Source organism: Rhododendron vialii, chromosome 11a, assembly GCF_030253575.1.
Source record: "Rhododendron vialii isolate Sample 1 chromosome 11a, ASM3025357v1".
NCBI lineage: Eukaryota > Viridiplantae > Streptophyta > Magnoliopsida > Ericales > Ericaceae > Rhododendron > Rhododendron vialii.
Genome location: NC_080567.1, coordinates 9,368,173 through 9,438,122, shown reverse-complemented (window position 1 = coordinate 9,438,122; position 69,950 = coordinate 9,368,173). Strand labels below are relative to the sequence as shown.

The window sequence follows — 69,950 nt, the reverse complement described above, 5'->3', positions numbered from 1 at the left end:
GACAGGGAGCTTTCCAACGATATCCATGCCCCATTGGGAGAAAGGCCAGGGGCTAGTAAGAGGGCTAAGGTCCCGGGCCGGCTGATGGATAATGGGAGCGAACATCTGACACTTCTTGCAACGCTTGACGAACTCTTCAGAATCCTTCTTCATTGTCGGCCACCAATACCCCTGAGTGAGGGCTCGGTGGGCGAGCGATCGTCCACCGGAGTGACAACCGCTGTCACCGGCATGAAGCTCTTCGATGATGCCCGGAACTTGATGTGGGTGCGCAACCAATAAGTACGGCCCGGTAAATGATCTTCGGTAAAGCTTGCCGTTGGGATTGAGCCAGAAGAGAGCAGCTTTGTTTCGAAGTCGGTGAGCCTCCTTTTTGTTAGTGGGCAGGGAGTCCTCCCTCAGGTAAAGGACGATTTCATCCATCCAGGTCGGGCCGAGCTCTATGTTGAGTACTTCCTTTTGTAGATCTTCGAGCTCAAAACTGGGCTTGTCAATTGAATTGAAGGAAATGGAGCGGTGTCCGGTACATGAGAATGCCGAAGCGAGCCCTGCGAGGGTGTCAGCATGGGCGTTCTGTTCCCTTGAAATATGCTCGACTCTGATTGCTTTAAAGCGTTGAATGAGCTGGACTGCGGCGCTGAGGTAGGTACGCATGCCATCATCCCGAGCTTCATATTCTTCAGAGAGTTGGTTAACCACCAATTGGGAGTCGCTGTAAACGACGAGCTCTTCGATGCCAATGGCTTCGGCAGTCTTGAGTCCCGAGATAAGTGCTTCATATTCGGCCTTGTTGTTAGAGGCTGGGAAGTTGATGGAGAATGAGCTTTCGTGCAAGACACCGGAGGGTGAGAGAAGAACGACGCCTACACCAGCGCCTCGGCTGTTGGAGGCACCATCAACATACATTTTCCAAACATCTCCGTGAAAAAGCTGCCATGCTGTAATAGGGCTGGCCTGGAGTACTGCCTCGGTGCTCGGGGTTGATGCCGAAGCGGATACGTTGGACGGTGTAAGCTCGACGATGAAGTCGGCTAGCACCTGAGCCTTTATTGCTGTTCGAGGCTGAAAGTGGATTTCAAAATTGGCAAGCTCAACGGCCCATTGTGAGATTCGGTTGGAGAGATCGGCCTTTCGGAGAAGAGATTTGAGGGGGAACTCGGTCAGGACGATGACGCGATGCGACTGGAAATATGGGGCAAGCTTTCGGGAGGCTGAGATGAGGGCGAGCACGAGCTTCTCCAGGGGGAGGTAACGCGTCTCGGCGGGAGTCATGGTTTTGCTGGAGTAATAGATTGGCTGGTGCTCTCGGCCCTCCTGTCGGACGAGCACCGAGCTCACAGCGTGCGGAGAGACAGCTAGGTAGAGGAACAGGTCCTCTTGGTTCTGAGGAGTGACGAGGAGCGGAGCCGTGGAAAGATACTCCTTTAGTCGCTGGAGGGCTCGGTCACAGTCTTCTGTCCAGTTGAAGCTTCGTCAGCTGCACTTTAGTAGAGCGAAAAATGGCTGACATTTGTCTGAGGAGCGACTTATAAACCAATTCAGAGCAGCAGCCATACCGGTTAGGCGCTGAACATCGCGCTTGTTGTGGGGAGCCGAGAGCTGATCAATAGCTCGAATTTGGGAAGGATCGGCCTCAATACCGCGTCGGGAGACGAGGTGGCCAAGAAATTTGCCGGAGCTGAGGCCGAAGACGCATTTCTCGGCATTGAGGCGGAGTTTGTGGCTCTTGAGTATCTCAAAGACTTCGGCGAGGTGAGTTAGATGATCACCGGCGCGAAGACTTTTAACCACCATGTCGTCAATGTATGCCAGCATAGTGTCGCCCAGTAATCGCTCGAACATCTTGGTTATCATTCGCTGGAAGGTTGCTCCGGCATTTTTTAAACCGAAGGGCATGACAAGGTAACCGAAGATCCCGTGGGGGGTAATGAAGGCGGTGTTCTCGATATCGCCTTCGCTCATGGCGATCTGGTGGTAGCCCCGGTACGCATCCAAAAAGCTGAGTCGCTCGTGTCCGTAGGTGGCGTCGACGAGCTGGTCGATACGGGGAAGAGGAAAGAAGTCCTTCGGGCAAGCGTCGTTGAGGTTGGAGTAGTCGACGCAGACACGCCATTTGCCATTCTTCTTCTTGACTAAGACGGTGTTAGCCAACCACTTGGGGTACTGGACCTCTCTGATTGCCCCAGCGTTTAGGAGTCGGTTGACTTCTTCAATGACGGCCTCGGAGTGAATAGGAGAGGACCGTCGTGCCTTCTGTACGACCGGTCGCTTGGCTTTGTCGATGTTGAGCTCGTGGCAGATGAAAGAGGGGTCGAGCCCCGGCATCTCATAGGGGGTCCAGGCGAACACTTCAATGTTTCGGTTGAGAAAAGCTACCGTCTCATTCCGATCAGTATCACTAAGCGAGGAACTGACAAGGAAGAAGCGGGAGCCGTCCTCGGTGATTGGGATTGTGGCCACATCTTTAACGGTTTTGTCGTCGGGGGATCTGCCGACGTCCTCCAAAACTGGGGCTTCGGGGGCTTCAATGAGATTCACCCGGGGGGTCTGTTTGGTGCTTCGGACGGCGTTGACGTAGCACTGCTTGGCCGCGGTCTGGTCTCCGTATAAGTCTTCCTGGTGCCCATTAGTGCCAATGAAACGTACCACTTGGTGATAAGTGGAGGCAATCGCTTTAAGCCTATGCAGCCAGGTTCGACTGACAATGGCGTTGTAAGGGCCAGGGACATCGACCACCACAAAGTCTATTTCAAGAGTTACCGAGCCGGCACGGACAGGAAGAGTGATCATACCGATGGGCCAGACAGGAGCTCCAATGAAGCCGATAAGGGGAACTTCGGAGGGACGGAGGTCGGTCTCGGGAATCTTCAGATCCTTGAAAAGAGAGTAGTACATGACTTCGGCCGAGCTACCCTGGTCTACGAGGACGCGATGGACGTTGAAATTTCCGATGCGTAGCGTGACCACGAGGGCGTCGTTGTGGGGAAGCTGGACGCGGTCGAGATCCTTCTCGGTAAACGTTATCGTCCATTTGGAGCCGTCGTTGGTTCTGGGGCGCTTTGGTTCGGGGCCAACTAACATGACCTGCTTGGAGGAGGAGGCTTCATTCAACTCTGCCCGGATGACTCGAGCGGCCTCGGGGTTCAATGGACCGTGTATGACGTGGATTGTCTGTACTTCTTCCTCGGTGTTAGTTTCGGTCCGCTGTGCCCGAACCGTCGTCTTCTCGTGATCGATGAAGTTGCCGAGGTGGCCACCAGCAACAAGCTGTTCCAAGTAGGCCTTGAAGGGCTTGCATGCCGTGGTGAAGTGACCTTGTTCGCTATGGTAACTGCATCGAACAATGGGATTCTTGATTTTCCCATTTTCGGTTCCGAGTTTTTGATTGGGGAAGGAGAAAAAGGGCTGGTCCTTCACTTGGTCGATGATCCGGTAGATGGGAATGGTGAAGACGGTTTTTTCAGCGTTGAAATCGCTTGGCTTCGGTCCCCTCCTGGGCGACTGCTTGATTGTGTTGACCTGTTTCTTCGGTGTTGAGACAGGTGCGGGGACCGGTACTGATACCGAGGTGTTTAATGTCTTTGAACTTGTAGGCTTCCCGATGCCTCTCTCTGCCTTGGATTCGATGAGCTGACACTAGCCCTCAATTTGAGTCATAAGGTCCTTCATAGAGTTCGGCTTATGGCGAGCGAGGTCGTCGTAGACTTGCTCGTCCTGGGAGGTGAGACCGAGCTTGAATCCTCGGGCAGAGATGACACCGTCGCAACCTTCTATCTCATTGAACAACTCCCAATAACGGCCGGCGTACTGCCGAAGCGTTTCGTCGTTCCTCTTGCGGAGGGCTAAGAGGGAGTCGATCTCCTTCTCGTGCTTGTTGCTCGTTACGAACCGGGCCATGAAGGCGTCACAGAGGGGAGTCGAATGAGGAGATTGACCGAGCCGGGAGTTGATTGAACCAGGTGAGGCCCAGGTTGCCGAGGCTTGCTGGAAACACTTTGCACAGGAAAGCGTCGTCCGAAGGTTCATTCCGAAGAAACAGAGACATGACGGTTTTATACTGGACCAGATGAGTGTACGCCTTGGTCTTGCCGTCATATTTGGCAAACTTGGATTGGGAGAATCCTTTGGGGGGGTAACCGAGTCGATCTCTCTTGTGAAGGGAGAGGTCGTGAGTCGCGCAAGTCGGCATCGCGATGAGGTCGGATCGAACGGTCGGGGCCGTCTGGACGCTTAATCGCTGTACGCTTCTTGGGGACGAGTTTGTCCAGTCGTTCGTGCTCCTTTCTCTTTGGATCGACACTAACCGATTTTTTGGGAAAACGCTCCTGGCGATGATGTCGGTAGCTATCCCGAGCGGAAGCCTCGAGGCGCTCGGTGACCGGGCTCCTGCTGTTTGCACCGCCGGGGTGCGAGACGATGGGACTTCTGGCTCGGGGGCCCTTCAGGCGCTCGCGGTATCCTCTAGTCTGGATCTCGACAAGGTCGTCATCTCCCCTGGATGCCCTTGTGAGGCTAGGGGTAGATTCCCGGCCTGTCCTGCCCACAAGGACGGAATGGGTGGAGGAGGCAGAGATGCTCCCACCACCGAGCCTGTCAAAGGCCGATGGTCTCCTTCGAAGTTGCGCAGGAGAGCGAGAACGGTCCCTGCGCGATGTTTCTTTTGGGGCTCGTGTGTCCACCGCTCTTGGTGACTCAAGACGATCCTTGACTGAAGGGCGGGGTCTGTGCTCTAGCAGGTGACCGGCTTCGTGACTGCGTGGGGGGGTGCGACGGTTTGTTCTTCCGCCGCGGCTCCCGGAGGAATGAGATGGGGAGATGAGGAGGTGTTTGATCTCCGCCAACTCGTCTCGGACGTGTCTGTCGCGGTCCACGACCGTCGTGAGATCGTCGATTTTGCGCTCGAGATGGCGGATGTAGGAGTGGAGCTCGGAGGATGGACCTGCGTCTGGAGCTGACGCTCCGGCGCCAACTCCGATGGATATGTGAGTCTTTCCAAGGGCCGCCGCTCCGTCAGAAGCCAGGCTATGGTCCACGAGGGAACCGAGCCCGTGGGCGGTACCACCGTGATGTGCGTCGTCGATCTCCACCATGTTTGATTCTGGATGTTTTAACGGAGCAGAAGGGGGGAGGTGAAAGTTGAAAGGATGGCTAGATCCCTAGCAGAGTCGCCAATTGTAGGGGTTCGATTTAGGAGGAGGGACCTTTGCCTGAACTAGTACTTCTCTTCCGCTATTCCGTTCCTCCGCCGCTGACCCTGCAACAAGTCACTAAGGCTGGAATTGCCTAGTGACCCTCCGACGATCAAGTTAGATGTAAGGAGAGATGCTTTTAGGTCTAGGGTTAGGGTCAGATGGCATACCTCTCAAAGATCAGTATCCCTTTGTATTTATAGACCTAGGTTAACTTGGGCTCCAAGCTAGTGCGTGGAGGTCACGCTTAGGTAACCGCCTCGGGTGACGTCATAGATGACGCACCGGATAAGTCGGTTACGAAGCACATGGCCAGACTTGGTCCCTCTGATCCTTTCCGCCACGCGTCCCTCTTGGTCCCCTCCTGCTATGCAATATTCTTCCAAGAGGCTTTAACGGAATGCACACTTCGGTATTTATCCGAAGAGTGAACAGGAGACTCGATATCAACCAGGTAAACAGAAGGATATACACAGGCCCGTGTTAATATGAGGCCTCGGTTAATGGTGGTCCGGTTAGATTACCGAGACCATGACCGAAGCCTCCACATTGACCATGAGAGAAAACCGGCTCTGGCAAGTAAATGCCAACAGTGGTCAGTTTGCCCCTGGGCTTTGTTGATTGTCATAGCAAAACATGGCCTGATAGGGAATTGGCGATGGGTGAATTCAACTGGGTACTATTGGGGATCACTTGGTTGTAGCGGGATTCTTGGTATGAAAACTGTGGTTCCCTTCTTTTCACCACTAGTTATTTCAGCAGTGATGATGTGTTTGGCAAATTCCTTGCATATTAGCCTTGTGCCGTTGCACAGTCCTTTGGATGGGTTAATATTCCTCAGCAACAGAACTAGAATATTTTTCTTTAAGAGTAGCTTATGTGTTGGCATCCCTGATGGAACGAGAGAGTTGATGAAGTCAATGTACAGTCCTTCTTGAGCTTTATTGGTTGTTTGATCAAAACTTAAGTAGAGCTGATCTTGTCCAGGGAATTTGGCCGTAATTAGTTCATTAATCTCATCGACTGCATCATTTTTGGGTGTCAAGATTGCAGAATTGGATAATGAAATCTGTTCAAACTCAGTTGTTGAAATGGTTGGGATGACAAATTCAATAAGATGATCCAATGCTGGCGCTGCTTTTGTTGGTTGCAGAGCTAGGAAGGAGGGCAATTTGATTTGTCCAGCGTGGTCTTTTGGTTCTAAGCCATTGCCAATCCGGAGAATGTATGTGCTGAATGCAACATCAGTCCAAGCGCGCATATTTTGCTTTAACTTGATTTTTGTGAGCATTGGCCAAATGTGGGATCTTACTAAACTTGATTTTTGTGAGCATTGGCCAAAAGTGTCATTGTCTGTTATATCTCTTAGGAGGTCGTCTAGTGCTTCGATTGATTCTTTGTTTGCCATCGATGCTTCATCCCAGATAACAAGTGCCGTTTGTTTCAAAAGAGTGGCTAAACCAGTTTGCTTTCCTACCTTGCAGCAAAGCTTGCTTTCTTTAGTGATGGGAATTTTTAACCGAGAATGAGTTGTGCGTCCATTCGGTAATATTGATGCCGCTACTCCGGAGCTAGCAGTTGCTAAGGCAATTTTTTGCTGTGAGCGAACTTGTGCAAGTATTCCTCGATACAAGAATGTTTTACATGTTCCTCCTGGTCCATCAATGAAGAAACATTTGGATTTATTGGTAAAAACTGCGTCTAATATTTCGTCATATGCTATTCTTTATTCAGTATTGAGGAGAGCTGGGCTTTGTAGGTCTTCCTCAGAAATGGAGAGATCTGTTTCATCATCGAGTTCGCGGCAAATTGAGCGGTGGTCTATTGATGAATCGAGAAGGTGTGATAACTGAAAGTCCTGCAAATTTTTACCCATCGACTCTAATTCTGAATTTATGGCTTGAAGAAGCTGCTCGCGCGCTTCTTGTTTGGTCAGTTTCTGTAGTGAAATATAATCCTCTGTCATATCATCTTCGAATTTAAAGAGTAACTCAGTTGGATTGGTTGGAGTACAATAGACAAGAATGGTGCAGAACAATTGCCTTAGCGATATTGGCATTCGATATGCGCACGCTTCTTCCATACACTTTTCGCTACTATCATCAATTTCCAGTAAGCCATGAGCTATGGCTGCGTCATTGAAGGAATTGTATGTTACTCCTTGGACGGTTCGTAGGTAAGCATAAGAAGTTGGACCAGGAACATGAGTGAAGCTCCATAGGCCGAGCTCCCTTTTGGTTGGCACATTCATGACCAAATAACACCTTTCCATGTATCCCCATTTTTATTGAGGTGTAATTTTTTTTTTTAGAAGCGTCTGTTTAGGATGTGGAAAGGAATCATTATATTGTATTATTTTTTAGTGCGGTAGATGTTAGTCAAGTTCTTATTGGGCCAGTTCGTGAAAGAGTTGGAAGACGGGATATTTTGCTCCAGCAAAATCAACTTCTTATTGGGCCGGTTCGGTTTTTGCTCAAATGCATTTTGGGGCCTTAATAAGAATCGACCCATTAGGTCGAAGAGGTAAAAAGAAAAAAGGACAAGCATCTCTCTTTCTGGCTCAAGAGAAATCTCCATATATATACTCCTTTGAACGTGAGCTTTGGTGGCCGCTCGAAGACCGATCGAAGTTGATTAATTAATTGGTGATAAAATTCCTTCGAGAGGCTGGTCTTTTTCTTTTTCTCTACTTCAACATCTATACCGCAGCCTTCGTGAGTTTTCGTCTGATATTTCAGAATCCTATTGAGGGATTGGTTTCGTGAATCTTGAAGAGCATTAAAGATCCAAGGTGTTTTGGTGTTAATCTTTCAACTTCAAGAGGGTAAGTTCATCAACAATCAATCTTTGATTTGCATCCTTTCGTGGAGTTCGAAAGGGTTTCTGGAAGGCCTGAGGATTCAGGATTCGGCGATCATTCAGTGGGTACGATGAACGTGGATTCGGCAGGTAGATCTTAGGACTCGTGGTGAGGATACACGGTCAGTGTTAAGATTGCTTGTAATCGTACATTTGTTTTAGTGCATGATTCCTTCCCGTGGTTTTTACCCGATTTTGGGGTTTTCCACGTAAGATTGGTGTTCCTTTCTTTGGTTGATTTTGTGGTGTGTTTGAAGTCATCTAGTAAGGCAAAATAAGTACTCCTAGCATCACTTTAGAAATTTCATTTGGTATCAGAGCGGGTCACTAAAAATTAGAATTTTTCAAATTCTTAGTGGATCCTTAGTTTGCAATGGAGTTGAATACAAATCGCCCCCTGTTCTGGATCGTACTAATTTTGATCATTGGAAGGCAAAGATGGAGGCCTATTTAAAGGCCATTGACGAAGATGTTTGGAATGCATGTGAAGTGAGGTATATGCCGCCAACTATAACTGTTGAGGGAACTTCGGCACCTAACGGTAGTGCAAAGTTTACAGCAGAGGAGAAGGCACTACGTGCAGCAAATAACAGGGCACTGAATGTACTATTTACTCATGTCGATACAAAGGAGTTCCACCGTATATCTACATGCAAAACAGCAAAGGATGCGTGGGATATTCTTGTCATTACCCACGAAGGAACTGATACAGTAAAGCAAGGAAAGTTGCAACGGGTCACTACCAAGTTTGAAATGCTGCGTATGAAGGAAGATGAGACATTTGATGAGTTCTACGCCAAACTCAACCACATAGTCAACACCAGTTATACCTTGGGTGAGCCTATTACTCCCTTTCGTGTTGTCAAGAAAATTTTGCGATCTCTTCCTGAACGATTTAAAAATAAAGTTGATATTTTGGAAAGTAAGAGAAAATTACCTGAAATGTCTGTGGAAGAAATAGTAGGGCAATTTCAAAACTATGAGCTTACACATTTCGATCAAGACTTATTTCCTACTAAAGGTACTAATAAAGGATCGGAAAAACAAATTGCTTTTTCTAGTAAGAATACTACTAGAGGTTTGGAGAGACAAACGACTTTTTCTGGTAAAAATAATGAATCTACTGAGTCGGACAACGATGACAATTACGATACGGAGGCCATGGCATTATTTACCAAGAACTTCAAACGATTTTTTAAGAAAAAGAATAATGATAATGACAACAATGGTAAGAAAGGTAACGGAAAATTTGAGTCCTCTAGTAACAAAGATCGGAAAGGAGTAAAGGGACCACCCTCGGGCCCGAAGTGCTATGAGTGCCATGGGTATGGACATCTTGCTCAGGATTGTGCAAATAAAAAGGCTAAGCAAAATATATTCAGTGTGACAACTTGGGATGATGACACTAATAGTGAGAAGTCAAATAGTGATAGAGATGAGGAAAACAATGAAAAAAACTTCTTGGCCTTCACAGCAAATCATCATGAAAGTGATGTAACCCAGCAAAAGTTGGGGAATGGAGGAACCCATGATAGTGACAATGAAGAGGAGGAAGTGAAGTTTGATGAGTTGCAAGAGGCTTATAACAATTTATACGAAGAAAGCTGAAAACTCACCAAACAGAATGATAAGCTAGCCAGTAAGAGTGAGGCAGCTGTGGCTAATCTGGCAAAAGCACTATCCTCAGCAAGGGAGCTGTCAGAAAATCTAGAAAGTGTCAGTCATGAGAGGAATCAACTTAAACTGGAAGTAATGCAACTTCGGGAGAAAGTCAGCAAGTTTGAAGAGCTGAATGGGATAAACAAAGGTAAAATAAATAAATTGACTACTGACTTGACTAAAGCTAATGCTATTTTTGAGCGCATGAATGCAGGTTCTAAGCATTTAGATGATATTCTTGATAAACAAAGATCATTCAGTGACCGATCTGGACTTGGGTTCAATGCCACATGCTCAAATCAAGAAAATGTCAGAAAGATATCTGAAGAAAAGCATAAGGAGACAGCTTTAAAAAAATCCAGTAAGTTCGTCAATTTTTGAAAATCGACACAAAGAGGTAAAATCAAAAGCTAGTTACAATACTATTAAGCCTCAAGTTTTTATTAAGATGCCTGCTCATATTCAAAGAACTACTAATGGGAGATTTATCCCCGTGTGCCATTATTGCGGTGTTAAAAGACATATTCATCCTCATTGTTTTCAATTGTATGGCTATCCTACACATCATTATGTGAGTAGTAGCAAGAAAAGTATGCATCAGAATGGTGGTAATCATAAGAAACAAACTCATAATTTTGTTAAACAGAATAAACCCAATGAGAAAGATCATGTTAAAACTTACAGTTCTAAGACTAAGCCTGTATGGGTAAGGAGTGCTGATTTGCATTGCATGGTTGTTCACACTGCACTAAAAGCACAGAACACTAATATGTGGTATCTTGATAGTGGATGCTCTCGTCATATGTCCGGAGACAGATCTCTTTTTACAAAGTTTGAAAATTACAATGGAGGTTCTGTTACATTTGGTGATGGCAGTAAGTCCAAAGTTGTTGGAAAAGGGATCATTCAGGCCCCTGGAGTTGGTACTTTGGAAAATGTTCTTTTTGTAGAAGGACTCAAAGCTAACTTGATTAGTATAAGTCAAATGTGTGATTCCCTTCATGAAGTTAGATTCTCGAAGAATGATTGTTATATCTTAGATGTGAACGGAACTAATGTAATGCATGGTACTAGAACTTCTGACAATTGCTATGGTATTATACCCTTAGATAATGTGACTTGTCACTCCACTAAATTAGATGAGATAGATCTTTGGCATCAGCGGTTAGGCCATATCAATTACAAGGACCTATCTATATTAACTAAAAAGGAGTTAATTCGCAGAGTACCTAGACTGAGTCACCCGTCTCATCATATTTGTGGTCCGTGTCAAATTGGAAAGCAAACTAGAGCTGTTCATAAAAAGACTAACACATTGGCCACAACTAGACCTCTAGAATTGCTTCATATGGACTTAATGGGTCCCTCAAGGGTAGCTAGTATTGCTGGAAAGAAATACATTTTCGTTATAGTGGATGATTTCACACGGTTTACATGGGTTAATTTTTTACGTGAAAAATCTGAAACCATTACATTCTTTAAGTCATTTGTCAAAAGTGTACAAAATGAAAAGAGCATGAAAATTGGTATGATAGTTTGCATTCGCTCAGATCATGGCAAAGAATTTGAAAACAGTGAATATGCTAAGTTCTGTGAGGATCTAGGGATTAATCATGAGTTTTCTGCCCCTAAAACCCCTCAACAAAATGGGGTGGTTGAACGTAAGAATAGAGTGATTCAGGAGATGGCACGAGTCATGCTTCATTCTCGTAAGATTGCCCTTAGGTTTTGGGCTGAGGCTGTAAACACTGCGTGCTATATTATTAACAGGGTGTATCTTCGTCCAGGAACCAAGAATACCCCTTATGAACTATGGAAAGGGAAGAAGCCTAATGTTAAGTACTTTAGAACCTTTGGTAGTAAGTGCTACATAATGAAAGATAGGCAGAAATCGGGTAAGTTTGACTCTCGTAGTGATGAAGGCATTTTTCTTGGGTATTCTCCAAATAGTCGTGCATTTCGTGTTTTTAATCTTCGCACATCTTCTGTTATGGAATCTATTAATGTTGTTATTGATGACATGACTCTGGATGAGCCAGAGGTTACTAATTATGAGTGTTTTGAGCCTTTTTGTGTTCAAGAACAAACAGATCAAGCGAACTGTCAAGATGATGGAGATATTGAAGATGGAGTTGAAAACGATGAAGAGGAAATCAAAACAGAGGAACAGGATGATTCAATAGAGACGGGTGATACCCTGAAACCCTCAGCACGGGTCAAATTAAATCATCCAGAAACACAAGTGATTGGAAAGGTATCGGATCCTATGAAAACTCGCAGGCAGATTCGAGATGAGTATGATGGGAGAATTGTTTTATTTTCTCGGTCTTCAAGTTAAACAGTTTGATACCAGCATGTTTATATCTCAGTATAAGTATGCAAAAGGGCTTGTAAGTAAGTTTGGTCTTGAGTCTGCTAAGCATGCTCGTACTCCCATGAGCACTACTGTGAAGCTTGCACGAGATAGTGATGGCATAGATGTTGATCAGACCACTTATCGTAGTATGATAGGTAGCTTACTGTACCTTACTGCTAGTCGTCCAGATATTGCATTTAGTGTTGGGGTTTGTGCTCGGTATCAGGCGTCTCCTAAAGAGTCTCATCTCTCAGTTGTTAAACGTATCATTAAATATGTGAGTGGAACTCTTAACTATGGAATATGGTTTACCCATGACACTACTGCTAATTTGGCTGGTTACACTGATGCCGATTGGGCGGGTTGTGCAGATGATAGGAAGAGTACTTCTGGTGGATGTTTCTACATAGGAAACAATCTAGTTTCTTGGCTTAGTAAAAAACAGAATTCTATTTCCCTATCTACAGCCGAGGCTGAATATATCGCAGCGAGCAGTGGATGTACTCAATTGTTATGGATGAAACAGATGCTTGCTGATTATGGTATTACCCAAGGTACTATCACTCTTTTCTGTGACAATACTAGCGCTATAAATATCTCTAAAAATCCTATTCAGCACTCTCGTACTAAACATATAGACATTCGTCACCATTTCATTCGAGATCTTGTCGAGGATAGAGTAATTCTCTTAGAATATCTGGATACTGAACATCAGAAGGCTGATATCTTTACTAAACCTCTTGATCACATTCGTTTCGATTATCTTCGTAAATCTGTGGGGGTATGCTCTGTCGATTGAGTTTTGTTTTATTTTTTTTTCATTCATTTTTTTTGTTCCTTACTGTTAGTTTATCTTTGTTTATTTTATTTTTTTTTGGTTTGCTACATATGCTTATAATATATATTTAAAAAAAAAAGTATCTTTTTTTGTTGAGGTCAGTTTTTTTTTTTGTGAGCTTTAAGTTGTTGGTTGATATGGTGCAATAGTAGCTTGTTATCGTTTTTCATGACTATGCTCACTAGGAATTTCTGTGTGCATGATTTTTGAGTACAAATCTTGATATACTTTGTACTGTCTGGAAGTAGCATGAGTCTTGTCTAAATGACCTCCACTTGTTCGTTCACGTCAGAAATAGCTGCTCCCTAATTCTTGCACGTCATTTCTCATGTAGCTACATTGTGTCTTGTATTCTTCTCTCAAGATTGACCTTTCAGCATTTTGGATACTCTGTGGGAGTTGAATATATATAAAAAATAAAAATAAAAAAATAGGAGGTTTTTTATATGGTGAATTTTATTTCTTATGGCCTTTCGGGCTTTTCACTTAGTAACCGGGCCTCTTGCCTCAGTAAGCAGTGAGTGTTCGCGTCAAACGGTGAAGAGTTCCAAGAGTGTCTTGTGTGGCTTGCTTGGGTTCGTAGCCTTTTTGACTCGAGTAAGTAAGTCCGTTGGGGTGTTCTCTACATCTAGTGCCCTAAGACCGTCTGGTTTGGGTGTCACTGGCCTAAAGCTCGCTACAAGGGTCAATTAGAAAGCTTAAGGGACCATGGCAATGCACGGCCACATTATAGTTGTTGGAGTTTGGTTGAGGGGGAGTTTGTAGTATATTGATTATCGAAATGTCTTGGTTTGACTTCTTGAGGGGGAGATCACTTGACCATCTTACATACATGAGAGACCAAGGTTAGCTCTTAGGTCGAGCTGCATATATCTGACGTGATGCACACACACACTTTTGTCATTTGGATCTTGATTCATACTACTTATCTTGCTCTTGATGTATACATGCTTTGGTCCTCAAAAATTCATGTCATCATTTTATCCTAGTGTGTGTTTTCATGATTTTCAATAACCCTGTAACGCCCCGAATTTTGGGTACGTTAAAAGGACATTTTATTGATAACATCAATTGAGTCTGGCTCTTATTACAACAAAACTCCTACAAGAGTTCAATATTTACAAAAAATGAAGGGGGTTCTACGGTTCCTAACTACAGCTCCTCAGCTCCTCCATTCTTGCCAGCTCCTCAGCTCCAAAAGCCTCCACGGTGAACTGCTTACCCTGATTATCTACAAAATCTGACACATTATACCAGCGTCGCCACCGATATAATATGTCAGGGTCACCAAAAAGGCAACACCGTGAGCTACAAAGCTCAGCAGAGTAATCCCATACCCGCTAACCCATAACTTAAAACAACAGGAAATAATAACACATCGATTTCCACATGATACATATATACGCAGCTTAACAATGACACATCCACATTCGTTAATCAACTATCGTTGGTGTCCAAGATTTTAGAGTTTCTCCTACGCGACTCATCGTAGACCGTGTCAACATTTTCACTTACAAAACAATCTTTCAAAAATCATTTGTTTAACTCATACAATATTGCATTGGCTCCGTACCGCGGATAACCAAGCTACACACCCAACCTCACAATGGTTCCGTTTTTCCCGGATCCCATTGGAACACACACAAAACACACTCCACACAATGGGCTACCACGTCCGGCCACATTGTGGTTTCCAAAACATTTCCTTTCAAACCAAAATTTGTTTTTAACACACCCAACCTCGGTTCCGCCGCGCCGGTCTCCCGAGTATCCTCACAATGGTTCCGCCGCGCCGGGTTCCCATTGGCACACAATTGCATTGGCTCCTCTCCGCGGATAACCAAGCCATACCTCACCATGGTTCCGCCGGTCCGGGTTCCCATGGGAACGCACACAACCTCACAATGGTTTCGCTATTCCCGGATTCCCATTGGAACACACACAACCTCACAATGGTTCCGCTATTCCGGATCTCCATTGGAACACACACAACCTCACAATGGTTCCGCTTTTCCCGGATTCCCATTGGAACACACACAACCTCACAATGGTTCCGCTTTTCCCGGATTCCCATTGGAACACACACAACCCCACAATGGTTCCGCTTTTCCCGGATTCCCATTGGAACACACACAACCTCACAATGGTTCCGCTATTCCGGATCTCCATTGGAACACACACACACCCAACCTCGCAATGGTTCCACTTTTCCCGGATTCCCATTGGAACACACACACACCTCACACAATGGGCAAGTCCGGCCACATTGCGGATTCCAAAACTTTTCACTCTTTTCAAATATTTCTTTTATACACGCACATACACAACTCACATAATGCCACTCAAAACCGGTCATTATGTTGTTTCAAAATATTTTCTCCTCGAAAAACATTTCCTTTCATTAACCACACACTAGGTGTCATGTTTTTACTTTCTCGGTTCTTGTGTCTCGTTTACATACAAAGACTCCACGGTAGGACAAACGTAAGCAAGAATCATCCTAACAAGATCATCCAATTCCATATTACTCATCACGCTCAATTACTACTTATAGCATAACGCCACATGTACGGACGCCTTTGGAGTGTATCACTTATGCTTTATTCAAAGCACAACGCCACATGTACGGACGTCTTTGGAGTGAAATCACTTATGCTTTATCACATACCACAAGTAATACAAGCAACTCATATACGCATACTCATAACTATCTTAAAGATTAAAATACGAATACTTCTAATCAAACGATAAGTACGTAAATAAAGATAACCTACTTTATACTTAGGAAAGTGAGTAGTGGTATTCTACCTTACTTCTTGGCGGTAGGTCGGCTACGGAAAGTACGTCGGTGGTCGGGCGGAGTAACTTCCTACGGTGGTCTCCGGTAGCTTCGAAAGAGAAAGGTTTCTCTCGAAACTTCTACTTGACTATTACTACTACTACTTTCGGATCGAGCGGGTGGTCGAGTGGCGGTCTAGTGGCGGCTTAGGTTGAGTTTCTTGAAGAACTCAAGAACAACTCAAGAACAAAGAAAGAACTAACAAGAACAAAGAAAGAACAAGATTTTTTTCTAGAGAGAGAAGTTGCTAGGTGAAGGTGTGTGTTGAATGGCAAACATGGGGTGCTATTTATAGGCAAAATTCTTGGCTCTCTCCCCTCTCACAAGGCCGGCCCTCTCTCTCTCTCTAAATCCTCCATGGATTTGCTCCATAACTCAATCTTTCACTTGTCAAACTTTGATTGAAAGCTTGATGGGCTAGGATATTAGGCTTGCATGGCTAGGATTTGTACCAAGGATGGGATTATGGAAGAGTTGTTGCAAGGAAAGGAGACAAGAGTACAAGATTTTGTGCTAAACAAATATAGAAGTACAATGGAGGTTAATGGAGGGCTAGTTTCTTAGCTAGGAAGGAAGATTCACCAAGGATTTGAAAGATGTAGGAAAGTCAAGTCAAGGTACAACCCATCTTCCTCTCTCCTTCCTCTCTCTCTCTCTCTCTCTCTCTCTCTCTCTCTCTCTCTCTCGGGTCTCTCTCCCCCCCTCTCTCTCTCTCTCTCTCTCTCTCCCTAGTACATACACACACACACACACAGACATATATATATATATATATATATATATATATATATATAACAAGAAAGAATAAGAAAGTACAAAGTACAAAGATTCACAAAATCAAATACCCAATAAGGAAATCCAATTAGGCACATGTTTGAAAATAAATAAACTAGGGTACTTTGTAATCTAGGTAGATCACACCTCCCATTAAACAAATCCAATTGGGTACAAAACCCCAATACAAAATAATAAAAAGGTACTTAGGAAAATCTTAGGCTTTAAAGGCTACATAATAAAATATGGGTACTTTCAATATTGGTACATCATCACATGGGGTTTAAGAAAATATTAGTTTTAATGAACCCATGTACTTGTTGAAAGAATAAACCCTTTACCCAATGGATAATAAAATCCCTAACGGTTAATAACCAAAGGATAATAAGGTGAGAGTACTTTAAATATTAAACTAAGTCTTTGAAAAAGACTACATGTCCTTTTTATTATTACACATGCTTATATATAAATGTACTTACCAAATAAAATAAAGGAAAGGCTTTTGTCCAATGGGTAAAGATTACCCTAACGGTTATTGTCCAATGGTCCAAGGTTACTTGGGTACTTTTATTAGAAAAAATAATCAAAAGTACTTTTCAAAATAATTATAAAAGTCTATTCAAGTACTTTGCTCAAATCTTTCATTAAACCCTTTTAATATAAAGAATTGGGTTTCTATTATCCAATGGATAATAGTTCCCCTAACTTTTATTGTCCAATAGACAAAGAATAAAACCAAATTAATAAAAAGAAATAAATAAGTAATTTCTAGGGTTGAAAAAGGTTGACTAGTCAAATCAACTTTATTGGAAAGTTCCCTAGTCACATCGGTACTTTATTTGGTCAAAAGACTCTATTATCCAAGGGTCACTAACTTCCCTAACGGTTATTACCCAATGGATAATAGTTTCCCTTGCGGTTAATAACCAAAGGATAAAAGGAGTACAAGTACCTTTTATTTTAAAATATGATTTTTGAAAGACTACATGTACTTTCATAATAAAAAATTTATTATCCAATGGACAAAAAATTACCCTAACCATTATGGACCAATGGGTAAAGGCAAAGGTTCAAAAGTTTCAAAAGGTCCAAAAGGTTCATCTAGTAACTAGGTAAGTCGGTTGCTTGGTTCCTCCAAGTAGTCGGTTGGAAATTAACTAAATTGGTCACGTAGGGTTTCTAGTCGAGACCAAAATCTAACTACAACGAATTTTACAAGATAACATATAGCCACTCAAAAGAAAATAAGTAAATTAAATAAAATTCAAATATTTAACGAAATTTTTATTGACCAAAATTCAGGGTCGTTACAAACCCCCTACTGTTATTCTAAGTCTTTCCACCAACATATGCTCTCAAAGATTGGACTTTATTGAATTTATTTATCAACCGTCTTAGTTTACTCGCTCCATCATAATCTGGAGCATCTTTTGTTTTGGGATACTAACGTGGATGTGTGGCTGCTGCGTTTATTTCTTTTGGGCTTTGTCTTTGTCTTATGGATGAAGTTGGTTTTGTGTTGCAATACTGGTATGTGTTTCTAGTTGTTGGGCATCTATTATAGCTACTTCCCGTTTTTTAGTCTTTGGTTAAATCACTATGGGCATGTGATTATTGCAGCTGGACATATCTTGATGGTAATTAGTAAGGCTAAGGGTGTTATTCCTTGACATTCTCACTAGTATATTGCAGGTTCCTTTGTCCTTCCTTGACAAAAAAGGGGAGATGATGATATTCCATGCTTTTGTTTGTGTGTTGCTAACATTCTAATAGCTGTGAGATGTTTTTGATGGTGCAGCGATGCAGATTTCCAACTCACAGTTTTCTTAGGGGATAGGTGTTATATCTGCTGCATGTGTTTTGTCATGGAAGTGCCAAAGGGGGAGATTGAAGCTCCATAGGCCGAGCTCCCTTTTGGTTGGCACATTCATGACCAAATAACACCTTTCCATGTATCCCCATTTTTATTGAGGTGTAATTTTTTTTTTAGAAGCGTCTGTTTAGGATGTGGAAAGGAATCATTATATTGTATTATTTTTTAGTGCGGTAGATGTTAGTCAAGTTCTTATTGGGCCAGTTCGTGAAAGAGTTGGAAGACGGGATATTTTGCTCCAGCAAAATCAACTTCTTATTGGGCCGGTTCGGTTTTTGCTCAAATGCATTTTGGGGCCTTAATAAGAATCGACCCATTAGGTCGAAGAGGTAAAAAGAAAAAGGGACAAGCATCTCTCTTTCTGGCTCACGAGAAATCTCCATATATATACTCCTTTGAACGTGAGCTTTGGTGGCCGCTCGAAGACCGATCGAAGTTGATTAATTAATTGGTGATAAAATTCCTTCGAGAGGCTGGTCTTTTTCTTTTTCTCTACTTCAACATCTATATCGCAGCCTTCGTGAGTTTTCGTCTGATATTTCAGAATCCTATTGAGGGATTGGTTTCGTGAATCTTGAAGAGCATTAAAGATCCATGGTGTTTTGGTGTTAATCTTTCAACTTCAAGAGGGTAAGTTCATCAACAATCAATCTTTGATTTGCATCCTTTCGTGGAGTTCGAAAGGGTTTCTGGAAGGCCTGAGGATTCAGGATTCGGCGATCATGCAGTGGGTACGATGAACGTGGATTCGGCAGGTAGATCTTAGGACTCGTGGTGAGGATACACGGTCAGTGTTAAGATTGCTTGTAATCGTACATTTGTTTTAGTGAATGATTCCTTCCCGTGGTTTTTACCCGATTTTGGGGTTTTCCACGTAAGATTGGTGTTCCTTTCTTTGGTTGATTTTGTGGTGTGTTTGAAGTCATCTAGTAAGGCAAAATAAGTACTCCTAGCATCACTTTAGAAATTTCAATGAGCTAGCAGAAGCCTTAAATAATATCTTCCTCCTTCTTTTGGATTTGCAGTTGCGATTCTGCCAATGACCTCTTTTTGTTGTCGTTCATGCCATGCTCTTGTTTGGCTGTCCCATACATATTCTTCAGGAAAATTTTGGTATATTAGTTTTCGGTGCTTTGCTTTTTTATCATTGGCATTCATCCAAAAGAACTGAGTAAGCATTGTCCGCTGCATGAATGTATTTCCTGCTATATTTCGTAAATTAGTGTTGTCGTTGAAGTTGGTTGGTTGGCGATTTTCTAAGTGCAGCTGTAGAGTTATAACAGCTGGTTGCATCTCGTACAAAGGCAGTCGATAGATTCTCCACATTGCTTCTGGTGGGGAAATCCATCTTGCATCTTGGAATTGCTTGATTTCATCTATGCCCTGTGCTTCGTCTGTGGTGGCTAAACGATACATAATCTTATCATACCCTTTGTAGATGTATTTGTATAAATATTTGACTGCTTTGACGGTAGAGCAAACCTCAATGTTGATGTGGCAGTCAAACATAGCCAGGAGAGTGGGATTATATGGCACTACCCATCTATTGTCCAGCTTATGGCCACGTATTGTTGCTTCTTCGCCATTTGGTCGCCTCATGTATATTGGATAGCCATCTGGACATATGGTAGTTTCCGCACAGTAATTTTTTGGATAGTGGTTTTTGCACTTATTATTGTGCATGCATGCATTTTGGAGATTCAATTCTCCATAAGGTCCATGAAGCATATGCTTGAGGACCATTGCATACAAATGTGGCTGCTGATCTTTGTCTGGTATTTTAGCTGAAATGAAAGAATCAACCAGGTCAACAGTGCTTATTTTGTAGGCGCCTTTAAGCACTATTAGCATATGTACATGCGGCAGCCCTCGTTTTTGGAATTCAGTTGCAAATGTATAGGCTGCTACCGGGCCAAAGAGCTCTTTTTTGACAACTTCTTTGCATAAATAGTGAAATTTACTTCGGAATATTCTTGACAGTAAATCTGGCCTGTTTTGTACTTCTTCATGTTGCTTTAACTCTGCTCTGATCTCTAGCCAGTTTGGATTGCATGTCATGGTTAGAAATAAATCAGGCTTGCCGTATCTTTGAACAAGGGTCATTGCATCTAGATATCGTTTTCGCATATCTCTTGGACCTCCTGTGAAAGTGGCCGAAAGAACAATGCGTGTGCCAACCTTTGAACCAACAGATTCGCCATTATTCACGCAGTCAACAATTCCTTGATATAGTCAGCTCTGATTTCGTGTTGCCTATTTCTGAAGTAGTCCAATCTAGATGTTTCGATTTTAACGTACATATCAACAGCAAATTGCTGTAGCAAGCGCCCGCACTGCAACAATATGGAGGTTGTGTTTGGTCTGATTTGGAATCGATATGCATAAAATTTGCGAGCAGATACCATTGATGTTTTGTCTGGTTTTGCTGCATGCACTGAATAAAAAAAATGATATGAGAGGAGATAAAGATTTTTGAAGCATAATATGAGGAAGACATTGCATTGGAAATAAGAAAGCAAAGAATTTGTTACCTGCTGCTTCATTGGCAAGTAAATCGTCTGCCGTTAGTGACTGAATTGGAGAAATTTGGCTATGACTTGAACAAAGAAGGTCTGTAATGTTGGCCTTTATTTTTTTAATGCCTTGATGCCATCCAGGTTCACCAAGCGGGAAAAGAAGTGGATATTGAAGGGAATCATAGCAACCATAGTAATAGCTAATACGCTTGCTATGACCATCATGTTTTTGCACAATTATACTGCGCTTCTGCAGTTCTGTTGCATCTTCATCTTCAATCCACATGGCAGCTACTTGAGATACAGTTGGTGGTTGAGCAGTTCGTTCATGCATATCAGGATTTGCCTTCAATCTTATTTAATATTCCTCAATATTCGGTATTTCGCTTAGACCACAGAAGAATTTAGAGTATGGGTTGATTTTGAGGATATCGATCAACTGAGATATAATATCTGAACGTAGTTTGTTGCGATCAGCTTTTCTGTTGGTGACTTCATTTCTTGTATCGTAGAAGTAAAGTTGTAAATACGATGGCATTTGTCCAGAAGGATATAGATCATTGATTGCGTGGTAGATTATGCCTTGGGTGCGGAAAGTGTAAATCCCGTTCACTCGCTTTGCATATAGAGGATCAAGATGCACACCCATTGATGTGAACGAAAAGATGTCGTTATATGGTTTTATATACTGAAGAAAGTGACTTGAATCGGGTCCATAACCAGAGTATAGCTATTGCAGCTGTGGTGGAATAGCAATTGGGTACAAAGAAACTTCTCCGCTGGAGCAACAGAATTTGGGTGGCTCATAGGGAAACCTTTTTGCCTCACAAAATTGACAAGGCTGCACTGCTGGTAACCCGAATGGCTCAGTTGGTATGGAATGTTGCTGAATTCTTGGTAATGGCATTAGAGTACCAACTGCTACCCCTGTGTTCAAATATTTGATGCCATAAATAAAACCTCAAAAAGTAAGATGGTTAGATATTTTAGTTTGGGGTAATTACCTATGGGAATATCAGAGAGGTCACCTATTGGAATACCAGATAAGTTAGTGTTCATAACTGTACAAAATTGAAGCAGGGAAGTAAATATGCAGCAGAATGGAGGGATTTTCATACATGGTTCAGATTGAGCTGAAGTTGATGGTACAGTTGAAGGACCTATGGAAAGGGAATAATATGTTCAAATATTAGCTTTGCAAATGGTGCACAAGATAATAGAAATTAGTTAGTTTGAGAAGAATGAGCTACGCAAAAGAGCAGCTGCATGGAAGTACAGCCCATACCTGCATTTTCGGCATCTACAGTAGCATGTGCACCAAATATGTGTCCATCACCATAACCATGATCTTGGAGGTTATCAAGAAACAAACTCGAGCCGATATTTTCTTCTGCACTGATCTGATCTTCTATACCAACTGGGAAAAGTTGATCCTGCCTTTTTTTATTTCTATGATACGAAGATCGTTTGTTTGCGTTTATGCGATCTCTTTGATCTTGTGACAGCTGACAGTATGGTGTTCTTTTACGCTTATTGCTGGACATTTTCCTCCTTGCTATAATTATATTGATGGTTTGTTTAGATTAGTAACTAACTGTGTGTGTTTTATGTTTTCCAAGTATAATGTTTTAGTAGATATTTATTTCGCAGAAGTATAGTTCCATAGCTATGAATATTTTCGTTACAGAATTATAGCCTTTGTGTAAGAACAGAAAAGTTACCAAAAGTATGAATATGATGCAGCAACAGAAATGCAAGTAAAGCAGAGAAAATTTACTACTTGGCTTTGCGACTAACAGTAACGGGATGAACATATCTACCAGATTATGGTAGTGCGCAGCAGCAGAAGCACGAATTTTCCAGTTTCTTCAGAGTTGATGAGCAGGGCAGTGCATAGCAAAGGGTGTAGTGCTTAACCTGAACAGGTTTTTGTTATTTTTTGTGCATTGGGGGGGGGGGGGGGGGGGGGGGGGGGGGGGGGGGGTGGTTCAATTGGGGCACAACTAGCGCCTCACTAATATCAAGGTGTGAACAGGGAGAGTACTCAGGGATTAGGAAAAGCATAGGTACAGTTTTGTGCAAGTTTTTTTGGGGAAAAACATTAGCTGTACTTTTTTGTTATTTTAATCACTCTGTGTCATATTAAGAGTTCAGCATAAATCTTTTTGTCATCTTTCAAATGGGGAAATTAACGATTTTCTTTTGTTATTTTTTAAAAAAATTTTGGCATTAAATTAAAGCACTGGTTGTGATTTTTAATATGGCACAGGAAAATTTTAAAAATTATGTAGGGAAGTAGCTAATTTGTTTGATTTGCGCAAAAGTAAAACGTGGACTTTGGTTTTTTTGTTACTCTTGGAGATAAAATTATAGGTGCAAGGATGAGGGAGGAAAAAGTAGCCTAATCGAAGTTAAATTAGTTTTATGTTACCTCTATTTTAAATTGAGAGCTCACTATTTTATTTTAAGTTATCATAAGACGACGGGTTTTTTTTTAAAAGAACGGGGAATATTTTTTAATGCTTTTGTAAAAGAATTTTTACAAATGAATATAAGTGTTATAACACAGGCCAAACATAAGGTAGTGGCATTACCCTTTCTGTTTCACGTTGTAACCCTCACTTTATTTTTTTTACTGTAATTTGAAGCAAAAGATTAACTATACTGATGCATAATTTTGCAGTTTTTTTTGCATTTTGCACTAAGAAGCTCAATCGGTGCTTCAATCTAACGTGGAGAATTTCGCAAAATTAAATTGCCAAATATGCAACAACAAAAAAATTCTGAAAAGTGGTGTGGTAATTTATGGTGAATTTTGCATATGGAATGGAGGGAATGAATCTTTTTGCAAGATAATTTAGCCTTGCATTTTATATGTTATTACGAAACATATTCAGAGATGTGATTTTGGCACTCTATTTTTAGCGAATGATACTTTACTTTTAATTTTGTGCTTTTCTGTAACTAACACACAAAGTAAAGTGTCAGTGACGAAAATTGGAGTGCCAAAATGAATTTTTTATATTAGTGATGGATGTACCACATGTTTAGATTAGTGGGGTAATGATGTGACCACTAAAACCATTAGTCAGACATGTCAACAAACATGGTAGACATTGATTAGCTATCTTTAATTGCATGAGTACGTATGGTAGAGCGTAGATTTGTTAGGCCTGCGGTAATGAGAACTGTAACAACTCCGATTTTTCGTTCAATAAAAATCTCGTTGTTATTTGAAATTTCTTAATTTCTCTTAATTACTCGTTGATTCTCTTATTTGATTTCCTTGTGGTTTGTATTTAAACAATCGATCGTCTTATCATCGTATTTCTCGACTAGAAACCCTAATCGCACTTTGGACCCTCAAGGATCGTTTCTTGACTTATATGTCCTACTTAGCAAGCCTAGTTAGCTTCTAACCGGCTTGATGGAGTAACCAAACTAGGAAGTCACCTAGTTACGTTTCCCTAACCGTAAATGGACCATTTTGCCCATCTTGAACCTATTGAACCTTTTGAACCCTAGACTAGAAATTGTTTAATTATTTTCTTTTATTGTTTTGGTTTTATTCTTTATCCATTGGACGATAAATGTTAGGGGAACTATTATCCATTGGATAAAAGAAACCCATTTCTTTATATTAAAAGGATTTTGAAAGATTTGAACAAGTACTTTGATCTTTTAAAGAAATGACATTTGAAAAGTACTTTTGATTATTTTTTCTAATAAAAGTACCCAAGTAACTATGAACCATTGGACAATAACCGTTAGGGTAATCTTTACCCATTGGACAAAAGCCTTTTCTTTATTTTATTTGGTAAGTACATATATATATATATATATATATATATATATATATATATATATATAAGCACATGTGTAATAAAAAGGACATGTAGTCTTTTCCAAAAATTTAGTTTAATATTTAAAGTACCCGTACCTTATTATCCTTTGGATAATAACCGTTAGGGATTTTATTATCCATTGGGTAATAGGCTCATCTTTCAAACAAAGTACTTAACCCATTAAAATAATATTTTGTTAAGATTCCCGGGAGTACAAAAGTACATTATTATATTAATTAAAGTACCCGTACCTTATTATCCTTTGGATAATAACCGTTAGGAGTTTTATTATCCATTGGGTAATAGGCTCATCTTTCAACCAAAGTACTTAACCCATTAAACTAATGTTTTGTTAAGATTTCCGGGAGTACAAAAGTACATTATTATATTAATTAAAGTACTCGTACCTTTTAATTGTTTATTGGGGAAATCTTGACCCTTTAAAGACTAAATTGCCCTTTTGTACAAAAAGTACCTATTGTTTATTTGTATTCTTGCATTGTAGTACATATATATACATATGTATATAGCTAGTACATGGGAGAGAGAGAGAGAGAGGAGAGAGGAGAGAGAGAGCCGTGAGGGAGAGAGAGAGGGGAGAGGCCGAGAGAGAAAAAGAGGGAGAGGGAGAGAGAGAGAAGGAAAGAAGAAGGAAGAAGAAGAAAGATTTGATGTGTACTTTGACATTAGTTTTCCAAAGTACTTCAAATCCTTGGTGATTTCTTTTCCTAGCCAAATCTTAACTCCATTGTCCTCCATTGTACAAACTTCAATTGTTTAAGCCATGAATCTTGTACCCATGTCTCCTCCTTTCCAACATATCTTCCAAAGATCAAATCCAAGGACCAAAGTAGCCATGCAAGCCTACCATTTAGCCATTGATCTTCCAACCAAGCCTTTACTTCACCCATCAAGCTTTCAATCAAGCTTGACAAGTGAAAGAAATCAAAGATGTAGAGAGAGAGAGAGAGATTCGGTTGAGAGAGGGAGAGGAGAAGCCTTTGCCTATAAATAGAAGCTCACTCCAAGCTTAAACTCACACCTTCAACCATTGCTCCAACTTCTCTCTAGAAATTCCAAAAGTTCTTGCTTTCAAAATTCTAGTTTTCTAGTGTTCTTGAGTGTTCTTGAGAGAAACCACCAAACCACCTCCCAAAACCACCGTTAGATCTTTTAAAGTAGCTTAGTTAGTTAGAAAGTTGTTTCTAGGAAGAGAAAAGATCAACTCTCTTCCTTTCGAAGCAAACCGACGCCGTTACGCCGCCGAAATCCAAAACCGTCGACCAAATCTTCTTAGCCGACTACTACCGCCAAGAAGCAAGGTAGAAATTCCTTATCCCTATTCCTAAGTATAACGTAGGATTTCTTATCTCTATACCTAAAGTGTAATGTAGGATCTCCTTAACTTCCATCCCAAGTAGTTATCCTTACTTACTTTCCCAAACATAGTCTTGTACAAAAAAATAAGTTCATTAGGGAGAAACTTTAAACATGTCATTTAAAGTAGATAATGTTATCTTTTGTTGGAAGTGTATGAAATGCATGATGGTTGTTATTAAGTGATTCAAGCATGTCAAGTAGTTTGAAATGTATGATCTTGTTAGATTGAATAATACAATGAATGATATCGTATGTGAAAAGTCCCACCGCGGAGTCTATGCATGAGAAACGAGACACGGAAATCAAGAAAGTAGAAACATGACACCTAGGTTGTGGTTTATGAAAAAGGCGTGTTTTGAAAAGTGTGAAATGTTTTGGAAACCGCAATGTGGCCGGACGTTGTAGCCCATTGTGTGGTGTGTGTTTTGTGTGCCAATGGGAGACCGGGACGGCGGAACCATTGTGAGGATACTCGGGAGTCCGGAACGGCGGAACCGAGGTTGGGTGTGTGCTTGGTTATCCGCGTTACGGAGCCAATGCAATGTGTGCCAATGGGAGCCCGGGATGGCGGAACCATTGTGAGGCGGGATGGCGGAACCATTGTGAGGATACTCGGGAGTCCGGAACGGCGGAACCGAGGTTGGGTGTGTTAAAAATTGAGTTTTTGAAAAAGTGATACGTTTATGAAATATGGAAAATGTCGACACGGTCTACGAGGAGTCACGTAGGAGAAACTCACAAATCTTGGACACCAACGTTGATGGTTTATCGTATACGAATGTGTTGTTGTTAGATGAGCATGCTATGTGGAAATCTTTGACTATATGTTGTATTGTTATAAGTTAAGGGTTAAAGGGTTTGGATTATTCTATTGAGCGTTTAAGCTCACGGTGTTGCCTTTTTGGTGACCCTGACTTATTATATTGGTGGCGACGCCGGTATAATACGTCAGACCTCATAGATGAACAGGGTGAACTTTACACCTTGGAGGCATTTGGAGCCGAAGAGCTAGCCCGGATGGAAGAACAAGCGGAGCAGTAGTTAGGAACCTTAGTTCCCTTCCGTTTGTAATAAAAGTACTTCTTTTAAGTTTTTGTAATAAAGAGCCAGACTCAGTTTATTTTCAATAAAATGTCTTCTTTAACGTACCCAAAATTCGGGGCGTTACAAGAACCAAACTATGTAATGTGCGCATTTACTTTGAGTTAGTTGGAGGGGAAAGGAAAGAAAATGTAGAAGCATCAATGGGAACGTATGAACACTTGCAAACCTAAGAGTGTAAAATGAGTCAAGCCAAATCAAGCTTTCACAAGTTTCAGTTTGGCTTGTTCATCTAATGAGTAAAAAAGTTGAGTTTAAGGTTGCCTTGAACACTGACGAATTGAGCCTCTAATGAGTCAAGTTTAGCCATTTATTAAATAGGGCTATTTAATCGAGTCAACTTTTTTTTAGCAAGCTGAGCTTTTGTTAAATGAACTAAGCTTCACTTAGGTTATTTAGCAAACAAGCCGAAGATCTGAGCTCAACTTTGATTAGTCTATTAAACGAGGCAAGGTTAGCTGAGCCAGACTGAGATGAGTTTGCAAGTTGCTTGGCTCATTTATAGCCTTGCTTCTAGCGGGAAAATGATAAGGGAAAATTGGTGCCCAAGTATATTACGGAGACAAACACGGAAGCATCGAAAAAAACTGTTGTGCGAGAATCACCCTGGCTATACACGATATTACACAGAAAAACAATTCAGTTAAACTTCAGATTGTTGGGTCACATCATACGAAAGCATAGCACGTGCTATGAGTTGCAGGTTTGCATACTATGAGTAGCACATATACATCGGAAACCACAGGAGTCTATTAGTTTGTATCTAGCAAAAGCACTCAAAAGGATGCAGAAACCTAGTGCTAGAAGGTTAGGGAAGTAGTAAGAGCACCCCATAAGGGCTATATTTACAAAACGGCAGCAGCCATTGTTCCAAAAGATCGAGTGGTATATACAGACTGAAAACCACATGGATCTATGAGTTCATATTTACACAAAGCACCCAAAAGCATGCAGAAACTTAGTTAGTGCTATAAGGCTAGGGAAGTATCAAGAGCAGTCCATGAGGTTTACGTTGACAAAACGCTACCAACCGTTGTTCCAAAAGAGTTACAGCAGCAGAACCAAGAAAGCAAGAGCTGATATGGTGAGGCTAAAACCAAGTGTAGATTTTTTCAATCTCATTATCTGTGTCAAAGACAATGACTTGAAATTCTGCATTTGGTAACATGATGATCAACAGATAGTCAAGCAGTGGCATGTTGAGAGCACTCCAGAACTGGTCAAATTCAGTAACATCTAGCTTGAGATCTTGAATTTTAATTTCCCAGGTACGATCAGCCATATGGATAACCATGTCCTCGAGATCGAAAGTGTGAAACACTTCATTAAGGCGAGCTTCGCATTCCTATATAATCAGAAGCAAGACAGTAAATATACATTATAAAATGAGCCATTTTCTCTCATCTCCATTATTATGCTGAAAGGAAGGAATAAGGAAAGCTCAGATACCCTAAATACCAGATGAAGCTTTTGCCCAAGAAGATACCAAAATCCAAATTTGAGCATAGCTTGCTGTTTGGCAATAGTAGAGGGCAAACAAGCAGTTTGCAAATTCACTATAGCACAGAAAGCAATAGGGGTAGGAAGATTGTGATGATTATATGCAATACAAAACAATAAAGCAAAGTGAGACTGTCACATTTTATTGCTTGAAGGAATGGGGCAAGAAGAGAATGCATTGTTATAAACCTGGAGGAACATGGAATTCCTGCCATTGTGGATTTGGGCCAGACCATGGGAAGACAAGTTCTCGGTCATTTTCATTAAAGATTGCAGTGTGGAAAATCCATTTACGCTCACAAGACATGATTACTTTGAACTCAGCGCAGAGCGCATGAACTTCACGGAAAGTATCCCACCCTTTGCGAAATTCAAAGTCAATAACCTCTACTGGCCAGGCTCTAAATCCATGCCTAAGCACAATCCATGTGCTCGCACCATCAGCAGGGAAGTAAGCACGAAGGCCTTTCGGCAGTTTCTGAAACCAAAATGAGAATTTTTTATTACGAAAACAATGGATTCCATGAAAAGGCATATGCGGGGAAAACAAAGGCAAACACACACCTGAGCAGAATCAGCTGGGACAACATAGTTTAAGTGCCATGCATTAGCGACACCTGCATTAGTATGTTATGAGAACACTAGACATAATAATTGGCAACGCATTGGAATAAAAGGGACCAAGTAAATGGAGAATATAGTAAATATCAGTAAGAATGGTACACAAGTAAACAAAGCATGGCTAGACCTTCTTCGCTGCACAAGAGGAATGAATGGTAGAGAAGACCATCCAACCATTGTGAAAAGATAGAGCTAAATCTCCACTGAGCAACACCACCCAAAGGTAGGATCTGATGGTATTCATCAAGAAAAGCACCAAAAGCTTTGTAGGTAATGCGATTTGTTGGACCACGAACTGCAAGTGCACAAGAAACCTTTTTGCCTGCAGCGGTCTGCAAGTAGAAGAGGGCTGCTCTTGGGGAGGTCGGCGATGGATTTTTTATGCGAGCCCAGCGCACAAATGGAGCACGAAGCACCATTTCAGCTAAACAACCAAAATTAGAAATGCATGATAGCAAAGTTAAGCAATTGTAGATTGACTGCGCAAAAGAAAAGAAACGGAAGCCAAATATCACAACACATTGATTTTAATTTGTTACTTTTATAATTTTTGATGTCAGGTTGTCTTGGCACCATGAGGAATATTTTTGCACATCAATGATTAACAAGGCTACAATTACCAAGTTCTCTGGGCAAATTTGTTGCTCCTTTGCACTTTTGGCAGGCAAGACTAATCACATGCATAACGCTTTTGAGCAAAACAAACCAAGAAAATGTTAAGTTCGTACACATGCAACAGTGGGATTTTTTCTTGAGCCGCAGGAAGCAGATATAAAGTGATGTATAGAGATATATACATTGAACAACAGCAAGAACACAAAAAGGAAAAGAACCAGTAAAACAGGGATCCACGGATGCCGCAAATGAAGGCCTGCTGGAAATAGATGCACTGTGAATGCAATAAATGCGATAGATATAACCGAGAGGGGACGAGAAAAGCAGCTTGAGTCACATAGCAGCAAGTGCCAAATTCCGGTTGTGACAGAGAGGACACAAAAACTCTCAAAGAAAACAGACCCAAAAAACCAGTATCAGCAACTGTAAGAGGTAACAGCGAAAAGGACTTCCAAAATTAATCAAGCACACGAAAAAATAAAACACCCCAAAACTAAGTCATAAACGGAACTGAATATTGCCGAGCATAACAGAACTTTGCAAAAAAAAAAACTATACGGGAATAAGCCAATGAAAATTATGCAACTAATGTTCTGCACATGTGGGCGATAGACAAAGAAGACGAAAAGAGAGCACGAAAGTATCGAAGATAAAACGAACAAAAGGCATGTACCATGTATGTGCGAGCCCGGGGGGGTGGGGGGTGGGGAGGGGGAAGGAAGAAGGCGAAGGAAATATGGGGAGTCGCCTTTTTTCGATGAAATCCACGGAAGAACCAGCGCAAGCTTGGAAGATGCAAACGGATGAACAAAAGTTATAGGGTACCAGTAATGCAGGCAGAAAGCACAGATAAATGAATGGATGAAATTCATCTCGAATCCCGCGAAGCAGCCAGATTATGCCAGGTCTGTACCACTATAGGCACGAAGGGAATTACGATTATGCCCACCAATAAATCTAAATGAATGAAACAAGCAAAATTGTCATTGGAGTTGATGAGCAGCAACGGAAAACAAAGGGAAAAAGTGCGAGGGTAATTTTTCGCATCAAAATACATGGGAATTTTACTATTCAGAAAACCTAAATTCACTGGTTTATGTACCTTTTATATTTTTTTTCAGCTAAAAGAATTGAAGGAGAAAATTTAAAATTTTGGTTGCTTTTCTGGTAGTTTCTTTAAGTTTCTAACAAATGCGAGTTAGGGCAACAAAATCAAGGAAAATTTACGAAAAACGGATGCTCTTATCTATTTTATAATGTTTAATATTAACACAAATGAACGGTATTTTTTAAATTAGATATATATGTAATCTATAATATTTTACGTGATTCTCTAATCTCTATCTTAATGAAGAAACTAAAATATGCAAAACAAAATTTATATTACTTGGAAAAAATATTATTATGGATCTAAAGAAACAGTTAATTTTCCCATTGGGGTAAAATAGTGAAAGTGTTAAGTATTATGACGCAGAGAGACCATTTTGAAAATATTTGAAGGAGAAAGAAGTTTAGCATTTTTGGCTTTTTGAAATCTTTGTGCGCGTATAATTTGAGACACATCTAAATATACGAAATAATATGGACAGTGAAAAAAATTTGCATATCTAAATTAATTTACCATCACTGAACAATAAACATATGGCTTGACAATGAAGTTAATTTATATACACTGAGAAACATAGATTTCAATCCTAGAGCATGATTTTTATTAGCCACTTAAGGTTTATATTTTGCATTTGGCTAATTTTTTTGGCCATTTATGTTTGTTCATTGGTAGAAGTTGTAAATAGCAATTCATTTTTTACAAAACTCTAATTGTAAGATAACCTTGAGAGGTAAATCTACTTTGACAAATAGAAACTCATATGTTGAAAAATTGACCACTACACGTTACAATTTTAGGAATATATGGAAATTATAGCAATTTTTTTCCAGAGGATGCATCTTTCAATACATTCTACACATGGATTTTATTCCACAGGTAAATGCAAACATGTAATAGAACATTGCAAAAAGACGCATAAAATATTATGTCCTTCGTTTTAAGTTAAGTGCCCACAATAATTTTGCATCCAATTCTAAATTGTTCATGTTCTCTAACATACATTGCTTATAATATGCAATGTTCAGATAAAGCAGAGGGTTTTTTTTTAATGTTACTCTTTGTTTTGCACAAAACAAATGATGTACAAAAAATATAAAGGAAAGCAGCATTAGCGGAAATACACATGGTAAAATCAATCTGCAACAATAATTATGTTACCTCATAATATGCACTTTTAAAGAAGTCAAGTAAAGAGATTTTTAGCATTTAAATTACCAGACGATTTTTTTTGGGGAAAACTAAGTGACCATTGCAAATAAAATGCTATACGTGCCGATACATTACTATATCAATTGTTGACATTCAACCATGCAATATAAGTAACAAAAATGACAAATAATTGCATCATGACATAACTGTCTTTCCACACGGTAGTGAGCTAAAACGAGGAAAAAATTAGCGACCATAAATTTGACAACCACCATTAATAACTTTATAGTCACAAAAAATTGCTTTCTTGCATGTGAATATAGGGAAGGCCAACACGGTAGACTGTTAAGAAATTCCCCTGGATAATCTATTTTCACACACATATGTGTGTGTGTATGTACTTTCTTATTAAAGCATATATACAGAATAAAGCGCACACAGCATACACAAACCTAGGCATACACATAGATACACATAGATACACAGAAACACACATGAATTTAGGCAGCTACACAGACATGCCAAAAATGCATATGGAAAGAAGCATTAATTTTTTGAACGCCAAACTGTGCCACCAAACACCTACATCTTTACCATACCAATACTTGCTTTGTTTAAACTGTACATATGTGCCCAGAAGACAACTAATTAGTAGCACTGTAATTTACGAAGTAAAGACACTGTTGTAAGTGGAGAAAACAACACAGCATGGCCAAACAGCACAAAAACCAAACACCAGAGGAAATAGTTTGCTACACACAGGCAGACAAGTCACCGAGCCCATCCAAAATATAAACACAAACAAAAGTTTCGTCGGGGACATCAATGCAACACCTTTCACATGGAAAATTACCCAAAACATGCACAGTGCATATAGTCTTCAATGGTTGCCTGGGTTGGCAAAGGCATTGTTTTAAATGTAAGCTCCCAAAATCTATCCAAATCATGCAATCACGAAAGCCAGTTGTATATTCTCTCAGTGTCTTCAGCCATAAGGAAGACAACAACTCGGAATTCCAGAGTAGGCAGCATGATAACCAGAAGATAAGAAAGGAAATCCAAGTCAATAGTAGCCAAGAAATAGGCAAACACTCCAGCATCAAGCCTCAGGTCATTGATGGGCACGCTCCACGCATGGTGAGACATTTTAATGACCATCTCTTCAAGACCAAATTCACAGAAGGTTTCCTTCAGCCGGAGCTCAAATTCCTACATGCGTGCGCGTGTGCATATTTAGGAAGGGGGAGGACGGGGGGGTTGGAGGGGGGGGTATGTGGGGAACCATAATTCAAATTACTTCAATAGATAACACAAAAAAAACAACTCCATGAGCGAATGAGCAGAATCAGAACTATAGAGGCATATACCGAACACAACTGGACAACCGGAAGATGGAGATGACCAAATTTTAGCACAGGCTGCTCATGTGAGATGGCAGAAGGTAAACAAGAAGTGTGCAGATCTGCTAAGACAAAACAGAAACAAGACAATAGCATGAACATACTTTGCCAAAAGGGTTAGCTGGAAAACAAAAAGAACTAACCAACACATAATTACTTTCCAAAACGCTAAATGATAAACCACAAATATGGGCGTATATGTACCTAAAGGCGGATGAAGCCTCCGATGGTGTGCATGTGCACCTGACCAATGGAAGCGTACCTCCACATCATTTTCATCCAGAATGATAGTGTGGAAAATCCATCTACGCTCACATGCAAAGATAACTTTGTACCCAGCTTTTAACTTATGGACATCACGGAATCTATCCCAGCCATCACAAAACTGTCGATCAACAACCTCAACTGGCCAAACCCTATATCCATGTGCAACCAAAATCCATTTGGTCGAACCATGAGGAAGGAAGTATTGCCACAGCGCCTGTGGCAATCGCTGCAAAAAAAAAATCCAACCCATGAGCAATCGCTAGAAAATACCACAAACACAAGACATCCCAAAAACAAACAATAGCAAGACAAACCTGCACAACATCAGCAGGACTGGCATGCACCAAATGCCAGCAACTACCTACACCTACATAAGAAAGCACATAAATCTAGTAACATGCAATAAAGGAATAGCAACAAAGAATGAACATGAAGGGCAAATGCGCAACAGGAGGTTCCAAAAAAAAAATGCACATTCAATCACCATTTCAATAAATCAAAGGAGGCACACACGCACCTTCCTCACTGCACTGCAAGAAGGAATAGTACATAATGCCATCCAGCCATGCAGCCAACTGAAACCTAAAATTCCATTCCAAACTGCGGCTCGAAGGCAACAAAGCATGGTATTCCTCAAGAAAACTATCCAAGGGTCTATATGTCATGTGATTTCCCTCACCAGGAATAGCAATAGCACAAACCACCCTTTCTCCCCGAGCAGTTTGCAAATAATAAACACCTGCCCTTGTGGAACCATTACCACCATGCCTAATTATGTCCCACTGAACAAACGGCGCATGCACGACCATCCTAACACAAAAATCCCAAATCTAAAATCAGTAAAAAATCAAAACTCCAAAAAGCGAAGCTAAAAGTCCAAACCAACACCATAACCCCTGCGGAACCATTACTACCATGGCTAGTCATGTCCCATCGAACAAACGGCACGTACACAACCATCCCAACATAAAATCCAAAATCCAAAATCAGGTAAACACAAAAACCCGAAAAAGGGAAGCTAAAAGTCCAAGCCAACAGCACAAAGTCACAAACAAATGCATTTTCCCAACCCATAACATACTGGCTTAATTTTTTTAGCGCAAGAGCACGCACAAAAGAGCACAAATTTAGTATACAAAAAATTTAGTAATGAACCCAGAAAATATAGAACGCTAAAAAAAATGTATCATTGATGCACCAGAACAACAACACAGGGATCACAACGGGGCTAGGCAACCTAAGCAGTGACCTACCGCAAGGAAAATTTGGGGAGAATTTATGCGATTCACCGTTACATATGTATGCACATTGTATACCCCAAAACATAAAATAACATATACAGAACAACAAACAAGCAAAGAATAACAAAACAAGGGCAACACTGCAGACCCAACCCAGCGATAAGTACCCAAACAACAAGACGACCCATGAAAAACCACAATGACGAAGCAAAGACTACAGGCACAAACCGAAGCCAAACCAACCCAACAAGCCCTACTGCACGCAACTACAGACCCAACCCAACGATAAGTACCCAAACAGCAAGACAACGCACCAAATACCGCAAGAACAAAGCAACAATCGTAAGCACAAATCGAAGGTAAATCCAACCTAGCAAGTAAATCCCACGGGATACAACACAAGCACTCGCAAAAAGCAAATCGACGAAACACGCACGACCCATAAAACAAACCAGGCCTGAAAACCTAAGCTCCTACCCTAGGCCGGAGAGACCACAGAGCACAAAGAAGAGGAATGAAAAAGAAAATGAAAATAACAAAACCCAATCTGGGCAGTTACCTCTCGCCCAGCAACAGAAACGCAACCGGCCGCACACAGTCCAAGAAGAAATCGGCCCAGAACTCCCCCCCTCTCCCTCTCTTTCTCTCTCTCTCTCTCTCTCTCCCCCTAGCTGTTGCACGAAAAGCAGACAAAGAAGAAAGGAAGGAAAAACAGGGGGAAGAAAAGAGGAGCGGGGGAAAGCGAGGGATGTGGAAGAAGGAGAGCCGCGTATCTGCGTGAGAAGGGAAAAGTCGCAAATAGCCTCAAACCCACAATGGCAGAGGATTCAATTGGAGGGGTAAATGTGTCCGAAATTGAAATTTGGCCATCCGAAAATCTGGCTCTTTTTATATATAATACTAGGTCCAGCCTCGTGCTAGGCACGAGAATCATGCCCATTGAAGAGGGTGTTTTTTGCCCATGGCAAGAATTGAGCATGAATTGAATTCAGAATTTGGTTTGTGTAATTGCGTTATATGGTGGGAAGCGGTTGGGTGCGACTATGAACTTGCGTAGAGATGCAGTTGAGACCATATTTGGAAAAAATGGAAAAGGAGGTTTGATTTTGAATTAAAAAGTTTCTTAGGATCAGCAAATCTGGAAAAAGCATAGATGAAAGAAAGTAGAACAAGACCATGCGAAATCTACACATATAGCATCAAAATTGTAATAATTCTGCTTTTCAATAAGAGGAATGCAGAAGTTCTGTTTTTGAAGAATTATGGAGTTAATAATCAGCTTTCGAACAAGAGGAATGGTAGTTGAGAGTGTGTCTTCCCCATGGCAAGGAAAGCAGTTGTTTGCCATATAAATGGGTAGATTACGAATGCCTTTCTATTTTAGAAAGTGTAAGGAACTGAGCAATAGGGAAAAGCAGTTGGACAAGAATTAACAGAAATGCAACACATGACGCAATTCTAATGTCTATCTGGTACTATTTATAATGCCCAGGAAAATCAACCATCACCTGAAAATCTAGTTTCTTCATTTCAGAATAGTAGTAGGTAGAATAAGCATAACATTGGAACCTTGCAAAAATTCCAAAAGATTGAAAAGCTGCATATTAACATAGGCATAAACAGATGCGAAGGCACAAATTGTTACTCTAGAGGGGAGGTGTGCGCTAAAGGCTGGAGAAAAGTTGGGGCAAAATATCTATGTTGCCACAAATGACATAACACATTGCTAAGGAAGCACCGTAGAACTTGACTAAAACCATGGATAAAGCCTTTCACTGTCATTGTGTGCATGGAAGACAATGACTATAAATTGTGTTGTCGGTAGCATGGTAATCAGTAAGTAATCAAAAGGTTCCAGATCAAGGGTAGCAACGAACTTGTTAAATGGCTTGGCACTAAGCTCGCGGTCTTGGATTGGTATAGTCCAGGTACGATTAGCAATTTTAATGACCATTTCCTGAAGCAGAAGTAAAGGTGAAAGCATGTTGAAGTTGAGTTTGAAATTCCTGCATCAAATATAACATTACTGGCTATAAGTTGGTGTGTCTTTCAAATTAAAGAGGAATTAAAAAAGACAAATCTAAATGCAGAGAATAGATTGCTATACATTCTTCAGTTCCATAGGCCGCAGATGGAAATAACCAAATTTCAGCACAGCTGGTTGAGCCCTGAGTGTGGAAAGCAAACAAGCAGTCTCTAAATTAACTATAATAAAGCAATGAACAATTGAGAGGCATTAATCTAATATTGTGATGTGTAGAATGGTTAAATGAAAGCAGAAGGAAAATATTTCTTGATGTTTAATTGTTGCTACTTAAAAGGCAGCCACATTTACCTGCAGGAGGATGCACATCTTGCCCCTAATCATTTGGATGAGACGATTCAAAGACAAGTTCCTTATCATGTCTATCAAACATGTACATCTACGCTCACAAGCTAAAGTAAGCTTATAGTCTATTCCAAGACCATGTGCTAAATGAAAAATGTCCCAACCATTACGAAACTCGTGGTTAACAACTTCCACTGGCCAAACTTGTGATCCATGCTTTAGCAAAATCCAAGTGCTTAGGCCATAAACACTGAAGTATTGATGGAGCAGGCGCGGCAACCTCTGACGGTGAGAGGAAAAATGGCAAAAGCAATACTTTGTACGTGAGGATGTGCGTAAAATAGAATCTAAGAAAAAGCAGCAAGGAGAGGTGAACATTAGACCTCAGTAACACCAAAGAGTGAAATTTTCTTCACATGCCAGCAGTTGTTGATACCTGTGATTTAATATTGCAGGAGCTAATGTGCAGTAAAAATGTAGAATTTTAATGAAAGCAATTGTCGAAAAAGTGGATGGCTGTATACTTAATATTGTGATGTAATAAATCAAATAATATCTGTTAATCTTGTGACACCTTCAGTGCTGTGCCAGACAAATGAACAGATGATATTGTCTAACCATGCATGCAACTCAAAGCTAGAACTCCACACAGAAACATGGCCCAATTGTAGTATATTTCGATATTGTCATACAAAACCATCGCATTGCTGGTAAACGGATTGATCTCCCTGAGCGCGGGTTGCCATTGCAGCAATTATGTGTTGGCCTTTTAGTAGTTTCTAAACGGTAGAGAGTTGGTGTCTCGGAATCTGGCCATGGGTTATGCATAGGAGCCTAGCATTTGAATGAAACATTGACAACCATTTCTGTATGCAACTTGTTTTCCTAAATGTACCTATCAAATATGTTTTGACATGAAAACAAAATGGAACGATAGAGTACAAAATGAGGTTACATCAGTATTGAAAACTTTATTCAATTCGGTAACATACTGCTAATGCATGAATCATGAGTAATTTATAGGTAAAAAAAAAAAAAATGAATTAAAAGCACTAATTTTGGAAAAACTCACGTTAGGGCAAGATTTGGGTTGGCTGAAATTTATGAAGAAAAATAAAGGGTCTGGCATCGAAATGGCATTGGAAAGAATAAGAGTAATTTCTCAAGATAGACCAAAACCATACTAAATGGATTCACAAATGGAGTTCGAATAAATTCTATGTACGCATTTTTATGATTGTCTAATTCATTCGCGAAAATTGGTTTTGTAACTGAGCGTGCATAGAACATTTACAAATGCAGATGCAATAGATCTGCATGAATAAAGAAACTATTTACAAATTGCTGCAAGAATCTGTGGTTTCTAGGATTACCCATTCTAGGGTAACAAGTAGATCTGAAAACCCATTTTTCCTAATTGAAACCAGATTACTAAGCTATAGGCAGACAAAAACGACGAATAATGACTATTGAAAGTGGAGGAAGAAACGAAGTAAGGAGGCAAGGAAGGAATAGTTACCTAGCCTCATGAACCGCAGGAAATGAAGAAAACGCAAGAAAGTCTTGAAAATCAGCATAAGGTGTTGGTCTTGGAAAAGAGCAAAAGCAACTGAAATCCACAAAGCCAAATGGCATCTAAACAAATCTTAATGTTATTATTGCTCATCAATTATCTAAACTGGGCTCCAACACCATTCAACACCAGCACACATGCCTTTATGTTCTGTTTTTGGCAGGGGAAAAAAAAGAACCCATAGACAATTGCTATATCTGCTAAACGTCAAGCTTCATTCCAATTTTCCAATTAACCATACCAACTCAAATTTATATATCATGGCTTCATTCCGATTTTCCAATTAACCATACCAACTCTAAATTTATATATCATGGCCAAAAAGATGGGTCTTCTCAATGCCTTTCGGACGTACCACCATTATGAGCAAAAGACCAAAAGTGAAATAATCAATGACAAACACACTAATCAGCAAATTGACGACCAAACCCAAAACCCACAACCCTTATGAGCAAATGACCAACAAATCGATGGCCAAACCCAAAATCCTAACATAGGTTCACATGCCCAGGTCAAACCCAAAATCAACAACCCAAAACCCTAACATAGCTTGACATGCACAGAGCACACACAGGGGCCAAACCAAAACAGACAATAAAGACCCACCCAAAGGGCGGTAATGCACTGAGCGTACGGGCAAAACGACAACATCAACAAATCAACTGAACACGGAAGGAAACCCCCCCCCCCCCCCCCCCCCCCCCCCCCCCCCAAAAAAAAAAAAAAAAGAGAAAAAAAAAAGCAAAATGGGGGAAGAGATAGAGAGAGAAACACCTGATGGTGATGCCGTTGATGGAGAAGAAAGGCGGTGTGGTGGTGTGGTGCAGTGGTGGTGGACTGGAGGGGCAGAGAGGGAGTGAACAGAGAGAGGGAGGCGAGAGAGAGGTGTTGTGAGGGGAGATGAGTACAACACACATTAACCGGGAGAAGAAAAAAAAAAGGATTGGCATGCCTTGGGCAATCCGTAAAATGGGCAAAATTAAAGGGCAAATTGGTCCCAAATTGGAAAATGGCACATCGAAACTCTCCTCCTTTTTATTTAACGCTCTTGGATATATAGCACAGTCTGTACAGTCACACAAAACAAGAAATAAAATGCTCATGATTGTAAAATGGTAAATGCACATTTGAACTGAAATATAATATATATATATATATATATATATATATATATATATATAATGTATTGGCAAAATATCAATTCAAGATTTAAAAGATTCAAAAGGGAAGCCAACAACCACGCCTAATGCCAGAATCCTTCCATGTCCTTTAAAATCCCTTCGCATGCACTTCTCTTGCTATCCCTATTACGTGTCTGCAATGAAACAGAGGAACTGATAAAGGTTACTCTGAAAACAAGTTGGGCATTATTAGCTAACAACAATAAAAGAAACTCTGACACTACTTAAAAGAGGAGAAGACTACTTAAAAAGCGGGAAAGTTCATGAGAAGCCAAGGAGTAGTGATTCAAATAGAACAACCTTATATGAATAAATCTGTGGAAAAAATTGCATACCTGACTCAAAAATTCCCACCAATGTGACACATGATTCAATCACAAGTACACAACACATATATAGATAACATACATAATTATAGCGTAAGAAGCCAGCAGCAGAATATACATAATTAGATAACATACAACACATAAATAGATAAAATACATAATTATGCAATAGCATGAAAAGATAGCAAAATAGCAGACTCATGATCAGCATTTTGAATGTATCTTACCAGCAGCAGCAGATTAGTAAATGAATTCCGAATTAGGAAGCCTCGAAACAATGCTGCAGCATATAGTGACAGTTGATGGAAAGGCTGGAATCTTTGCCATGCCATTCGTTCCCTCCCCACAGGTTTAGTCAATCCCGAATCAAAGCAGCGAACTCGATGGTTCCAGCTGCAACATCAAAATATTTTCAGCAGTAAGTTTGTGTTGCAAAAACTGGTTGCAATAAGATCCCTCATATGCAGTAGTGAGCAATAAAGTGCACAAGTAACAATAGAGAAACAAATGTACCTTCCAGGCACGAAGACTGTCTAATGGCCGAAGACACCCCAAAGAACACGAGACACAACAGCAAGACAAATGAACAAACAGGAAAATCCTCCAACACAACAGCCAAAACAAACAGGAAAAAAAAGACACCCAAAAAGAACAGGAAAACCCTAGACATAAAAGCCAAAACCCGACTAATAGCCAATGTTAAATGGCCTGTACTTTAAAGCAAGTAAAAATGTAAAAGCTAGAATAAAGAGCACTTCTATATTTGGAAAAGGGTTAAAGAATGACCATGCAGGACCCATAGGCAGTTCTCTTTATTAACTTCAGCACACATAATTGGTCCAAAATAGGCAAATACTTGCATAAGCTGCTGGAGACAAAACAGATCAGAACAATCCACGCTACCAGGAGAAGGAAGAGGACAACAGAACCCGTAAATTCAAGGAAAAGCTAATGCAAAAGAAGCGATACACAAACTCTCGAGTCTCGACTATAAACCTAATAAAGAACAAAACGCATAAACCTAAAGAAGCAACATAAAATTAATCAAGTCCCCAACCCAAACACGAAGCAAAAAAAACACATTACATGCACTAAATGGAAACAGGGAATCCATAGCAAAAAACCAGCAAAGTGGTCAGAATAGTTACAACGAACCCACTTTACTACATCGCCGCCACCCGTCAATCACAGATGCCGTGGAATACATCGGGCCAGCCCAGACCCAAATCCGTCGGCGGCCACCTCAGTTCCTCCCGTTGCTTTACGATCTTAACGCCGAATCCAAAACCCACGACCCAAAACCACAAACAACAATAAACAAGACAAATGCACCCACCACACACACAACCACCAACACACCGACACTCCAGGGAAAAACAACCACATCGAGAAATCGAGGGAAGCCGGAAACAAAGCGCCTCTAAAAAAAAAATCAGAGGAGAAAAACCCCTAAACCAGAGATCCGAGAGCACTCACCTCCCACCGGACGAGACGACGACACAGATGGAAGTAGAACCGGAACCGGGAGAAAACACCAGAAGAAAGCGAGTAGAAACCTCTTGGTTGCACAGTACCAACCCCCAGCGCTTCAAGGAAGACAGGAGAGGATCGACGCACGAAATCGATCACGAATCCCGCGGAATACCTCTCGACGGCAAGCGGCAGAGCAGAGGAACGGAAGGTACCCCCAAACTCCTCTCTCTCTCTCGCTGTTTTCTCTGAACCAGAGAAAAAGAAAAAGAAAACGAAGCAAAGGACACAGGGAGACGTGGCGCAATCACGTTCACGTTTTTTGGCCCAGGCTGGAAAATGACAAAACCACCCCGGGCAGACCACGCGGCCAGAAACATGTAGGGGACATAATTGGAAAAATCGTGCCAAATCATACCCTGGGCAATCTGTAAAATGGTGGAAATTAAAGGGCAAATTGGTCCCAAATTGAAAGTTGTCCACCGAAAGCCTCCCCTTATTATTCACGGTAGGAGATAGGAGATATATATATATATATATATATATATATATATATATATATATATATATATATAAATAACGGTTGGATAAGCATCTCTATGTAAGGGACTTCTGATTAATTGTTTTATATTTTTTAAATAACTCATATATTGATTAAGGTGCTGAGATTAGGCATTTATATAACACTCATGAGCCAAAAATAAAACAGAAATGATATAGGTACCGACGGCCGAGGAGGGATTTCGTACTGACCGGCCGCGCCGGGCCGTCTCCGGCCACCGGACAGCCGATCCGAGCCATCAAAAAATTCTAAAAAAAAAAACCGAGGGGCCCATTACGGGAATCAACGGCATCCGAGGTGTGTAGAGTGCTTGATCCGAGCACCCCTTTTGTGTATATACCTGTATATACACAAAAAAGAGGGTCTAACTCTGAGTTTGAGTCCCAGTCATCTGAGTCTTCTGAGTCTGTTGAGTCAGAGTTGGTGCCTCTGGGCCCCGCTCCTCATGGTCTGTACTTTGAATTTGAGTCTACCCGTGTGTATGGTGCCCTGAGGCCTCTGTTAATGATGGAATAGACAAATCTGATTCCGCCTACTTCCCTAATTTTGAAATAAATTGTGTCGACCCTGATGACGAAGAGATCGATTTCGATAGGGACATTCCTAAAGAGATCCGATCCCTAGTTGAAAGGGAAGACGAAAGGCACGCTCAGCCTATAAAAAAAGAAGTTGTCATAATAAATTTGAGAAATGAAGGGAATCCCCGAATGATTCAGATCGGTTCCGTGCTGTCTGCGGAAGAGCGTCAAGCTCTCATAAGTTTGCTAAAAGAATTCGAGGATGTTTTCGCATGGTCACATGCTGATATGCCCGGAATCAATCCCGAAATTGTGGAACACCGGATCGCCCTTTATCCTGATGCAAAACCCGTAAAACAGAAACTAATACGCATGAGACCTGATTGGGTGCTTAAGACAAAGGAAGAAGTCACTAAACAAATCGATGCAGGGTTTCTAATGGTAACCGAATATCCACAATGGGTCGCAAATATTGTTCCCATCCCTAAAAAGGATGGCAGGATTAGGGTCTGAGCTGATTTCAAGGATCTCAACAAAGTAAGTCCAAAAGATGACTTTCCCTTGGCTCACATCGATGTGCTAGTTGACAACACTACTGGGCATGCTTTACTTTCCTTCATGGATGGCTTTTTAGGATACAACCAGATCCTAATGGCCCCAAAAGATCTAGAGAAAACCACGTTTGTCACTAAATAGGGAACTTTTTGCTATTGGGTAATGCTTTTCGGATTAAAGAATGCAGGATCTACTTACCAGTGGGCCGCCACGACCTTGTTGCATGAGATGATCCACAAAGAAGTGGAAGTCTATGTTGATGACATGATTGTCAAAGCCAAGGAACGAGAAGGGCACCTGCTTGCACTCAAGAAGTTCTTCAAAAGGATCAGGAAGTATAAGATGCGCCTTAATCCAGCAAAATGCACGTTCGGGGTCACAACTGGAAAAATGCTCGGATTCATGATTACCACTCGTGGTATTGAAGTTGACCCGTCAAAAATCAAGGCCATTCTAGAAACGGAACTGCCACGGTCAGAGAAGGATGTGAGGAGTTTTCTCGGCAAGGTACAGCTTATTAGTCGATTCATTACCAATCTAACTTCGACTTGTGAACCAATCTTCCGTTTGCTCAAGAAGGGTGTGCCGTTCAAATGGGACGATAAGTGCCAAACAGCTTTTGAAGCAATCCGAGCTTATCTACGGAGTCCGCCAGTGTTGACACCCCCTGTGTTGGGAAAACCTTTGATCCTATACCTATCAGTCACTCCGTCCTCCATGGGGTGTATGTTGGCACAGGAAGGAGACGATGGGGTTGAAAGGGCTGTCTACTATCTGAGCAAAAAAATGGTGGGATGCGAAGAGCGTTATACTCCGCTGGAGAAAACATGCTGGGCACTCGTTTGGGCTTCTAAAAAGTTGAGACATTATATGCTAGCCTACCCAGTAAGGTTGATTTCTCGAATGGACCCTCTCAAGTACTTGTTTGAGAAACCAGCTCTCACCGGGAGGATGGCACGATGGTTACTAATGCTAGCAGAATTCGAATTAATATATGTTACCGGGAAATCTGTAAAGGGGAGCGCTGTTGCTGAATTCCTGGCCGACTGCCCAGTCAAGGGAGGTGAAGATGTTGAGTTTCAGTTTCCCGATGAAGATGTAATGACTCTGGCTGAGGATGTTTGGAGGTTATACTTCCATGGTGCTGCAAATTAGAAGGGGTTTGGAATTGGTGTACTATTAATAGCACCCGACGGGTCTCACATCCCACTCGCCTTCAACCTAAACTTTGAGGTTACCAATAATCAAGCGTAATATGAGGCTTGCATTGTGGGAATGGAAGTAGCAATTGAGATCGGCATAGAGAAATTGGAAGTGGTGGGAGATTCTAACTTGTTAGTGTCACAGGCCAACGGGGACTGGAAAGTCAAGGAGGAAAAACTGAAGCCATACCATCAGGACCTCGAAGATCTCATCCCCCATTTCAATAAGGTGACTTTCACTCATGTGCCGAGACTCAAAAATCGATTCGCAGATGCCTTGGCGACCTTAGCATCTATGGTCGAACTCCCTCTCGGTGTGAAGCTAAGGCCGATTGTGATCGAACAAAGAGATACGCCGGTATATCAACATGTCATGACTATTGACGAGCCCGATGATGGTCACCCCTGGTATTACGACATTTGGAGGTTCGTGGAAAAAGGAGAATACCCCATTGAAGCAAGTAAGAAAGACAAGATTGCCCTCCGAAGGATGGCGGCTCAATACATCATCTGCGGAGGAAATTTGTATCGAAGGTCACATTGTGGCATGCACAAATTATGTGTCTATGGTGCAGAAGTAAGAAGGGTGATGGAAGAGATTCAAGAAGGTGTGTGCGGCCCTCACATGAACGGCATGATGCTTGCTAAGAAGATCCTTAGACAGAATGTGTGGAATACGTGCGGTGTTGCCACAAGTGCCAGGTCCATGCCAACCTCACGCATGTCCCGCCCTCCGAACTGCATCAAATGACCTCACCGTGGCCTTTCTTAGTATGGGGAATCGACGTCACCGAAAGAATTGTACCAGCTGCGTCCAATGGCCATAAATTCATTTTAGTAGACATTGATTACTTCATGAAATGGGTGGAAGTTGGTTCTTACGCCACTCTAACTACAGTTCAGCTCGCACACTTTATCAAACAAAACGTCATCTATCGGTATGGAGTTCCTCAGGCGTTCGTATCTGACAATGGGGTTCATTTCAAGGGAAGAGCCAGGGAAGTCTTGAATGAGTTCCAAGTTCAAGTACACAAGTCAACCACCTATTGGCTGCAGACCAACGGGGCCGTGGAAGCAACCAATAAGACAATCAAAGCTATTTTGGAAAAGACCATTCAATCCACAAGAGATTGGCATGAGCAATTACCGCTAGCATTATGGGGATATCGCACATCCATACGTACACCAATGGGGGTAACTCTTTACTCTCTAGTTTATGGTATGGAGGCTGTAGTTCCCATTGAGTTGGAAGTTCCATCTCTTCAGACTATGATCGAGTGTGAGGTCCAGGAGGCAAAATGGTTGAGCAATCGATTTGAAGAGCTCATGTTGTTTGGTGAGCGTCGGTTAAGGACTCTCTATCATATTTAGGGGTATTAGAGAAGGATTGCTTGTGTGTTCAATAAGAAAGTAAGGCCTAAGGACTTAGCAGAAGGCGACATGGTCTTAAAGGAAATCCGGGCCCCAGTCTATGATCCACGCGGGGAGTTCTGACCAAAGTGGTCTGGGCCGTACATCATCAAGACCATCCTATCCGGAGGAGCTACGCAACTCATTGACTTGGACGGAAATGAATTTTCAACTTTGGTCAACCTGGATCAACTTAAGCGCTATTATCCCTGAGAAAAGCTCGCTGGGCTGAAAACTGCAAGGGCGGGCAGACCCAGGCAAAAGTTAGAGCAAAAGCCTGCTAGGATGAAAACCCGCAAGGGCGTCCTAGGCAAAAATTAAGGCATGCAATAAATGAGCTCGCTAGACTGAAAATCCGAAAGGGGGGTACTAGGCAAAATTTAGAGCGCAAAAGGAGAGTGTCAAAAATCAGAGCGAACCTTAACCTGAACTACGTTATGACCCGATTCCTTTACCATAAGGATACGTAGGCAGCCTTACTCTAAGGCCTGGTCATGATCAATCAAAATAAAAATTTAGGTTGCAAGAATTCAAAGCATTGAATCAAGAAAGGGGAAACCCTCCACGACTCATTTTATTATGATAACTGCTTATAGTGCATAAGGCTGAGCATGACTTTTGAAAATAAAAGAGCAACATAATGAAAACAGGGTCCACAATTTATTCCGTAATTAGGGTAGTAGGATTGAGTTAGTTTCCTTGGGCCCCAGCCCTCGCGGCAATATCCCTCTTAAGCCATTTCCGACAGCTCCTACGAACCATCACGGATGGGTAAGGATGTGCATCAGTCACTTCACGAGTTCTCCAAAGCCGCTGATAGTTGCAAAGAATGGAGTGGAGAAATAAGGGCAAAACAACATCGACCATGACCTCTGCAGGGGCCTCCTGTCTAAGGCCAAGCTGACGCTGAATCCGGTATGGGATATAGAAAGTAAAGGCCTCCAAACCAGCAAGGACGACCCACTAGGGGCCCATGAAGTGCACAGTCATAGGAGGGCAATCTAGCCATGAACGCCTCCACGAAACTATCTCTGCTCGCAGACGCCTAAAGAAGTTGACCAACTCAAGAACGCACCTGTCCTCGAACTCAAAGCATCGGAGGGACAACAATCTAGCCTCATATGCCCAATTGCCGGGAGGAATGGTCAACACATTCACCCTATCACAAAGCCAGATCTACCAAAGAGAGAAAAACAAGTAAGAAACCATAGAAAGCCGAATCGAGCATTGAGGTAAAATGAGAATGTGGGAAAAACCCGAAAAGGGAGAGCTAAGTGAGAAGCCAACCTGTAGGAGGAGAGGACTATCCCGAAAGCTTCAGCCTCTCCAGAGCAAACTTTGTCCAAACCCATCAATGTCTCAGCCAAAACCATGGGGATCACGTCCTTTCGAGCCTCAATTTGAACGGCAATGCTGACCAGAGCTAAACTAGCATGACCAGTGGAGGGTACCAAAAGATAGGCCGCGAGCAGGCACATGCAAAGGACAGTCATGCACTGAGTTTCATAAGCTATGTCCGTAAGATCACCCGGAGGAGAAAACATTTCGATAAGTTGCATCACATTGAGGTGACCATCGCTTACTAAGTAACGGGCAGCACCACTACTCAATCCAAGGACCGTGGTTAGAACCCTGTGGATGCTCTCACGAACAAGAGGGATAATGACTTCTCCCGAGCCGAAACTGCCAAGGTAGGCACGAAACTCTTCCATGGTAGGACAAAGTTCTTGCTCGCCAAAACGAAACACATGGACCTCGGGATCCCAAAAACTCGCAGCTGGCCTCAAAAGCTCGGGGTAAAGACGTTGCGAAGATACCTCATAGAGTAAAGACCATGGGCTCGGAAGTTGAGCCAATCAACGCCCTCCATTGAAGCTAGCCATGGACGGAGCGAACCGGTGAGCGAAAGGGCCATTAAGAGGAAGAATGAGCTTCAGAAGAATAAGAGCCGAGTGAGATGGAAAGAATTTGGCCAAAATTTATAAGGGGGATGGAGGAGACAATTTCAACTTTCAAAGTGCCTCGGGTTTCAAAAGTTCAAATTTCCCATGAGTCTTGCATAAGAAAAGGCTTGGTCATAGCATGGGAACACAATACAGACATGCACTGGCTCAGAAATGCCACTACACAAGTCAAACTTCAACCATCGTGCAAATCCGTCTTGGGAAATAACAAAATGCAGGTTGTCAAAAAAACAACCACGCACGGCATATTGAAGCCACGTGCGGCATATCCAAACCAGAAAAATCATCACGGTATTTCACTAATATACCGTGGAATCTTATGACACAACGCACGGCGTTTTAAAAGCTCGCGCGGCATACTGTGTCTGCATTTCTGAAGTTTTTGACAGCAAAAGCATGTAATGGATTTGATGTATCTCAGGGCACTATTAACCACCAGAACACACTCCAACATGTATTTGGGACTTCAGGGCCGTTTCGTTTCGAGTTAACTCCCGAGATTCAAGGTCATAGTACGAAAAGTCGACATAATCCCGTTTCTAAGCCATGTCAAGGTGTCAAATCGCGTCTTGGTTTGTTTCAAGTCATTTCTTCGAGTCTCACAGGTCACTATGGTCAAAAGTGACTTGGTTTGAGTTCCGGTTCAAGTCCCGAGTCAAAATTCGAAGTTGTCACCTTCCAAAGTCAACATTTCCTTAGTTTTGTAGCATGTTCTAAACATAAAGATGAATTTCCGAGTTATATGTCAAGAATTCAAGGGCAGTCACAGTCATATTCGAACCTTTGACAAGGGCATTTGTGTATATTCTCAGGTGAGACATCAATTTTTCCAAAAACAGTCATATTTTACTTCTTTGTTAGCATATCTATCCTTGCAAAAACTGCGTACCCGACTCATTTTTGGATAATTGGCTGGTTGCACATTACAGTAATAGTCTTGGTTACTCAATTTTCTTTAAACAATAGCAATAAAAGAAATTAAACAACAAAAGACAATGAAAAGGTAATCTCTGCATATACAATCCCAAAGGGATCCATGAGTCGAAGTCCAAGACAAGGCATGCAAGCCCGATGCTCAAAATCCTACCTACCAAGGGTAAACAGGCACCCTATAAAAGGAAGCACGCAGGCTCCATCAAAAGACAAAAGCAAAAGAGGAAACTCAGTCCTCATCCTCGTCCTCCTCCTCTGCCTCAGAGCTAACAACCTCCTGAGTACGAGTCACTCTGGGCACAGTACTGCCAGAGGTATCCTCCAGATCGATATTTGTAAGCTCCTCAGTCTCGTCTGAAGTGGCAATAGGCTCCTCCTCAATGCCGCCAGAGTGCCGCTGTCTCTTTGACGGACGCTCCTCTCGAGAGCTCGCAGAGGAAGCCTGTTGCGTAGGCATGCGAACAAACTTCCTGCGTAACCCCCGAGTCGCTCCTCCTCTAGCTTGCAATAACATTCATAAAGCATTCACATCATAATCATGAATAAGGGTAATAGAGAGCAACTAAGAGTAAAGGGTTTACTATCATCCCTCCAGCACGAGTCAGTGCAAGTGGGGAGTGGCCCATGGCGTATTGCCGCACCAGCTGCTCCAGGCCCATCATCGCCGCCGCCATCTCCCTAGCATACTCCGAAGTCACCTGTACATTGAAAGGAAAGAATTAGAAAATGCAGTAACAGTGATAAGACATACGAAGGAAATGAAAGTAAATTATACCTGAGCAACGAACTCCGGAGGCTCGACTGAAGGATGTGGCACCTCCACAAGGCTAGGGACTCCCTGAGCGGTCACCACGTCCACCGTCCAGGACAGCACAGGCAACCTAGCCTCGCTCTGGCTTGCATCGCCACCACGGGAGCTCTCGCCTCCTCTGCCTCCATCTCCTCTCCTTCCTCCCCTGCCTCTCCTACCACCTCCAACACCTTGCACTTGCCGTCGGGCGTCCCAGGCAGCATGGATCCCAAAGCCCTGCATCAGGCACTGAGCCTGGTACTCTGCATAGTCAGCACCGGCCTGAAACAATGGCTCAAGCTGAGAGTCCGGCTGTGTGAACCGCTCCACCTCCTCCAGCGTGTACTCGCTTGTCCTCTGAACAAAAGGAGGAAGTGGCCCTGGGACTCAAAAAGCATCCAGCCTTAACGACTGATGTGATACCCGGTCACCCAAGTACCACTCCCAGCCGTAAGGGGACTCAAGCAACATCCTCCCTCTCGTCACCTCCCTACTCTGGGCCACATATGGAATCTCGAAACGATCCCAGATGCGCCAATGTACCTACAACGGGAAGCATGCATCAAGAAATCAATCCAATGGAAATACACGGGTAATGTAAATTGAGAAGCCAAAGGTGCATAGATACCCGGTCGGGACGCAGCTCGTCTAAGTACAGCCGATAGGCGTTCAGGTCACCCTTTCCCTTCTTCACTCCCCGATACTCCTTTGACCAACGGAGGGCCCGAGGGAGTATCGTATCGTCGGGACATGACGTCGTGGGAGGGTACATGTCCAGTACCTCGTATGTCCAGAGCTACAGAATTCAAAGCATCAAGGGTTAGCATGAAATGATATAAGTACGTGAATGGAAAGCTAACTAAAAATGAAAAGGAAGGATTCGAGGTATGCCTCCCAGACTCGCCAATAGCTGCTAAGGCTCTTCCCAGCTCCTCGGGAAAGAGATCCCATGAAGGCGTAGCACGCCCCCAAAGCTGCGTCACCCCAGTTGAAATGGGCAATCTCCCCGATATTCCTCAAGGTCGGCAGGAACGACAAGTGCACTCGATTGCATCTGTTGGGAAATAGAGACGCACCGAGCACATACAACAAGAAACACCTCGCCATCTGCTCCTCCTGAACTCTACCCTCCGGGGGCTCCGTCCAAAACTCCAACAGCTGAGCATACGACGCGTCCCCTTTCTCCGCCCTCAGCCTGCGCCCCAGGAGACGCCTTTGGAACTCAGGGTCTCTCCCAGCCATAGTGTGTGGCCCATGATCCTCGACCTTCTCCTCCGTTGGTGGCTTGGTGGTTGAGTCTTCTCCTAGCCTGCACAGGGAGCGCACGACTAAGGCCGGGCCGGGGGTTGTCCCGGCAAGGCCCTCCGGCGAGAGAATAAGTAATGTGCAGAGAGAAAGGGAGCAAACTAGGGTTTGAGTGAGTAATTGCGTATATGAGTGCGTACCCGTCGACAGGCGTTCTCCCTCAGTATTTATAGAGTCCCCTTAGCTTGCTCTCCAAGTACAGGCACATGCCTTGCGTGGGTCAGGCGACGTCATATGTGACGTCACTGAATAGATCTGGTAACCGCTTCTGGGAGTGAGCTGGCATTCCCATGTGCGCTCATGTTTATCTTCTCGTTATAACCATTTTTACACGCAGGACGACGCACAACCTAACAGCTAGCCGTCGTCGGCAGCGGCCATGCTCCGCGGGCGGCCGAGCATGACCCTAGCCGACCCTGGCGCGTGACCGGCGAGAAGGATGCGTCCCATGCGAAGCCCCGAGGGTGGATGTCGAACACGGAGTTGTCTTCCGCCGAGCCCGTGCCGGTGTGGAGTGGTGATGAATCATAGGGACGGGTGCCGTGCTCGAGATCTGTGCCCGGTATGGATTTGAGCTTGGCTCGCACCATAGCAAAAATTCCATGTTCGGTCTGCTACAATAGCCCCTCAATCTCTGCCGATGCCGAACGCGAGGTAGAGATTGAAATAGGATCTCAGCCGAACCTATCGATCGTCAAAACGCAATCTTATGTTAAAGGTGAAATTTTACCGAGCCTGGTCCATTTTTCTTTCTGAAGTGATCTCATTCGTTGGTAGAAACTTAAAGTGGAAGGATGGCAGATGTCGCTTTATGGTTGACAGGGAGACGGCTGGCAAGCTCTGCAGGCTGTCCTTTCCCCACCACGTGTCATGTGCTGTATGGCTAGAGGTTCGGCGATGCAATGATGGGCGGGAGTTTCAAATCTTAAACCCTAGCCCTATATAAAGGACGATGCGAGGAGAGAGAAGGGCCACGTTCTCTCTCTCTCTAGAACTCCATTGTTGAGCTCTTCCCATCAACCGTTCATCTTCTGTCATTGATTCCTAACAGCTTCAGCACCAGATCTCATCCCAAATCCCGGGTATGAACTCGTTTCCTGCTTCTCTTTACTTTTCTTGCAACTTTCCTGGATTTTTCCCCGTTTTCCTGGGTGTTTGAGGTCTTTTTGGTTCCAAGTGAACAGTACGAGACCTGGAGATGAGCGAACTGTTCATCTTCATCTTCAAACTGTTCTTCCGAGCACAGATCGCTATGATGTCTGTGCTTGGCCGACTTTGGATTTTACCGAGCCCAGCGATGTAGATAGGCCGAGCCCCGTTTCGAGTTTTAGTGTCTCCCGAGCTTGAACTTTGAAGAGACAATAGGGTGGGCCAATAAATTTGCCGAGCGTAGAGATCCCTTGCCTTCTGGCCGACGACGAGGTTTCTCATTTGTTTACTTCTTGTTTTTGTTAGGTCTGGCTCACCCAATCATTGTTATTTCTTCCGATTCTGAAAGCTCGGGGGACGACTCGGGGGATTTGATTATCCGAGAGTACTTGGCGAGGCACAGGCGCCGACGTCAGTCTTCTTCAATTTCTTCAAACATGTCGGATACTGATGATTCCAACGCCGAGCGTGACTATGAGTACGGGAGATTTAACACCGAACCAGAGATCACCTTTTCAACTTCCACTCGTTTTGACACCGAACCCGAGTTAGGGCCCGAAGCCGAGTCTAGGTTCAATCCCTCGGCCGAGGCTACAACGTCGTCACACCCTAGGCTGAGTGATACTGCGTCCGAGGACAGGGAGATTGCTGATCTTTACGAAAGAGGTCAAGTCTGTCCTTATGCTTATTACTTTAGCGGTCAGCCCCACGAATACGCAGATTTTTGCCGAACATACAACATCCCTGATGATGTTGTAGTTAGTCAAATGGCCAGCAATCGTATTAGAGATAAGGTGGAACACCGTCCCGAGCACATAACGGTTCCCCTTATGGCTATATGTGAAGCTGGCCTCAGATTCCCTCTTCACCCCTTTTTGAGGGAGCTGCTTGCCAAGTTCGGGCTTGTTCCTCACTACTTTGCTATCAACAGCTTTAGGATAGTGATGGCCGTGATCAAATTGAAAGAACTCCACAACCTTGAGTTCAACGTAGCCGACGTCTTTCATACGTACATCATGTCCAGGCACGGCAAGACCGACCGTAGGTACTTATCGACGCGTGGTGGCAAGGAGCCATTGATAGACGGGCTCCCCGACACCGATAAATGGGCTAATTTCTATGTTGAAGTTAGTGGTAATTATGAATTTGGCGATCAAGTGGCACGGCTGTTCTCGGTGCCGAAGATAAAAGATTTTCGAGGTTGTTTTACTTTTCTTCATCTCGCCAATCGTATTTTTTCTTTGGAAACAGCCCCTGACAATTGTCTGGCCATTAACTTTTCACAGATCACCGGTCAATCACAAAGCGACAACAAGACTTAGCCGACGAAAAGAATGTAGAGACGTTGAAGGCCCAGATCTGCCGTGACGCGCCAACGTTATTAGGTTACGACCCTTCGTACAAGGGGAAGTTGAAGAGAAGAAAGAAGGGAGCGGGGCCGAGCAAGGAGGTTGGAGGAAAAAAGAAGTTTGACAAGCCGAGCACGAAGGCCAAAGCTCCAAGGGTTAAATTTCCAACTTTGAAGAAGTCGGCGGACTTCTGGTTTCAAGAAAGCCAACCATCTTTTTTCCCAGGTCTGAACGTTCCTCCCCTGCAAACTCTAATTCCTGCATTTGCCGAAGATATGGGCAAGAGAAATGTCGTACGAATGAACCTCAGAGATGGGGTCTTGGCTCGGCAAAAGGATGCTGCTGCTGCCGAGCCTGCTTCCAAGAAGCAAAAAATTGCTCAAGCAACAATCTCGAATAGGCCGCCGACGCCGACTCGAAGAGAGAAGGACCAGACTGAGTCGTCTGCCGCAGGTGGGTCGAAGGCAGCAGACAGATCTGGAGGCTCGGGTGGCCGAGCAATGGTGCAGGAGTTCGCTCCTTCATACACGACGTCTGAGGGGCGAATTATCTCTGTCAATGACAGTGTTAAGCTGGAGCCTGGTTTAGCCCCTACCATGCTCCAAGGTCTTGCTTTGCCAAACGATATGGCAAAGGTTCCAGATGAGCTCTTGCCGAGTCTGGTCCATGCCAGTGCCTATGTTGTATAGGTATATATCCGAGCCCAGCTTTTTCCTTGTTTCTTCCATTTTCGAGGATATTTGTGAGTTTCGTGTTCCTGATATTATGCAGGCCAGCCAAGCTATTCTTCGTGCTTCTCAGAAAGCCGAACTCTTGACAGCCGAGCGGGGTCGCTTTTATGACGATCTGAAGGTCGAGTGTGAGAAGTCCCGAAGTTATAAAGGGAGCCTTAAAATGGCGAAGGCTCAAATCACCGAGCTGGAGAAGGAGAAAGAGGAGATGGCTGACAAACTTAAGAAGGCCGAGCGTGAGCTTGGTCAGGTTTTGAGGAGGGAAAAGAGGAAGATGAAGGAGGTGGATGAGAAGGCCTATCAAACTGGGTATGACCGAGCTGGTCTCGAGTACTTGAGGGAGGCTAGATCGATGGTAAATGACGAAGTCAAGGCGAGGGTCCCGATCGCGTATCGAGCGGGGTATAAGGCCGGCGTGAAGGCTGTCGGTGAAACGATGAAGATGGAGCTTGATTTGTCTATAATTCCAGCAGCGGTGGTTCTCGAGCTCGAACTTCCTTATACTGCCGAGGAGTGTGAGCCTCTTCCTCCAGAGGAGTTCCCAGATAGTGACGACGAAGTTGAAGACTTTACAAAGGCCGATGCTGAAGGTCTAGACGGCTCTGATGGGGAGAAGGTGGCTGAGGACACCTAGCAGCAGCCTAAGGAAGTTGAGAAGGTTGCAGAGACTGCTGCCGAGGCTGATGCTGCTATGGCTGAGAAGGACGTTTCTCAAGCTTGAGTTTTTGTTGTTTTTATTTTTCAAAACTTTTGGACTGGACGGATCCGAGTTTGGATTTTGCCGTTTCAGATGTAATGAATACTAGCTTTGAACGTTTCGCCGAGCTTGAATGTAATGTCTTTTTGTAATGCTTCCTTGAATTCGTCATACTTGCTTGTTTTGAGATTTGTTTGAGATCATGGTTATCCGTAGCTCCTTCTATGGTTTTGGGTCGGCTGAGTTATGTTGACATGTAGCAAAGTAGAAACTGCTTCATCATTTTGGTGTTTGCCGAGCTTTGAATAATGCATAGTGATAACAAAGCCGAGCCTAGGTTGTAGTAGAGATGTTGATGTGATATGTTGCCGAGCACTGGTTTAATGGTGTAATAGTTATTCTGTAGCCCCCACTTTGGTTTGGGTTCGGCCTAGTGGTAGAAATGTTCAATTGTTGAAGTTGCTAGCTGTAGGTATTGCCGAGCTTGAACCAAAGTAGAGTAATAGAAGAGAGTTTGCCGAGCGTGTTTTGTTCTCGGCCAGTTGCTAGTTTCGCGGATGATACTAAGGTTAATCGCCAAAGTTGTGGAGGGCGCACATCCGTGGTTTGGGGCTCGGTCAAGTTGCTAGCCCTTAGCCGAGGTGATTAAGTGTTGTAATGTTTGTGGGTGGTTTGCTCACCAAAATGTGAGTGTAACCAGGCTGTGGCCGACCTCAGAGTCTTGCCAAGCCGTATCGAAGCCCAAATTTCAGCCATATTGTGTGTTTTTGGGTTCGGTGGATCGTATGTCCGTTTTGCTTCTTTTGGGCGGTAATAGTGGCCGAAGCAGAGGCATAGGAGCCATTTGTGGGTGTGACCGAGGTCAACGTTTGTGGTTGGCCAAATAAGCCAAGGTAAAATATAAAGTAAATGGAAAGGAATTTGGAACTGTTAATGACGACTGCCAGATAAAATTTCTTTGATTCCACAATCGTGAAGGACAGGTTAAAATGTAAAAACATGGACCGAAGCCAATAAAGGAAAAATGGAAAGGCAGTGGCCGAACATGAGGCACACTGTTGGGATTTCGGCTACATGTATGCCTTCTTGAGGTTCTGTGCATTCCATGGGTTAGTTAGAACTTTCCCATTCATGTCCTCCAGTACGTAGGCACCTTCACCAACGATTTTGACAACATGAAAGGGACCTTCCTAGTTGGGTTTGAACTTCTGCTTCTTGCTAGCTTGCACCACCTTTCGCCAAACCAAGTCTTCTGGTTTGAAGGTCTTGGTTCGAACACTTCGGTTGTAGCCCCTTGCTACTTGTTGTTGGTATTCGGCGAGCTTTAGCTGAGCGTCATCGCGTTTTTCCTTTGCCAAAATCAATTCTTGTTCCACTGCCTCTTCATTAGTCTTTGGATCGAAATTCTCAGTCCTCAGAGTGGGGAACTTAGACTCCAGTGGGATTACTGCCTCCATGCCGAATGCCATTGAAAAGGGGGTTTGGCCAGTTGAGCGCCGTGGTGTAGAACGGTAAGCCCAAAGAACACGAGGAAGTTCCTCAGCCCATTTTCCTCTCTTGGAGTTTAGTCGTCGCTTGATCCCGGCGCAGACGGTCTTGTTTGTAGCCTCGGCTTGTCCATTCCCTTGGGGGTATGCTGGTGTAGAGTTGAAGAAGCGTATCCCAAATTCCTCACAGAGGCTGGTCAGGTCTTTACCAATAAATTGGCTTCCATTGTCTGATACGATGGCGTACGGAACTCCAAATCTGGTGACAATGTTTCTCCAGACAAATCTGCGAACGTCAGCTTCTGTGATTGTCACAAGAGGCTCGGCCTCTACCCATTTGGAGAAGTAGTCTGTTGCGGTGATCAAGAACTTGAATCCTCCTGGTGCTGTTGGTAGTTTTCCGACAATGTCGAGCCCCCATTGTGCAAAGGGCCAAGGGTCGGTAATAGGGGAGAGGTTCTGGGCGGGTTGCTTTGGTATGGGGGAAAACAACTGGCACGGTCGGCATTTGCGGACAACTTCTTCGCAGTCTTTCTTCATGTTCTTCCAGAAGTAGCCTTGGCTTATGGCATGTTGACAAAAGGAGCGGCCGCCAGAGTGGCATCCGCAGCTGCCTGAATGAAGTTCTGTCAGAATTTCGGGCACTTGGATGGGGTGGACAACGAGGAGATACGGTCCGGAGATGGATTTCCTGTATAATTGGCCGCTTTCAGAAAGCCAGTAGTAAGCGGCCTTGTTTTTCACACGGTAAGCCTCCTTCTTGTCTGTGGGTAGGGTGTTGTGCTTTAGAAATGCAACGATCTCATCCATCCAGCTGGGACCGAGTTCAACATTGAGTACCTCTGGAGCGGGCTCAAAAGACGGGCGGCCAATGCTGCTGAAGTTGATGGTTCTGAACTCTGAGGCTGTGGATGCCGATGCGAGGCCTGCAAGTGCGTCCGCGTGTGCGTTGTGCTCACGATTGATCTGTTCGATGTTGAAATTGCGAAACTTAGAGATGAGCTGAGCTGTCGTGGCTTGGTATTTCGACATTCGAGGGTCCCGAGCTTCATAGTCACCGAGCACTTGATTGACGATGAGTTGGGAGTCGCAGTAGACAACGAGGTTGGTGACTTTCATCGCGATTGCTGAGCGTAAGCCAGAAAGGAGGGCTTCATATTCAGCTTCGTTATTGGTGGCTGGGAAGTCGGTGGTGATGGAGCTTTCATGAAGTGTTCCACAAGGTGAGACCAAGACTACTCCCGCTACTGCTCTGTTGCTGTTGGAAGCCCCGTCGACATTAAGTCGCCAAGTCTCGCCTTGAAAAAGGTGCCATGGAATGGTCTCGGAGCTATGTTCGGCAACGTCTTGTGGGGTTGGAGCATTAAGAGCCACTGTGTCTGCTGGAGTGAGTTCTGCTATGAAGTCGGCCAATATCTGGCCCTTAATTGCCGTTCGTGGCTCAAAGCTGATGTCGAAGTTGGCAAGTTCAACGGCCCATTTTGAGACTCGATTGGAGAGATCTGCTTTCCGAATGAGAGCTTTGAGGGGGTGTTCTGTTAGGACGGCGATGGGGTGTGCTTGGAAGTAGGGTCGGAGTTTCCTAGCCGCTGAAACGAGAGCAAGGGCTAACTTTTCAAGCGGTAAGTAACGAGTTTGAGTTGGGAGGAGTGTCTTGCTTGTGAAATAGATGGGCTTGTCGTCGGCACCTTCCCGCCGTACAAGTGCAGAACTTGTTGCGTGGGCGGACACGGCGAGATAGAGATAAAGAGTTTCGAACTCTTTAGGTTTTACCAACAGCGGGGCTGATTTTAAGTAGTCTTTAAGTTTGGCAAAGGCTGAGTCGTAGTCCGGGGTCCATTCAAAGCTGCGTCGACTTTTTCCCTTCAAGGCGTGGAAGAATGCGTGGCATTTGTCTGAGGATTTGCTGATGAATCGGTTTAGAGCCGTTGCCATCCCAGTGAGCCTTTGTACTTCCTTGATTGTCCTGGGTGGGCACAAATCTTGAACAGCCTTGATTTGGTTTGGGTCGGCCTCGATGCCTCTTCGAGTGACAAGGTGTCCGAGGAATTTCCCGGCGCTTACTCCGAACGCGCATTTGTCAGGATTCAGCCGTAGCTTGTGTAGCTTGAGGATTTCAAAAACTTCGGCCAAGTCTCGCAGGTGGTTGGATTCCACCTTGCTTTTGATGACCAGGTCATCAATGTAAGCTTCCACAGTGTAGCCGATTTGTTCTTCTAACATCTTGAATATTGCTCTATTGAACGTTGCCCCTGAATTCTTGAGTCCAAAGGGCATGACGCGGTAGCAAAAGATGCCATATGGCGTGATGAATGCAGTTTTCTCCATGTCATCGGGGTCCATGGCAATTTGGTGGTAGCCGAGGTAGGTGTCCAGAAATGTTTCATGAGGTATTGGAACATTTCTTCGCGATCAGTCTCGCTGATGGATGAACTGATCAAGAAAAATCGGGAGCCATCTTCGTTGATTGGCATTTGGATGAGGTCCTCCTCTGCTTTGTCCTCGGCTTTCTGGCCGACGTCGTCGATTACGGCCTCATCGGGGACTTCAACCCATTGTACTTGTTTGGCTTTGGCGGAATTGTGGACGGCAGAGGTGTAGCATTTTTTGGATGCTACTTGGTCACCTCGCAAGTCTTCCTGTCTACCTGTGGCGCCGATGAAGCGGACGACCTGGTGGTAGGTAGAAGCAATGGCTTGCATTCCGTGGAGCCAGGTTCGGCCAAGGATGGCGTTGTATGGGCTCGGTGCGTTGACGACGATAAATTCGACGGTCAAAGTTTTTGAGCCGACGACGACTGGGAGGAAGATTCGGCCAAGCGGCCAGACAGGTGCACCGTTGAAGCCGATGAGGGGTACTTCGGTAGGTTGTAGGGCTGATTCAGGTAGATCCGATTTTTTGAAAAGGTCGTAATACATGACCTCTGCTGAACTTCCTTGATCGATGAGAATGCGTTTGACATCATGTACTCCAATTTGGACAGTTACGACGAGGGCGTCGGAGTGTGGTGTTTGCACACGTTCAAGATCGCGCTCGGTAAAAGTAATCGTCCATTTGGGCAACTCTTCTGTTCGTGGGTGCTTAGATCCGCAACCAACTGAGAGTATCTGTTTGGATGTTGAGGCGTGGTCGATGTCGGCTTTGAGGGTGGTTTCGGATGCCTTCGAAACTGGACCATGGATGACGTGTATCAGTGGGCGCTGTTCGTTGGGGTTGGGATTTGTTTGCTGGGCGGGCGTTTTTGATCGGTCAATGTATTGATCGAGATGTCCTTGGGCTGCCAAACGTTCCAACAGCGCTTTGTACGGAGCACATGTCGTTGTGTAGTGGCCGAGCTCATTGTGATATGAGCACTTCTTTCTTGGGTTTTGATCTGCTTGGCCGTTGTCCGTGCCGAGCTTGCCTTGCGGCCACTCGAACCATGGTTGCCTCATGATTTCTATCAGGAAGGACCAGATGGGTTTTTTGAAATGGGTGGTTTCGGCCACGTAGTCGTGCTCTTTTGCCTGGCGTTTCTTCCCTTCTTTGATGTTGTGTACCTGCTTCTTGGGTTGCAGGTGCTGGGTGATTGCTGGTGCCGGCTGTTGGGTTGCGGCCGAGGTGAAGGATGCTGTCAAGCTCGGGATTCCCTAGGCTGCACGGTTCGCGTAAAACTCTTCAAGAGCACAGAATCTCTCCACGACGCGCATCAATTCTCCCATGCCATGTGGTGGGCGGATGGCGAGCTCGTCTAGGATCTTGCTGCCAGTTTCCAGACCATTTTTGAAAGTGCGCGCAGCCCAGTATTCATCGATTCCTGGAATTTCATTGAATAGCTGCCAATAACGCTCTGAGTGTTTCGTTTGGGAGCTTCCTCATCTAGGACAAGGACTCAGGCTCCTTAGCTGTCCTGTTACTGGTGATGAAGCGAGTGTTGAAGGCGCGTTCAAGGTCGGCTAGGTTCCGTATGGATCCAGCGGGCAATTTGTTGAACCACTGGAGTCCAAGGGAGCCGAGGCTGGATGGGAACGCTTTGCATTTGATTTCGTCTCTCGTGGTGCATAGCTCAATGGTTTGACGGAAGTGGATAAGGTGGGTGTAGGCTTCGCATGTGGTAGGATCAAACTTTGTAAATTTTGGCAGGTGGAAGTTGGGTTCGGCCGTCGTGTTGATTATGTGGGGTGCGAAGGGAGAAACGCCGAGATCCTTTAGCTGCCGTTCAAAACCTGGGCGTGGTGGCCTGCCGTGCTCATCCGTCTTTGTTCTCTTGGACTCTCTATCTGGAGACTTTTCGCGGTTTCGATGCCGGAGTTTGTCCTGCAGATCCGCTGTCACCCGGCGATGTTCATCAACCATTTCTCCTCTGTCCTTATGGGATTTGGTCTCGTTTGGCTCGTCAATACGCACGCCCTTTCCGTTCCGTCGGCCTTGGTTGCTATTGTCGGGTTTTTCTGTAGGTATTTCTCCGAGTCGTTCAGATACATGGCGTCTGGTTTGCACGGAATCTTGGCTACGGTTGGAAACCGTTGTGCGAGAGAATTTTGCGCGACCAGTGGAGTATGTGCTTGTAAACGACTCGGTATCCCTAGTGTTGGTTCGATCGTGGTGTTCCTTTGAGCGGTGTGTTCTAGATGCGGTGGGTTGTTTGTAAAGGATTATTTCTCTTGCGTTGCCTGGTGCCGGAGTGAAGCCTAGGCGGTCTTTCACGGATCCGCGTTGGCCTCCCTCGTTCTAACGTCTTTGTGGTGGTGGTGGAGGTGGTGTCCGCCTTCTTCTAACCCCTCCTCCGCCAGATTTGGATGCGGCGGGGGTGGTGTCTTGCTGCATGTGCTGTTTCATTTGGGCCACCTCCGCCCTTAGCGCAGCCAGCTCGTTATCGCATTCGTCGTCGCGACGCTGTAGCAAACGGATGTAGGCCGTCGTTACGTCGTCCGCGACTGGTGAGAGACCGGATCCTGGTGCGAGGGAGATGGACATGTGCCTCTCATGGGGTGTTGTGGGGATTACATTTCCGCTAGCGTCTTTGGTCCCTGAGATGGCTACATCCGTCTGATCTCCGCCCATGGTGAGTGCTTTGGTCGTTGTTTCACGGAGGAGTGGGGGTGATTTTGAGGATGTGAGAGCCGTTTGAATCAGAAGCGTTTCACGTCGGGTTCACCAATTGTGTGGCTCGTGATCCTCGACCTTCTCCTCCGTTGGTGGCTTGGTGGTTGAGTCTTCTCCTAGCCTGCACAGGGAGCGCACGACTAAGGCCGGGCCGGGGGTTGTCCCGGCAAGGCCCTTCGGTGAGAGAATAAGTAATGTGCAGAGAGAAAGGGAGCAAACTAGGGTTTGAGTGAGTAATTGCGTATATGAGTGCGTACCCGTTGACAGGCATTCTCCCTTAGTATTTATAGAGTCCCCTTAGCTTGCTCTCCAAGTACAGGCACATGCCTTGCGTGGGTCAGGCGACGTCATATGTGACGTCACTGAATAGATCTGGTAACCGCTTCTGGGAGTGAGCTGGCATTCCCATGTGCGCTCATGTTTATCTTCTCGTTATAACCGTTTTTACACGCAGGACAACGCACAACCTAACAGCTAGCCGTCGTCGGTAGCGGCCATGCTCTGCGGGCGGCCGAGCATGACTCTAGCCGACCCTGGAGCGTGACCGGCGAGAAGGATGCGTCCCATGCGAAGTGCCGAGGGTGGATGCCGAACACGGAGTTGTCTTCCGCCGAGCCCGTGCCCGTGTGGAGTGGTGATGAATCATAGGGACGGGTGCCGTGCTCGAGATCTGTGCCCGGTATGGATTTGAGCTTGGCTCGCACCATAGCGAAAATTCCATGTTCGGTCTGCTACACATAGCGTCATACGGGATAGGGTCGCCTCCGACCCTCAACCCGGTGATCGCCGCAAAGTCCAACGGCGTCACTATCATCTCGCCGAAAGAGAAGTGGAACGAGTTCGTTGTGTCCCACCACCGCTCAGCGAGTGCCCTCACCACCTGGCAATCATTACTCGCCCTCATCAACACGCCAACGAACTCCCTAAAGCCTGCCACACTTACCATCTCTCTCGAGGCCTCCGGGAGTGTAGACACCCCGATCTGACTTCCCGATCGTTTTACTTTGTTCTTCGGTTTCTTGATTCCCCGATGATGAATCAGGTCGAAAACAGTCTCGAGAACTTGGAATGGCTTGAGTTTGGCATGTGAGGAACCCATTCTTAGCCCTTAAACCCTTGAATCAAAACCTGGACCTTGGGTTTGAATGTCGCGCGACACACTAGGACCCTCGCGCGATGGTCCATTTGCCAGGTGGTGGTCAAAGTCAAAGCTTTGACCATTGACCCTCGCGGGGTTGGCTGGACCCTCGCGCGATGCTCTCACTTCATCGCGCGATGGTCAACACCTGTCATTTTCACCCAGATTGCGTGGTGGTCAGGGGGCTACAGGCCTATGTGACCCCATTTTCTCGGCTGAACAGCGTTCTGGGGGGGCTCCCCTTGCACCACCTCACCCCCCATTCTCCCATCACCTTTGCCACCCCACTCCTCCACCAAGCAATTGTAACCAGCATTGTTGGCTGGTTACAAGGCCTTGGCTAGCCACCAACTAACCCCTTTTTCTATAAATACCCCCCCCATGCTTCCTTGCAAAGGGTTACAAAAATTCTCCTTAAGAAAGAAGAAGTGAAAGCTCAAGCACAAACACTTCACACAACACTTTCTCCTAGATAGTCACCTCCTAAGCCTCATCACCTCATTTAAGCCATCTCCAAGGAACTCAAGCTAAAGGTATAATATCTTTCTGCTTACTGTTCGAACCCCTGAGGGGGGCTGGCAGGGCCAAGGCTGGTAATTGATACCAGTTCTGGCCCTAAAGCTGGCAAGGTTTGAAGAGCCGTTACCTGGAAAACCCTCGCGCGATGGTCCCATACACTCGCGCGACAATTCTGTCTGCGTGAGATTGGACCACGTGGGGAAGGGACCCTGGTTTTTAAGTTTATTATTGTGTTAGTAGTCTTTTTAAAGTCTTTTAAGGAGCTTTAGCTCACTGCTTTGCTGTTTTGCATGTTGAAAATCATTGTTTAGCTTAGTTTATAACACCTCTTGGTTTGGAATGCTCTTGGGATGCTCCTGAACATGTCTCAGAGCCCTAAGTATGCAAAGCAATTCCTGGAAGTCCAGTCTGAACAATCGCGCGCCTGTATCACTCTGTCGCGCGATGGTTCTCTGTCTTCCAGGGACTGCCCTTGCATGAGCAGCTTGGCCTTGGCCTCTGTTTAGACACCCCCACTGTTTAGGGGTTGTATTTTCATAATATTTCCATCTGTTGGCTGTAATATTGTTTACTTTCAAGTACCTATAAACTGCTTGGTTTGCACCTGGGTGAGCACTGGTCCTTCCAGAGCCCAGAAGGGGGTGAAATTCAAACCATTGATGAAGCGTCAATACTCGCGCGAGTATATGGTTATGTCGCGCGATGGTTTGCTTGCATGTAGATGAACTCACGCATGCAAGCTGGCTGTTCGTTTGTGCCAAAATCATACACAGCGCTGTCTTGATGTATGATCGACGTTTTGAACTTCATTCCATTTATTACTTGTCATCTCACTCATCCATGCTATCTATCACATCTTGCAAACTGTTACAGTCTTAATCCCTTAAACTGTTCCCCCGCCCTAAATGGCTAAAGAATTGATTAATCAAACAGAATCGCAAACAAACATTTTTGCAAATGCCTAAGTAGAGACCGATCTTCGGATTGGGCGAGAGGGGTGCCATAAAACCCTTCCCCTCTCGTAACCCGGCTCCCGAACCCAGATATGGTTATGACGGACTGGTTCCTTAACTTTTTCAGAATCAAACAGCGCGGCAAGTGCTTCGAAATACGGTTCCTTGGGTGTCGGACCTTCAAAACCCGAGTGGCGACTCTGTATTTTGCGAGCGCTTGCTTTTCCCCGCACGCGCTCCCTCGACCCGGGCCCCTTGCCTCGCGTCTCGGAATCCGAAAATTCCGAAAACGGGCACGCATGCCCACAGGGAGCCTCTCCCAAAACTTCAGCACATCGGCCGCACCCCCATAGCACGAGATTGTGATCGCCTGTTACAACAAATCGATAGTATTCAATAAACAGGCATGATACTCAGAGATAAGCATGGTATTCTAAAGCACGGAATTGAAAGCATAAATACATTGTGTTGAAATACGAATATTAAGGCATACCTCGTCTCATCGCAAGGACAGGTGCTGCCGGGGGTCCCTCAGAACCAAAGTCTCGTCGTAGGTGGTCCTCTCTAGCCTGTAGGCGTCCAGCAACAAAGGCACCACCACGTGCCGAAGTGGCACGTAAGACTCCTCAGGTAAAAGGATGATCCTCCCCTAAAATCGTTGTCGCCCCGTCCACCACGGTCCTTCGGGGGACCAAAACCTCCTCCTCCTCAACCCATGGCCCCTCGGCCGTTCCAGTCTCAAGCTCGGCCCGTAACTCCCACTCACGGGACTCGAGCAAAGCCTCCGCCAGTCCAGGCATCCCTCGTAGGGTCTCAACTAAGTCCTCAAGAGACGCCATCTCTAGGTAGTCACCTACACCTATGGGCCGTGACGACCCTGCACCCACGCCACTGCCTACGAACATGGCTGGTGTCTCCGGTTCCTCCTCAACAATGGGGGCCTTCCCCAAGTCGGCTCGAGGCTCTCTCTTGGGAGAGGCCTTCGTCTCCTCCTCTGCCCGGTCTGAACCACCACTGCTATGGACCTCTGTGGCCTCTCCTTCGAGCCACCCGCGACTTCCAATTGGCCCTGTGCCACGTCCTCACCCCCTTATGCCATTACACCCGGGCTCTCCGTGCCTTGGCCATTGCCGGCCACCCCTCCACTACCGCCACCATGGTAGCTGAGGTCTTGGCCTCCTCGGCCGCAGCCACCAAAATCAAAACCTCCGGGGTCTCCGAAATATCCCCAACTGCTGCCTCGCTCTCTGGAAGGACCGAAGGTGGTGGAACCTCAACCCTTGGTGGTTGATCGCCACTAGGTGTATCAAAATTGTCCATAATCAATGCAAGGGAGGAAGAGAGATTGGGAGAGAGAACCGAAAGAGAGAGGGCGGAGAGAGAGAGAGAAAGAGAGAGATGATCGGGAGAGAGACAGAGAGGGCGCAAGAGAGAATTTCGAACGAAGTGAGGCGTATCGTATACGCCTCACCCGTATATACCCCTCCCTCGAACTGGCTCATCCGGAATTACATTTGAACTGGGTTCTTAGCCTATAGTGCCGCACGACATTTTGAACAAACCGCGTGGCATACTAATCAGGCATATAGGGTATATTGTTTCACCCTAACGTGCATCTTTCCGAGAGCTACGCAGGGCATTTTATCCCATTTTTAACAGTTCGAATTCTAAACAGTTTCTCGGCGTTTGAGGCTATGATCGTTTGAATTTGTCGGGGGTTGTTCGAGAACAAAAAGCAGATAAAGGCAAGAAACGGGGACTTTTCATTCATAAAACCCGGGATAACCCCCAGGATTTTCATTACAATTCGTTCAAAAAAAAAAAAAAGAAGAAAAGAGAAAACAACAAAAGTCATAAAGAAATCCTACTGCCCCTTTCTTCGGTCTTCATGCTTCAATCGCTCCCCTCGCCGGAAGCATTGTTCCCACCATCTGAATGGTCATCGAAACCGTTCGGATTCCCCTACGAGTCCTCTGCGGTCTCTTTCTACTTATGCCCCGGTGCATAATCGGGGTCTTGCTTGTCATCCAGTTCGTCGAAGGTAAAGTCCTGTAAGTTCGACACCGCCCGACGAAGGGTGCAAAAAGTGGAAATCAGCCTCGCAATTTGCGTAGTGAGATGCTCGATCTCTTCGCGGTACGAAGCCACTTCGGCTTCCAAGACAGCGACTCGTGCCGCCAAGTCATTGTCCCCCATGTCGAGAGCTTCGAAAACGCTTTGTTTTCAGGAGGAATAAGGATTCAAAGAGACTTGAGAGATTTTCAGTGGTGGTGCATGGAATGAGGCACCACCACCCTTATAAAGAATCTCCAACCGACGAAAGGGCACGCCTGTATTAATGGACACCTTTAAACCAGCCAATTGTTCTAAAAAATTGAAGAGTTGCATGGAAAATTGAAATGCCGTGCGCCACAGTGATAAGCTGCGCGTCGTTTTGGTTTTGCATGGATAAAATCTTTTTCTTGGAAATTGTTCAAACCAGCCACCAAAATCTCCTTGGGACTCAAATATTCCGGCCGTTTTGCAGAAAAATCCATTAGAATGTCGTGCTTTGTTTAAAGGATTCTTTAATTTTTATCCTTCGTGACTCGCAAAATTTTTCATCCCCTGGGGACCCGTCGTATTCGCGTTTACTGTGTTCATCCTCCAGGGGGATGTCGTCATAACAACCCCTGGATTCTACTATAATTTTGCCCCCCCCCCCCGAGGGCTCGTTTCAATTTGCCTCCCGAAGGCTCGTCTCTAATTTTTGCCCTTCGAGGGCTCATCTTGTTTCAATATTACCTCCCGAAGGCTCGTCTCGAATTTTTGCCCTCCGAGGGCTCGTCTTGTTTCAATTTGCCTCCCGATGGCTTGTCTCGAATTTTCGCCCTCCGAGGGCTGGTCTCGTTTCAATTTGCCTTCGGACGGCTCGTCTCGAATTTTCGCCCTCCGAGGGCTGGTCTCATTTCAATTTGCCTCCCGAAGGCTCGTCTCGAATTTTCGCCCTCCGAGGGCTCGTCTCATTTCAATTTGCCTCCCGACGGCTCGTCTCGAATTTTTGCCCTCCGAGGGCTCGTCTCGTTTCAATTTGCCTCCCGAAGGCTCGTCTCGAATTTTTGCCCTCTGAGGGCTGGTCTTGTTTCAATTTGCCTCCCGAAGGCTCGTCTCCAATTTTCGCCCTCCGAGGGCTCGTCTCGTTTCAATTTGCCTCCCGAAGGCTCGCCTCACACACACACGGTTATTTCACAACACTCAGCACCACACACACTCAATCTTCTAAAAGCTTATTGCATGGTTTCACAAATTCGTCCCCTGGGACTCGTTTTAGTTACACTATCTCGATTGAACTACGTTGGTCTGATCCCTACAATGGGGTACATAGGTAGCTCCATGAGCGCGACCACCATTGTCATTTGCTCATATTTCGATTTTCATTCGTTTTTATCTCTGTTTAAATATCTTAGAGCAACAGATTGGTATGTCTATTCTTTAAGTGTCACTCACACCAATCAATGGTGTCTAAGTTACGTTAAAGAGGGACTACTATAGACACCCCAATCCAGACCTCGGAGGACCTTTAAACATCCCAATCATAAAATAAAGGAAACAATACCTTTGCGAGCTTGGATAAAGGATCCTTTCAGCCCAAAACCTCAAAGCCCAAACCAAAACCTCAAAGCCTTGGACTGGACCTAAAATACCGTGCGGAACAATTCTACACCGCACGGCATAATAGAATTCATTATGCCGCACGAGGTCATGAGGTAAACCGCACGGCATTTTGGATAAAGTTCTGACTGGCTTAGCTAGCTGTTGGCCACGCCCATTTGAGCCATAGCTACAAGTTGGCTAAGCTGAAAAAGGCACTTCTGGCCCGCCCAGAAAATACCTCCACCATTTGAATTCAAAATCCTTGGCTCTTGCCTATAAATACACCCCTCCACTCAAGGGAAAGGGGCCTTGAACTCTCTTTCTCTCTCATCATGCTTTCACACCCACTCCTCACTTCCAAGTCTTAAGAAAGTTTGCTCTAAAAACATTCTCTGGGCTTCTCCTTTCTTAAAGTCCCCATTTTTCTCTTTACCATTAAAAGTGAGCCCTTTTACTCACTTTAAGATCCCAACCACCCAATATACCCATTTATTACACACATCTATACCTCTCTTCTTTCAACCGACCTCACCAATGCTCATCCACCATCATCCGTCCTTGTCCAAGTGCAAGATCAAAGGTAAAAACCAAGTTTCCTTAGGTTAGGCTCAGTCCTGACCCTGAGGGAACCTCTTCTGCTGCCAGACTTAACCCTTCTTTGGTAAAGCTTTGACTTAAAAATCATTTTTAGAAAACAAAGTAGCCACTGACCCGAAGGCACCATGCCGTGCGGCGTTTCAATGCGTCACACGATGTAGTGTGTTCAGACGTACGGCATTTCATCAGCTACTATTTTTCTTGTCCAAACTGTCTGCATCAAAGTCATCTTTCATAGGGCCTATTTCTGTTAAAAAGAAACCAGTTGTCAACGTTCTTAGAATGAGGCCATATCTACGAGCCATGTTCTGTTTATAAACAAAGCTTTCTCAATCATTTCAAGCGATTAAACGTACTAAAGGTTGTTTTATGTCCATGGCTTGATGAAATGGTACTATTCTAAAGTGATCCAATGACTGAGCATCTTCAGATGCCTGTCAAAAGTGGTGAAAGTTATACTTTGAGAGCTGATGACAACCTGATAACAGAATAGAAACCCCGCACGGCGTATTGTAAAGCCGTGCGTGACATTACAGTATGCCGTGAAGGGGATCACAGTGACTCAGTCAGTTTATTTAGAAGCTTCTCTTTTCTTTTATGCACTGCATCATCTTTATCATCTCTGTACAAATAGCACCACACGCACATCAATGTGATATATTCTCCCATGTCCCTTCCCCTCTTACTTGTTTATTAAAAGAGCTTTATTTTCCAAAAGATTCATGAAGAGTTTTCTTTTTGAAAATGTTTAGTAGAGTTCGACAAAACCTTCCCTATTCGTAATGTGGCTCCCGGACCCAAAGTCTCGACTTTTTTCGCTAAACCAAAAGCCTTTTTCAAAACAAGTTATCGATTTCTCGAATCATCCATCTCAAAAATCTGGGTGGCGACTCTCTCGGGCGCACGCCGGTCGGGGAGCCCACACAGGGCATACTTCCTCTGGGATAAACTAATACCTTCTTTGGATCGTGCCAACTCAATACCTAAAAAGTATCATAGTTTTCCCAAATCGTTGGTATGAAACGACTGATATAAGAAGGCTTTTAGCTCATCAATTCCCCGCTAATCATCACCGGTAATAATAATGTCATCCACATAGACGATCAATGATACTTTTCCTCGGTCCGATGTGAAAGAGAAAATAGAATGATCAGACTGACTGCGATGCATACCACATCTCAAAACTGCATCACTAAACTTGTCAAACCATGCCCTAGGAGACTGCTTAAGCCCATATAGGGCTTTACGAAGATGACATACCTGATTATGCTCTCCTTGAGCAACAAACCCTAATGGTTGCTCCATGTAGACTTCTTCCTGGAGATCCCCATGAAGAAAAGCATTTTTGACATCTAGCTAAAACA

At 44.0% G+C, this 69,950-nt stretch overlaps 7 protein-coding genes and 1 long non-coding RNA gene across 9 annotated transcripts; 2 read left to right on the top strand and 6 right to left on the bottom strand.

The window, feature by feature from the left end:
* Nucleotides 1–5,868: 5,868 nt before the first annotated feature.
* Nucleotides 5,869–6,597, bottom strand: LOC131306845 (uncharacterized). Its single transcript, XM_058333273.1, has one exon. It carries the CDS (start codon nucleotides 6,595–6,597, stop codon nucleotides 5,869–5,871), a length of 729 nt encoding a protein of 242 aa, XP_058189256.1.
* A 5,464-nt stretch (nucleotides 6,598–12,061) lies between these two features.
* Nucleotides 12,062–13,304, top strand: LOC131306844 (uncharacterized mitochondrial protein AtMg00810-like). The gene is made up of 3 exons (XM_058333272.1): nucleotides 12,062–12,617; nucleotides 12,702–12,844; nucleotides 13,236–13,304. The coding sequence occupies exons 1-3, from the start codon at nucleotides 12,062–12,064 to the stop codon at nucleotides 13,302–13,304; spliced, it is 768 nt and encodes a 255-aa protein (XP_058189255.1).
* A 6,052-nt stretch (nucleotides 13,305–19,356) lies between these two features.
* On the bottom strand, nucleotides 19,357–20,514 carry LOC131306843 (uncharacterized). Its single transcript, XM_058333271.1, has one exon. The coding sequence runs from the start codon at nucleotides 20,512–20,514 to the stop codon at nucleotides 19,357–19,359; it is 1,158 nt and encodes a 385-aa protein (XP_058189254.1).
* Nucleotides 20,515–20,591: 77 nt separating this feature from the next.
* LOC131306842 (uncharacterized) lies at nucleotides 20,592–21,237 on the bottom strand. The gene is made up of 2 exons (XM_058333270.1): nucleotides 20,919–21,237; nucleotides 20,592–20,821 (listed from the first exon to the last, which is right to left on the bottom strand). Exons 1-2 carry the CDS (start codon nucleotides 21,235–21,237, stop codon nucleotides 20,592–20,594), a joined length of 549 nt encoding a protein of 182 aa, XP_058189253.1.
* A 6,776-nt stretch (nucleotides 21,238–28,013) lies between these two features.
* Nucleotides 28,014–30,633, bottom strand: LOC131307591 (uncharacterized). Its single transcript, XM_058334194.1, has 5 exons — nucleotides 29,478–30,633; nucleotides 29,294–29,346; nucleotides 28,919–29,207; nucleotides 28,688–28,785; nucleotides 28,014–28,574 (listed from the first exon to the last, which is right to left on the bottom strand). Exons 1-5 carry the CDS (start codon nucleotides 29,767–29,769, stop codon nucleotides 28,320–28,322), a joined length of 987 nt encoding a protein of 328 aa, XP_058190177.1. The 5' UTR covers nucleotides 29,770–30,633; the 3' UTR covers nucleotides 28,014–28,319.
* Nucleotides 30,634–32,797: 2,164 nt separating this feature from the next.
* LOC131307590 (uncharacterized) lies at nucleotides 32,798–35,721 on the bottom strand. 2 transcript variants are annotated; one of them, XM_058334192.1, is made up of 5 exons: nucleotides 34,407–35,721; nucleotides 34,204–34,256; nucleotides 33,827–34,115; nucleotides 33,590–33,687; nucleotides 32,798–33,431 (listed from the first exon to the last, which is right to left on the bottom strand). In XM_058334192.1, the coding sequence occupies exons 1-5, from the start codon at nucleotides 34,696–34,698 to the stop codon at nucleotides 33,174–33,176; spliced, it is 990 nt and encodes a 329-aa protein (XP_058190175.1). In that variant the 5' UTR covers nucleotides 34,699–35,721; the 3' UTR covers nucleotides 32,798–33,173. The 2 variants fall into 2 exon arrangements, with proteins under 2 accessions (XP_058190175.1, XP_058190176.1); XM_058334193.1 differs by having other exon boundaries at nucleotides 33,590–33,684; nucleotides 34,407–35,719.
* A 1,063-nt stretch (nucleotides 35,722–36,784) lies between these two features.
* LOC131307589 (uncharacterized) lies at nucleotides 36,785–37,516 on the bottom strand. The gene is made up of 3 exons (XR_009194168.1): nucleotides 37,466–37,516; nucleotides 37,238–37,335; nucleotides 36,785–37,136 (listed from the first exon to the last, which is right to left on the bottom strand). It is a non-coding gene; the product is annotated as an uncharacterized LOC131307589 (long non-coding RNA).
* A 7,403-nt stretch (nucleotides 37,517–44,919) lies between these two features.
* On the top strand, nucleotides 44,920–45,597 carry LOC131306840 (uncharacterized). Its single transcript, XM_058333269.1, has one exon. It carries the CDS (start codon nucleotides 44,920–44,922, stop codon nucleotides 45,595–45,597), a length of 678 nt encoding a protein of 225 aa, XP_058189252.1.
* The last annotated feature ends 24,353 nt before the right edge of the window (nucleotides 45,598–69,950 follow it).

Coding starts and splice junctions, on each gene's coding strand:
- LOC131306844 (XM_058333272.1), top strand. CDS start 12,062: ATGTTTATATCTCAGTATAAGTATGCAAAAGGGCTTGTAAGTAAGTTT. Junction 12,618..12,701: donor TGATTATGGTATTACCCAAG/GTACTATCACTC, acceptor CTAAACATATAG/ACATTCGTCACCATTTCATT. Junction 12,845..13,235: donor ATCTTCGTAAATCTGTGGGG/GTATGCTCTGTC, acceptor TTTCTCATGTAG/CTACATTGTGTCTTGTATTC.
- LOC131306843 (XM_058333271.1), bottom strand. CDS start 20,514: ATGCGAAAACGATATCTAGATGCAATGACCCTTGTTCAAAGATACGGC.
- LOC131306840 (XM_058333269.1), top strand. CDS start 44,920: ATGGAAGTAGCAATTGAGATCGGCATAGAGAAATTGGAAGTGGTGGGA.
- LOC131306842 (XM_058333270.1), bottom strand. CDS start 21,237: ATGCATGAACGAACTGCTCAACCACCAACTGTATCTCAAGTAGCTGCC. Junction 20,822..20,918: donor ACTTGCCAATGAAGCAGCAG/GTAACAAATTCT, acceptor TTTTTTATTCAG/TGCATGCAGCAAAACCAGAC.
- LOC131307591 (XM_058334194.1), bottom strand. CDS start 29,769: ATGGTGCTTCGTGCTCCATTTGTGCGCTGGGCTCGCATAAAAAATCCA. Junction 29,347..29,477: donor CCTCTTGTGCAGCGAAGAAG/GTCTAGCCATGC, acceptor ATACTAATGCAG/GTGTCGCTAATGCATGGCAC. Junction 28,575..28,687: donor TTGGGCAAAAGCTTCATCTG/GTATTTAGGGTA, acceptor CTGATTATATAG/GAATGCGAAGCTCGCCTTAA.
- LOC131306845 (XM_058333273.1), bottom strand. CDS start 6,597: ATGGCAAACAAAGAATCAATCGAAGCACTAGACGACCTCCTAAGAGAT.
- LOC131307590 (XM_058334192.1), bottom strand. CDS start 34,698: ATGGTCGTGCATGCGCCGTTTGTTCAGTGGGACATAATTAGGCATGGT. Junction 34,257..34,406: donor CTTGCAGTGCAGTGAGGAAG/GTGCGTGTGTGC, acceptor TTTCTTATGTAG/GTGTAGGTAGTTGCTGGCAT. Junction 33,432..33,589: donor CGGTTGTCCAGTTGTGTTCG/GTATATGCCTCT, acceptor GCACGCATGTAG/GAATTTGAGCTCCGGCTGAA.